Source organism: Chroicocephalus ridibundus, chromosome 8, assembly GCF_963924245.1.
Source record: "Chroicocephalus ridibundus chromosome 8, bChrRid1.1, whole genome shotgun sequence".
Classification (NCBI taxonomy): domain Eukaryota; kingdom Metazoa; phylum Chordata; class Aves; order Charadriiformes; family Laridae; genus Chroicocephalus; species Chroicocephalus ridibundus.
Window position 1 is genome coordinate 18,066,977 of NC_086291.1, and position 71,194 is coordinate 18,138,170.

The 71,194-nt window shown below is 44.3% G+C and overlaps 2 protein-coding genes across 3 annotated transcripts in view; both read left to right on the forward strand.

Annotated features, from left to right (window-relative positions):
• The window catches only part of LRRC8B (leucine rich repeat containing 8 VRAC subunit B), a 22,179-nt gene extending 8,334 nt beyond the window's left edge, over positions 1-13,845 (forward strand). The window contains exons 2-6 of one of the 2 annotated variants that reach the window (XM_063345120.1): positions 852-969; positions 7,005-7,056; positions 8,424-8,523; positions 9,209-11,367; positions 12,414-13,845. In XM_063345120.1, coding sequence (XP_063201190.1) covers positions 9,235-11,367; positions 12,414-12,686 — 2,406 coding nt within the window. In that variant the 5' untranslated portion in view covers positions 852-969; positions 7,005-7,056; positions 8,424-8,523; positions 9,209-9,234 and the 3' untranslated portion in view covers positions 12,687-13,845. The remainder of the gene's footprint in view (positions 1-851; positions 970-7,004; positions 7,057-8,423; positions 8,524-9,208; positions 11,368-12,413) is intronic. The other variant, XM_063345119.1, reaches the window with a different exon arrangement.
• Positions 13,846-33,522: 19,677 nt separating this feature from the next.
• LRRC8C (leucine rich repeat containing 8 VRAC subunit C) lies at positions 33,523-56,813 on the forward strand. Its single transcript, XM_063345118.1, has 3 exons — positions 33,523-33,643; positions 46,904-47,045; positions 49,212-56,813. Exons 2-3 carry the CDS (start codon positions 46,908-46,910, stop codon positions 51,480-51,482), a joined length of 2,409 nt encoding a protein of 802 aa, XP_063201188.1. The 5' UTR covers positions 33,523-33,643; positions 46,904-46,907; the 3' UTR covers positions 51,483-56,813.
• Positions 56,814-71,194: the final 14,381 nt, after the last annotated feature.

A 71,194-nucleotide genomic window follows, 5' to 3' on the forward strand; every position in this document is an offset into this window, starting at 1 on the left:
ACCAACTTTGTCTTAGCTGATATAGTATGGAGTCACTCTGGAAGTTGTTTTCTGTAACCTAGATTCAATCTCTTGCACTCGGCTTGTTTAGAAAACTATTTATCAAAGAAATGCGCTTACTTGGTCTGGCAAGCTCTGTTTAGTTTTTACTTCTATAACTTGAGTGTTATATTTTTTGAAAGGAAAAAACTTAATGGATTTGTAACTGGACTTGTTTGTTTCTTTAAATATATATGAAGTTCATGATTGTATGTTTGTGTCTGTGATAGCTGAGCCACTCTGGGGTGATATTGATGATTTGAGTACATTGCTGTGGGTGATGCAGTCTAGTATCTCAGTGCTCTTGCAATCCTATTTCACAAATCCATTAACATTTAATGAAAAAAGGTAGGTTTGCCTACAAGGAGGTAACTGATACATGCTTTGAATGTACTTGGCTTCAAACTTATTTGTAAAAAAAGGAAAAAGTCTCTTGCTTGGGTGCTGATTCTGCTTGTGTTACTGTGTCCCCTTTTTGAGACTTAACATGAATTGACTTTCTTTTCTGTTGCATTAAACTGTGTACTTCATTATGGGCTGTCTAATGCCGAGCTTAAAAATACAGTTCTTTGGGCTCTTAGAAGTGTATAGATACTTCAGAAGTAGTAGGAATGCATGCCCCTCTCCTACTTTTTATTCAATAGTGAAGTTTTTGTTCACTTGAAATGTTACAGGGCCAAAAAAAAGGGGGAAAGGAGGCTGGCAGAAGATAGTGCTTCACTTTAAATAGTAACCTCTTTGTGTTGAAAATGAATGTGATCAGACTGTATGGTGCCACTTAACAGATATTTGGGACTTGTTCTTTGTTTCAGTTTTTTTTTGGCCCCTGTTTTTACTTCATGAGAATAGCAGAAGCAACCTTCTGGAAGACTGTGTCGTTTGTGGTTTGCACCAAGAGGTGCTAGTCCATGATGATCTCAGTAAAAAAAGGTACTCTAACTCTGTACAGTATCATTTAAAATGCTTTTTATTGGATTTGACACTATATAAAGAAAGAGAATAGTATAGGTAATCTTGCATCCCTTTAGAAGCTGGAAACACGAGTTGTGTGTGCAGCACCAAATGAGCCTTCAATCCTTGTGCAGCACACCACGCAGACCCTGCCTGTAGAACGGGTTACCTCATTTTGATCATTTGAGCTAATATAAAATTTTCTTATAAGAAAACAACTCTCTGCATCACTTCTGCTGTCAACCAGGAAGGATGTTCACAGGAGAACTGCTTGCTGCGCTTCTTGATAAAGACAAGGACGTGCAGGTGGTATAATCACTGGTACCAAGTGGGAGCTGCCTGCAGACTCCTCTGCTGTGAGCTGCCTGAGTTTATCCTGTGGCCAAGAGATCTGCACCGCACAAGCCTGGGCTTGTTAACTAGCCAGAGGGGATCACTAACACCTCAATGTGCCACGACAGTTTTACGCTCTTATTTTTTTTAAAAGTCTTATGGAACTCTCTAGTTTTTTTTATTACTCTGTTAATGGGTTTTGCTATATTTCCTTAGGAATTGCCAAGCAGACTCGTGATAGCAGAGCAGTTTTTTAGTGGGTAATACCAATGTGGAGTTTTGGCAGCCTTTTTCTGTTAATATTTTCCTTTTTAAGGAGGAATATGTGAGATGTACAACCATTTGAAGAAATGTAAATTAATGTACCAAATAAAAAAATCTGTCTAAAAAGAGTGCTAGAGTCTCTGTTGAGAATACAAATTAAATAAGTTCAATTATTAGTTAAATATTAGAGTGAAACAAAAAATTTCTCTAAGTGAACTTATTCTTTGGATTCTTTGTATAACCAATACAAAGTACTCTCTTCTAAACATATGCTTGTTTTGATATTTATTGTAATCAGTATTTTAGATGCTAATACCGCTCTTAAGTTTATATTTGCAGTTAAAAAGAACTAAAGGGATGAAGGCACAAGGTGAAAATATATCTATGGTCTGCCAAAGCTACTACAGCTTGGCTGTAGTTTTATCTTAATGTGTCCTCAAGGAAAGAGGAGACCATAGCACTGGAATACTTGTCTGTGTAGTTAAAGTCCTTCTTCTGTCATACTTCTGTCTTCACCTGATATAACCTTAACTTCTTTTTTTCTTTTTTTTTTTTTTAAATGCATCTCAATTTGAAAATAGTGCTAGGACACTAAAGCTGTACAAACTATTGCTTACTAGAAATGTTCAGGTTTGATTCAGAGTCTGGATTCTGCTTGGTTTGGTAGGGGTCTTAGAAAGCCCCTTGACTATGAATGAAGTGGTATTTGCTCAGAATGTAGACAGCTTTCTTTCAAAGAGCTCAGTTGCGTTGATGCAATTATATGCAAAACAAATCTGGTCTACCTTTCATTTTACTTTAGTTTCTTTACCATTAGATTGCTTGCCTGTTTAACTCAGAAACATGCTTGTTCAGAAACCTAGGTTTCCTAAGTTTCCTAGGTACCTACTTATCAGGTTTTTTTCTTTTTCTTTTGCAGTGGGGTTTTTTTTGTGTAAACTCCTTGTCTCACCTACTGTCTGTTTGGTCTTAAACTTGGGTTTAAACTGAGTATTTGTCTTGCTAGTACAGGCCTTTCTAGGAGCATAGGTTGTGACCTGTTATAGCTAGAATACAGTCTTTAGCACCTTGAACTTGAGGAGAGGGCTGGGGAAGGGGCTATTACCAGTCAAAGTATGTATATCTGAATATGAATTTGTATTTAAAATAGCTCTCCAGGCTGGACTAGTATTAAACAAAAAGCACATTTAACAACCTTTTAAATTCATATCTTGTAATACAACTTCATTACAGACTTCAACCCTCAAAATAATTGACTTGGTTTCTCCCTCTCATCCACTATTGAGAGTTAGGCTCAAGTAACTTCATGGACTTTTGCAGACCTTGCTGATGTGATTCGTTATCCTGTGGCCTACAGGTATGTAATTCTAACTGCCTGTGGAATCACAATGTCTGAAGATGATCCATCTCCTCCCTAGTGAGTGTTTGACCAGTGACATATTTTTCTATCAAAGATTAATTCTTTACTGGTCTTCTTGAATAGAGAAAAGACTTAATACTTGCATATTGATGGCATTTAATGAGAAGTTAACTTTAATATGTCTCAAGGAAGGCAATGGTCTTTTCTGGAGTGCTGCAGGCATAGGTTGGAAATGCATAATGTAGTGTATCTAATTCTGCACAGCCAGATTTGAAGAGTAAGTCTTGTGCTTGTAAAGCAAATCAAATTGGAGTAAAGCTTATTTTCCATTTAGATTAGACTGCAAGATAAAGTATTCTTCTTGCATTAAAGAGAAAGGAAGTAACAGAATAAAGACAGATATTCTGAGTTTAGGGGAAGCTGCCTTTAAGGTGTTTCTTTTTCAGGTGCTGTAAGGCCTTTTGTGTTCAACCTTGGAATGCCCAAGCTTTTGGGTAGCTGAGGAAACTATTTAAAATACACTCACTATGTTGTACTCTCTTTCTCAGCTTGCTGAAGGTATGGTAGTGGTAGAGCTGGGTAGTAGTTGCTTAATTTTGCAAGACTTTTTCAGCTTATTTGCTATGCAGTTAACACTGAAGCAGTAGTAGAGGAAAAGTAACCCATGTAAAGTGAAAATGTCAGCGCAGCCTAACTTACTACATTTTAAACTAAAAACATGTTTACAGTAGTCCACACACACACACACCGGGAACTATTGGGCTACATAGTTTTATGTAAACAGCCTTCTCCAGAGAGCAAGGATTGCTTCTTAAACAGCCTAAGACTTTGCTATTGCTGTTCCACGTCTTATGTTCAGCAGTATTGTGTTGAGAGCAGGAGTATTTAAGAAAGGCAAGGCATCTAGTTAATCCAGATGCAGATGGTGAGATTGTCTGTAGTTTTAATTACAGTCTTTGATTGTTTGAAAGGTTCATATGGAAAACTTGAACAATGTTAGTGTAGTCTTGAACATCCTGTGCTTGAGGAATATGCTGGTTATTGTAGAGTGTGGGAATGTCTTCGGGTTTATTTTAAACACAAAAGGATAATCACTTATACGTGTTTAATTATCACCTGTGACCTTCTTCAGAAGGAACTGGAAAGAAGCTTTCTCTAATCTTGTTTGCATGTTGTTCTGCATTCAGTGGAACAGATCCAAAAATACAAACCCCACTGAAAAGATCCTGTAACTGAATCTGCTACATGTGCACACAAGTGGTCAAAGTACAGATTCGGAAAGACCACACATCAAATGTAGTGCTTGAATTGAGTAGCCTATTACTTATTAACAGGAGGCTTAAAAAAAGGCAGAGGTGGTCATCTGAATACATCTGTTAAGAGTATGTATGGCAGTATCATTCTTTATGAAGTCGGGCTTCCCTGGGAACTCTTGCAGTACCCAGTTTTTTGTTGTTTAGGGAACACTTGGAAAAGGAAATAGTAGTATGCTAATAGCAGGGGAAGTTTTAGCCAGGAAGGATGTATTTCAGGTGAGAGAGAAAAAGTGGTACACTAGCTAGAAGCTAAGTTGGTACTGTAGTTCAGGAATCACTTTTGATAGAAAATTGGTAAAACAGACACATTTACTTTGTATGTCAGCATCTCCCTATCTCAGTTAAGAAGCGCATCGTGTTGTTGGGATAACATCATGACCCTAAAAAGATTGGCTGAAAACTTGATGGCTGCATTTCTCTGAGGCAGAGGGGAAAAAGGCAAGATAGAGGGGCCACTGGAATACCTGTCAGGTGTGCTTTAGCTGTATAAATCTATTTTGATTAACTTAGTGTGCCAGAAACACTAGGTGAATACTTAATCAACAAAAACAGTGCAGCCTTAAAAATAAAACAAAGCCTCCTGTCAGGTACGGGCTTTTTGTAGCCCATTATCCTTTGGGGAGGACAATCAGGCACTTATCTTGCTGCAGAGCCATCCCCTACTAAATGTGCCTAAAATTATGTGAGCAGTGACCAAATGACACAGTAATACAATGTTAAGTAACCTTTTGGCAGCAGGGGAGGGTGAGGCAGGATATCTGATGCTTATAGATGATATTTTTCAAAATGATAGGCTTTTATTCGTATTCTGGATATGTTTCTATTGATCAGATTTATAAGTCTTGAAGTAACTAAAAATTGCCTAGATGTTAGTGATCTTTATTACTTTATTTTTCTGGCCTGCGTCCCAGTACTGCTCTGGGGTAACTCTCCTGAAGTCATCATTTAGCCTGGGGCTAAACTTCTGTCTCATCTTCTAAGAAAGATTGCCAATTAAATTAGGCCACTTTGAAAAGCTTTTATGGCTTTGATATGGGTTGAAAGCTGCTGGAGATGAAATTTATCAAACCCATTACAGTTCAGCATTATTCCATTTGATTAGTCACTCTTGGTGTACAGATAGGATTTGAAAGAAAACTGTCTTTAGCAAAATGATCATTAATAATTCACATGTTTATATTACACTTGTATGTACTGTGTACTTCTCTAATAGGAAGCTTTATTTCATATACATAGAATTGTAACAAATATGCATACTTCATTGGCAGGTTTCAAAAAGTAGTCATTAGCAAGACCAGAGTTCAAGTATTTAAATACTTAATATTGCGACGCTCACTTTCTGCTAGAAAGTGTTCTAAAACCAGAGCAAGAATGTAGCCTTTTTTTCCTGAAATATGTAGTAGCAACTAACAACTTTCCACTTCAAGGCAGCGAGGTGAGAAAGCGTTTTATAGAAACAGACCTTACAAGATTACATGGGTGAGTCTCACTTTGAGTTCTCAACCTGTATAATGTTTGAGCATTGTGGCATTGCTTGAAGAAGGTGTATTCGGTTATGCATATTCTCAAGTGTACCGATATTTTTTTAATAGAATTGGCTTGCGTTCCATTTTCTGTTTTTCTTTAAGTGACTTAGAGAAAATACTTTATCAAACACTGTTAACTGTTTTATTGTACTCTGAATTCTGTCCCTTATACCCAACAAGAGCCTTGCTTATTCCCCCAAATAGGTCTGTTACCCGCCGAGTGTTCTTTATATAAAAGTGCAAAGTACGTATGTGCGTTATTAAATTATGTTACTTGTAACTTTCTCTAATAAGCATTTAGTTATATAAAGCATCTTCTTAAAATGTTAATATCTGCCTAACTCCCTGATGATGTTTGTCATAAAAGGATTTCTTCCATCCTCATGCTAATTGGCCTTTTCACACTATTTTAAACTCTCAGCCAGTTCAGTGATCGCTTTGACTTTTCAAATGTTTTTCTTTGTTAAAAATATATTATTTTTACCTTTTGGTCTTACTTTGTTGAATCATTCAACATATTTATCTCTTAGCAAGTTCTTTACAACTTTAACCAGGGTCTCAAGTCTTTCATTTCTGTAACAAAGTTCAAGTAAGAAGAATTGACTGGGTTTAATTCTAGATCAGAAATGAAAAAAATACTTTTGATTTTTCTGTCTACGTTCAAATCAAGCATGTTTGGCTTGAGTCGAGACACGATCCAGGTATTCTTTGCAGAATGAAAGCTTTAGTTTGAATGGATTTAGTACCCTTTTGTACTTTACTTTTATATTCACACCTCAAAGAATTAAACCAAAAGAACTCATTTTAAAGGTATTTACAGATGTGTTTTTTGCAAGTTGAGCTGGAAGGATTGAAGAAATTGCTATTTCTTAGCTGTGGTTAGAGCATCTCAGCTGCAGGACTAGTAATTTTACTTAAATGCAAAAGCTGTTGAGCTTAAATGGCTTTCAGTGCTTGGAGAGGGGACAATAATAAGGGTCATTACCTTATCTCTACTTTAGGAAAAGCAACTTTTAGATGGTGACCAAGTAAATAATTTGATGGGAGTGGCATCTTAAATTATTCTAACTAGATCTCTAGTTAGATCTTTTTCTCATTAAATGTTGAACCTTTAAAACACTGCTGCAGAAAGAGTAATGAGCTGTTGTTCTTATACTCACAGTTATTGGAGTTCAAATATTTCATGATCTGATGGACAATTTATTTTCTCTCCAGGAGTGTTTTGTAACCATCCTGTCCTACAGCTGCTTTCCCTTGAGTGGGCCTGGTAAGTTTATACATTCTATTAAAAGTAGCCTTGTCAATGCAAAAAAGGTTAACATTTTCAGCCATTCTTCCTTCAAATGTGAATGTGGAGTAAGAATAAGGTTTTGCCTTAGTTCAGCTGTTCTTTGTCTCTTTGTAACACCTTGTCAGCTCTGCTTGGAATTGAAACGTCCAGTACCGATATATTATGAATATGAGCCAGCAGTGGGCCCAGGTGGCCAAGAAGGCCAGTAGCATCCTGGCTTGTATCAGAAATAGTGTGGCTAGCAGGACTAGGGAATTGATTGTCCTCCTGTACTCAGCACCGGTAAGGCCCCGCCTCAAATACTGTGTTCAGTTTTGGACCCCTCACTACAGGAAAGACATTGAGATTCTGGAGCGAGTCCGGAGAAGGGCAACAAAGCTGGTGAGGGGTCTAGAACACAAATCTTGTGAGGAGCAGCTGAGGGAACTGGGGTTGTTTAGCCTGGAGAAAAGGAGCCTGAGGGGAGACCTTACCACTCTCTTAGAACTACCTGAAAGGAGGTTGTAGTGAGGTGAGGGTCAGTCTCTTCTCCCAAGTAACAGGCGATAGGATCTGAGGAAACAACCCCAAGTTGCACCAGGGGAGGTTTAGATTGGATATTAGGAAAAGTTTCTTCACTGAAAAGGCTGTCAAGCATTGGAACAGGCTGCCCAGGGAAGTGGTTGAGTCACCATCCCTGGAGGTATTTAAAAGATGTGTAGATGTGGTGCTTAGGAACATCATTTAGTGGTGGACTCGGCAGTGCTAGGTTAACAGTTGGACTTAATGATCTTGAAGGTCTTTTCCAACCTAAATGATTCTGTGAATAAGAAAAGTACAGAACATTCCTGTTGCTTCGTATCTGTACTGCTTAAACTTTACAGTAAGTTTTCTCTAAAGCTGGTAGTGTCTGTGGTATTGCCACGGACACTGGATAGTTCATTGATTATTTTTTTCAGGATGCAAATTATGGGCTTCTGTTTTTGAGAAACTTGAATTTCTGCTAAACTTTGGTATATCAAATTTATGATTGAATTCTACTTCTTGAAGTCTTGCATGTTGCATATTTTATTTTCACATAGTTATTTGGCAAAAAAAGTCATTACTTCCCAGTTGAAACAGGGCTAGCTGTTAGGTGTTTCCTGGTTTTTGTGTTGATGTGACTGTGCAAAACTTTGACTTCATATTCTACATGATTGTGTCTGAGTATGTTGTGTTCCATTTCATGTAGCTGTAGCAATGCAAAGATTAATGGATTCTGATGTCCCTAATAAGGCAGCAGTTCTAGTGAAAGCTGAAATGTTTGCTCTTTATTTAGGTGAAGCCATTAAAAATAAAGTATATTCAATGTTTTTTCCATCCAGAATGAAGACAGATGTAAAGATGGCATGTCCAAGGAATTTTAAAAGGTGTAGACCTCCTGACTGAGCAGTGCTGTGAATTTTACTCTCTTTAATTAGTAAAGTAAGTATGAATCAAACCTGTGCTGCTGGGGGTTAAGCATGCTACTTTTATATATATGACAATATTGGACTATAACAAGTTATGTTTTCTTCATTTGCATTCTGTCAGTAAGCTTAATTCTCTTGATGGGAGAACATGGGAAATTATATATAGGAATATGTAATGCAAAACTGCTCTTTTGAGAATTTTTGTGTATTCTTTACTCTTTAATTGGGTAGAATGATTTAATCTAGTAGAAAATACTAAATTACAGGACACATCATGTTAATATAGCGCTCTGATTCTTGTAATTCTTCATACACAAGAAATCACTTTTGCTATGCAAGTTTAGGACAGTGGTGAAGGACTGCTAGTAATATCACACGTGTCTTTAACCTATACCTGCTTGTTGCTTCTACTTGAACAGTACCCAAATGTTTGGTCAAAATATACGGTCTCCTGATCTGTGATGCTAGTTTCGCTCTTCATTTAAATTTTTATATCCCAAGTAACTTTGCTTAAAATAAATATGATGCTTAGAGTTAGGTGCCAGGAGTTCTTGGATCCTTCTTCTATGCTCTGGATGCTAGGCCAAATGTTACACATCTAAAACTGTGAAAATAGTAATAAGCTTAAAGTGTTTAACGGTGAGATAAATTGTTTGTAACAATTCTCTAAGGATGTCTTTTCTTTTTTCCTCTACCAGCTGCTGTTCTCTCACAGGTGAAAGTCATGATCACGCTAACAGAACTCAAACTCTTAGCAGATGCCCAGTCATCATACCACATCCTAAAACCATGGTGGGATGTCTTCTGGTATTACCTCACCATGATAATGCTGCTAGTTGCTGTGCTCGCTGGGGCCCTCCAGCTTACTCAAACCAGAGTATTGTGTTGTCTTCCTTGCAAGCTAGAATTTGACAATCATTGTGCCGTGCCTTGGGATTTAGTTAAAGCCAACCTTAACATGTCGGCTAGCTCCACAGCACAGATAATCATCCCGCTTAAAATCCAGAATGATCTCCATCGGCAGCAGTATTCCTATATTGATGCAGTATGTTATGAGAGACAGCTTCACTGGTTTGCCAAATTTTTTCCATACCTAGTGCTTCTGCATACCTTTATTTTTGCAGCTTGCAGTAATTTCTGGCTTTACTATCCTAGTACAAGTTCCAGGCTTGAGCACTTTGTAGCCATTCTTCAGAAGTGTTTTGATTCTCCATGGACAACGCGTGCCCTCTCAGAAACAGTTGCCGAGCAGTCTGTGAGGAAGTTGCCAATAGCCAAATCAAAAGCAGTGATTTCATCACCTGGGAGTTCAGTAGATATAGGGGCCAGCAGGCAGTCCCTACCATACTCGCAACCTGGCTTGGAAACAACTGGAAGAGAAAATTCTTCAAGTGTTCTTGACAAAAAAGAAGGGGAACAAGCTAAAGCTATATTTGAAAAAGTGAAGAAATTCAGAGTACATGTGGAAGAGAAGGATGTCATATACACAGTGTACATGAAACAGATTATAGTGAAAGTCATTGTATTTGTAATAATAATAACTTATGTCCCCTACTATTTATCATTTATTACACTTGAAATTGATTGTGTAGTTAATGTTCAAGCCTTTACGGGCTACAAAAGGTACCAGTGTGTTTATTCGCTAGCAGAAATTTTTAAAGTTTTGGCTTCTTTTTATGTTGTTTTAGTGATCTTCTATGGCTTAACTTGTACTTACAGTTTGTGGTGGATGTTAAGAAGTTCACTTAAGCAATATTCTTTTGAGAAGTTGAGAGAGAAAAGTAATTACAGTGATATACCTGATGTAAAGAATGACTTTGCGTTTATTCTCCACTTGGCAGATCAGTATGATCCTCTTTATTCCCAACGATTCTCAATATTCCTATCTGATTTGAGTGAAAACAAACTGAAACAGATAAATCTTAACAACGAATGGTCAGTGGAAAAACTGAAAAATAAACTAGTAAGAAATTCCCAAGACAAGATTGAACTTCACCTTTTCATGTTAAGTGGTCTTCCGGACAGTGTTTTTGAACTAACAGAAATAGAAGTCCTAAGCCTGGAACTTATTCCTGAAGCCAAACTTCCTTCAGCTGTGACCCAGCTAATCAATCTCAAAGAACTCAATGTTTATCATTCATCAGTAACTATGGATTATCCAGCAGTCAGCTTTTTAGAAGAAAATCTGAAAACATTGCGCCTGAAATCTAGTGAGATGGGAAGAATTCCATTTTGGGTCTTTCATCTAAAAAACCTACAAGAATTGTGCTTAACAGGATATTTCATGCTAGATCATCACAACTCCATATACAATGAAAGCTTTCAGGGGCTAAAAAATCTGAGATCAATTTGCTTAAAAAACAACCTCTCCCGTATACCTCAAGTGGTTACAGATCTGCCTTCTTTACAACACTTGTCTATCAACAATGAGGGAAATAAACTGATAGTGCTAAATAACCTGAAGAAGCTGGTAAACCTGAGAACCTTGGAATTAATCTGCTGTGATTTAGAGCGCATTCCCCATTCCATTTTTACCCTAAACAATTTGCATGAAATCGACTTAAAAGAAAATAATCTCAGAACAGTGGAAGAAATAATTAGTTTTCAACATCTTAAGAACCTTTCTTGCTTAAAATTGTGGCACAACAGTATTTCATATGTCCCAGTGCAGATTGGTGCGTTATCAAATCTGGAACAATTGTATCTAAATTATAATAATATTAAAAATGTTCCATTGCAGCTATTTCTTTGTAAAAAATTACATTATTTGGATCTTAGCTACAATAAGCTAACCTCCATCCCTGAAGAAATCGGTTACCTCACCAATCTGCAGTACTTGGCTTTGACAAAAAACCATGTAAGTAGAAGTTTGAATTACTACTTAAAATAATAATAATAATCATAATCAAATATTGACTTAATCTGCCATTTTTTCTGGAACAGCCTCTGGTTCAAAATGCTTTTGTGGTGTTCATGATTAAAGTAAACCCAATCAAGCTGAAAAAAGGGATGGTGCTTGTTTAATTACTAAAACTTTGGTGTCATCAAAACTTGCATAATAGAGAGTAAGTACTATGCTGGTCTGTAGCAGCATAAGGGCTCTGATCCAGAGATAGTATAGCTTAGAATGGCTGCAGAAATGTAGCTTCTCTTTCCCTGCAGCTGTCTATCCTATGTAATATTTTAATGGAAGTGAACAGTGTTAAATTTTTGCATTAAAATGACAGACTGAAAGCTGTAGTGAATCAACAGCTAGCTGATGAGCAGCTCAGCTGTCTGATTGGGAAGAGGGAAATAATTATAGCTGGTAACCTCGTTAGCCATGCTAAACTGTCTGGCTTGTTACCGTGGGGTCCAGGCTTGTGACTTAAGACATCTTTTGGGGTTTATAATTGTTTTCACTGGTGATGCTGGTTTTGGATGTTACATGTCAGTAGCGTGGACCAGGGCTACTGTACTGCACAGAAAACTGTTTGTACAGGTTTCACAACACAGGAACTCTAACGTCTCTCCACACAATCTGTGTTTTTTTTTCATTAAGTGATTCTTAGGAGACAGTAGCCTATTTATCTCCCCTGCCACCTGCACATGCACACATTTGTACGCACTTCTGCGCATGCATGCATGTATACGCTCCCCCCACCACGCTTATGTCTTGACTTCTGCCAGTAGCTGAGCATCTTCACAACAAAACAAGTATATAAAACCATTGTGGTGTTCTCAAGCACTTTTTTGCATAATGATAGAAGCATTACATTTTCCCTTTCCTTATCCTTCCATAAATTAAGAGGTTGGGGTTTTTTTATCCTAAAATAAAACCGGGAGATGTCAAAACATGCAGCTGCATGTAGGCTAACAAGTTCTAATGTACATAATTTTTGTTCTTTTCTTTCCTTTTTCTAGATTGAAATGCTGCCTGATGGATTATTTCAGTGCAAAAAGCTGCAATTTCTTCTTCTGGGAAATAACAGTCTAATGAATTTATCCCCTTGTGTGGGTCAGCTACTGAATCTTGTTCAATTAGAGCTCATTGGAAACTATCTTGAATCACTTCCTGCTGAACTGGAAGAATGTCAGTTCCTAAAGCGGAATAGTCTAATCGTAGAAGAAAGGTTGTTAAAAACACTTCCACCTCGCGTAAGAGAGCGTTTGCAGACGTGCTCAGATAAGTGCTAAGTTTAAAATGAAACTCTGCATCACTGCGTTTTACAAGCCTTTTGCTTAATATCTCTCTAAAGATCTGTATAGGTGTAGAGAAGTGAGGGAGAGATAACCGTTTACAAATCAGTCTTAAACTTAAATGCATTGAACTGGATTGTGTTGGAAAAGAAAAATTTATTTTGATTTGAATAAAAGATCAGCCTTTAAGAGGTAATCATATGATTGAAAAATCTGAAATACCAATTGTTGGTTGGGTTCTACCGGTTAATTCGGTTAAATGTTTATGATAGTATTGAAATGGAAGAGTTGATTGCCTTGCTATAGTGAGAGTGTATATACTTTTTTCCTATGGGAATTTTTTCTGTTGATAGTTATGATTTTAAAAAGTTTCATCTCCTGTCGTATAAGATCTAAGAACCGTCTGGAATTAGTTTCTAAATATGAACTCTTCACTAACTTGGAGTATATTAAATTCAGAATTTAAACTATTGAGCAGTTCAATTGCATGGGGTATACTGAAAGTAATTTTTCAAGATACCTTAATTTTTAAAGCTTTTGAGAAATACTGAGCATTAATTCTCTAATTTTTGGAAGATGCCATTTGAATCTTGCTATTAAAACCAGCTGGACAATAATACCTGAAACCAGTTTTAGTATTTTACCTTAAAAATAGTAAATACAAAATGAATTGCTGTCTAGAAGTTGGGAGGAATCAGAAGAATCTGGAGTAACTGTTGTGTGCATGTACTAAACAATAAATCTTACAGTACCGATCTTCATAGGTAACAATGGCCAACGGAACATGATATTGTTGCAAAGTTGTCTTCTGTATGTTGTGAGCATCCCGGGTGTTAGTGTAGTGTATGTGGCTGTTTAACATTTTTATAACTTCTCATTACTGACTGCCTCAGTGCTTCTTCTCCACACCCAGTTACTGTATTTTGATGGCTGGGGAGAGGATGAAGGAGGTTTGTATTAGATAGGGACAGAAAGACACAATTAAAACAAACCAAATAATCACACAGTTTGTAAGCACTTGGGAGGGAAAGAAACAGGAAACATTATAAGCTTTGCCTCTTCTAGGGATGTAATAATTTTATAGTGGTGGAATGAGCTCTTATGCCATCCTTAATACTTGCAAAACTGGATGGAAATAAAATGGTTTCTGGCTTCATTCTTCTGCTGTGCGCTGTTTTATTGTATTTGAAGTCTTAACTCTCATGATGATTATCATGTTCACTAAAAATGTAAGTTGTACCCCTGGGATAAAAAAGCATCCTTTCCAAAACATATTTGAAAAATTTTTGTATTATATTAAAGTTTTCAAACCCAATCTTAATTATGGGTTAAATAGATGAGGTAAACTGTGCTCTTAATGACTTTTTGTTCATCAAGTGTGCTAACTATACGTTCCAATGTGTAATAACAAATCATCACAGATGAACCAGATTTTAATGCTAGACTACTTCTAGTCATCTCTTGCTCCTGTTCCAGTGCCACTCTTGTGGAGAGTAAGGTTTGTTTTGAATGAAAATGCCAAAACCAAGTCTGATCAAGATGGAAGTAGGAGATATCTCTGCAGTAGCCGTGCAAGAGGTGCATCTTTTTTCACTGTACTGATGACATTCCAAAGACCTCTGTAGTTAGAGCACTTTTCTTCTCAGGGAACCAAGATGTGGTATAACTATTACTTTTTATGTAGTTCTAGAAATGTTTAGTGTAAATTTGTTAGTTGTGTTTATGTGCAGACCGGTGCTGCTGGAACAGTCTTTCATAGTGTCCGTATATAGCTCTTACAATCTCTACTTTCAACTAATTTTGAGTTGTATAATAGTTCCGTAGGAATTGACATGGTTCACAAACAGAGCTAGCTGTGGTTAAACCAGAGTACATTGCTTTGCACCCCTGTGGCAAGAGTTTTGTTAATAATTGCAATAGGTCTGTGTCAGGGCTTTATAACTTAACATTGAAGAACACTTCATGCCAGAATTTGACATGCAAGACTTGCAGTCTAGTAATTTTTAAAAGATTAAGCGAGCATTTTCTTTAAAGCTTTTTTCTAAATTGGAAAGCTGTATTGAAAAAGTTAAATAAGCAAGTAGCTGGCTTGGCCAATAACTTCAACTTTTTAGCAGTGCATCTGTCCTTTTCCATAATCAACAAAACTGATGGAGGCAAACAATGGTCTTTAATGGGCATTTTTATGCTAGTTCTGTCAGAGTGAAATAACAGAAATAACTTGGAGAAAGGTACTTCATTTCTAAAATGTGTAACCTCAAATGAGTTGGGGAAACACTAAGAAATGCATAAGAATATAAATATGTTTTATAGGTAAAATTTTTTTCAGGCTTTAATATTTTTTTCATTCTGCACCCCCTCAAGAGGGTTGGATTTTTTCACTGTATATCTGAATGTTCATAAAACACCCAGACAAAAGCCAGAAAGTTTAAAGGCTAGCATGTCTAGCCTTGTTTTCAAACCACAGTGTGCCTTTGCTATCTATTTTATACCATGAAACACAATCCTAGTGCTTAGAATTGAGGGTGGAGACAAATATAACTCTGAATTTCTTGAATTCACTTCAGCCATGACCTTAATATTCAATATTTCTTCAAAATGTGGGGATTTTCAGGGAATCAATATATGAATCCAGTGTCATAAACTTTGTACAATAAGTATTGTTGGCATCTATTCTTTGTATTAATTGCTTCCAATCAAAAAAGGCTTTTCAACTTGTTTCAGTGTTGTATTGCGTTTAAGAACTTTGTATTGTGACCTTCCATATCGTGACCATTTTTTTGAAAAATTAAATTTTTTTTTTTGCATTACAATTCTATGAACTGTTCTTTGTTTTCCATATGAGATGTTGCACTTAATGCAAAGCTCAGAAGTCTGTTTCCAGCTGTCTGTGCTTATGTGCTAGCAGGTATATCTTCCACAGGAAAGCGTGAAGATAATGAACAGCGGTGGGAAATGAACACTATGCTCTGTATCAAAGCAGTTCTTGTGTTCTGGGCTAGGAGAGAAACTTCTGTGTTGATTAGAACTAAGCTTCCATCTTAATCATTGTTACAGAACCTTTTTCCAAGTCTCCTACTTGAATTTTTGTGAGCTGGTTGAATATCGAATGCAGCCTGGAATTGTACTGGAAGAAGTGAGAAGGCAATGATTCGCTTCCCAGCTTGGCACATACAGCTGTCATGCGGCTAAACTGCCAAACATAATACTGCTTGTGGTAAATCATGAATGTGTTTCAAGTATTGCTCATTGTGTTAGCTCAAAGATCTCATTTCTCTTGAAATGCGAGATGATACCTGATGGCTTTTTGTGGCAACCTGGGTTTGGCTCTGTGTTTTGAAGTTAAGGAAAAAAACCAAACATGCAAGTAATGTTATGTATTCCAGTGCTAGCTTCTTATCTTTCAAAATAAGGACTTTTCTAGGAAGTTTTACAGAACTGTGGCCCTCTCTTCTTGGAGATGAAATGAAATAACTAATTAAAAATGACTTGCGGTTTACCTGTCATGAGGTGGCAGTGTTAGTAAAATAAGGCATAAGATTCTTCTTAAAGCTGTTGTTCTGTGCCCCTACAGATTCACGTATTTTGTTTTCATGGCAAATTATTGTAGTTTTAATGATTTTTTTTTTTTTTTAAACCAGTAGATTTACATCATGCTAACAAACTTCCTTGGTATGTAGACTTCCCATCTTAAAGAATGTGACCTGAAGTTCATTCTGTAATCACTTTCTAATAAGTGACTCTTCCCCTCTTTTCGTTTCCACCACAATAAATGCCAGGATTATAGGGAACAATATAGGAGCAACTGAAGAATTCTACTAGGAATACATGGCTGCAAATCCTGAAAGCAGAAGGCAGCGTATGTCTTCCTATGGATTGTTTATATCAAGAATTTTACAGAACTTTAGGTATTCCTGGAGATCAGGAATTGATCATGCTTTATTTGGCCTTGCTGGGTGGGCGAGTCCCTCAAATGTGGAAGCTTGGTAATGCATTTCCCAGGGAGAATGCAGAGGCTGTGCAGTTTACTTGCTGTTGTGATGGAATGGATGGCTAACATAGGCTGTGGCAACAGAGGAGGAGTTGTAGTTAGTTGATAGGAAAAAGCACGCAGTGATACTGCAGTCCTGTATGCTTGTAGGATACAGCAATATCTCAGGAATTCTGTGTCTGGAGAAGTCCCCACCCTGGTGTTACATTAAGAGTTTATCCCAGTCTTTCATTGCCAGGACGCACAGGTGGCAGAGGGGGCAGTAGCAACCACTCAGGGGCTGGACTGGCATCTGAAAGGGTTTAGGCATTAACCCAGTCTAGTGTGTTTAGTAAATGAACCGTTACATCTTTATCTTGTTGCCTCCTTATGTTTCTCCATTTATGTGAATAACTGTTTTCTTTCTGTGGCCTCTAATAGCTTACAGTCTATCGTTTTGTACAATTGTGCTCTCTGCTTGGCAGGAGCTGGCTACAAGACTTTCAGGTGGTATGGATATGCAAGCCATATGCATTTAACACTTGGAGAGATAGAGAAGGGAGGATGAAAATTGGTCTACCTGCAGAGAGAGAGGAAAGGAATAATTGCTCAAAGTAACGGGGGAGATGTCTGAGAGAGCATTATTACTACTTAACTACTTAGCTCAGCAAGGCAATTGGGAAATGTTACTTGGTAGCAGGCAGTTATGACAGCATGGTGCTTAACACAGTGAGGTATTTGTCTATAGTGCTTGTGGGCATGCTGTTAAACAGGTGAATTTATTACTTGCTGTTGCTTTTTTCCTCTTAAAAAATGCTCTTTATAAATCTACTGCTACTATTTATAGAACTTACTTATAAAACTCTGAATAAAACTTCTTTTCTTTTCTTTCCCCTCCCTCATCCTTGCATATCTGGGTATTGCAGACCCAACGCTCTTTGCAAAGCAACTAACACGATTAGTATTTGGAAAGTGTGCAAGGATGAAAACTGTAATGGAGTTACGTAGAAATGCCAGTCACTGCAATCTCACTGGCAATGCATCTTGAAAATCTCTTAGGGTTAAGGTTTAGTATATGGATGGTAAGGTAGTAAGGGAAAAAGGAGGAACATAGCTCATTACTCTTCGTTGAAAACATAGCTAACCTGCAAGTAAATAGTGAATTGACTGATCACTTTAAAACTGCCTTGCCCAGTAGCAGAACTGCATAAAATTGTGTACAAAACAGTTTGTTATGGCATTTTTTTCTTTTTTCAAGTGAAGTTGCTCAATCATAGCTAAAGGTGTTCAACCCCTCGGCATCAGCATAGGGGAGGTCCCGATGCTCTGGCCCCTGTGCGTTGGCTCCATAGTCTGACTTCACCATTGGTTTGACTTTTGATGGACCTTATGCTGACTTGATTCAATCCAAAAGCCTTGCAAAAATGCTACTTGTACTAGTTTTATGCTGGTTTAACAAGCTGGATCAGTTTGGTACAGTCTGACAAGTACCAAAGTCAGTAGAAAGGGACAAAGATCAGTACCTCCTCTTATGATGATTGCTTAGGGTGTGACTTTGCCTTTGCTTGCAAAGTAAGTATCTCGGCCTGCCTCTTTTTATAGTACATTGTTATAACCAAAAGGTCATGATTTCTTCACAGGGGTGTAATATATATATCACTACATAGATGCACATATATAGGTATTGAGTTTGGATCTGGTATTAAATGGGTCTAGGACACAGTAATATACTAATTATTTTTATCTAAAGGTATTAATGAAGTGGAAAGTGTAAGAATAGAAAGATTAAAAAAAAAAAAACCAAAACAAAACAAAAAACACTTCAAGAGTTCATAAATAGCACATCTTGAACTGATCTTATTGGATAACAGATATGCTCAGTTACCTTAGTTGCAATGGTTGCCTGAAAATTTAGGAGTAGGAGTGAAACTAATCAGACTTTCAAGGTGTGTAACCCATGATAACTGGTGACAATGTGGGCTCATTGATCCCTAACACTTTTGGGTTTCCTCAGTTTGCCTATGTTTTATCTAGATTAGTGCTCCGATTATGGAGCAGTGATAGTGGCTTCTGTGCTCCTTTGAGAGTTTTCTGCTACTTAAGGATAATTCAGATTCTCCAGCAGCAGCTGCTGAACTGTTGTATTTTAGTCTGGGTTATTAAGGTAACCCAAAGTTGGCATTGCTTTTTGTGAGGTAGACAAAACTTAAGCAGCTACGTCAAAGCAACGTGAGCCACTCTTGTAGTGGAGATGGAAAACGGAAGAGGGGAGAGAAGCTAGGGCAGGACTTAGTTCAACTGTTGTAGACCAAGCTGTTTTCACTCCTGAATCAGTTCCTTAATCTTGCTCATGAGAGATACTACTAGTTTTTCTTTAAAGCAGTCTGTCTCATTATAGGAAACTCAGGAAGTAACTTGAGGGCTGTGCAGGGACTGATTCTGTAAGGTGCTGAGTTTTTGAGTAACTGCTTAGTGAATGTGCTTGACTCCCACCCAAAGCCAGTGGGAGTTCAGGGTATGCATAGCATTCCAAATAACCCTTTTTATTCTTAAAGATGTCTTGATAAAAGGAGCTTGTAAAACAATGATTTGTTTTCTTTCTGTTCTGTGGGTATAAATTATAACATATGCATGAAAAGGAAATGGATAACAGTTTTTTCTGTTTTAAAAAATGGCTAGAAACAAGCAACAATGTCAAAGGCAAGGACATATGAATCTTATTTGATTTAAATCTGTTCTTATGCCAATTATGTGTGGTTTTGCTAGCTTGAGAAATAAATCCTCTGAATGGTCTTAACTGGTAACATATTCTTTCCTGCATTAGTTCAGAGAAAACTCTGATAAACTTTAGGTACAAAGTTTTAAATGTACTGAGTCTTGCTTTTAGCTATAGCTGCCTGTTTTTCTGGATTTAATAACACTAGCAGCTTATAAAGGATTGGTTTTCATTGCCGTAGACTTACACAGATCCATCAAAAGTATAAACAAAGCCTCATATTCCATAGCAAAGGAGTCTAAAATTTTACATAAAGCTTCTAGTTGCAGTAGGCTACTATACATAGTTACATTATTTATTATGTTAAAATGGAGGCTTTTAATAAGTTAAGCTCACAAATAAAGATTAATAGTCGATAGAGTAGTACTTCTGATACTTTGATGAAAAGCTCTGCATGTTTTATGCTGCCCCGCACTTACTTCTTAATATATCAAAGATGTTTCTGCTGGAAATGCGCAACTGAGAAGCTGAAGCGGTGGGCAGATGGGAAAATGGAATATGCACACGAGCTGAATGTTCTTGAGTCCGCAGTGAAGTAGCAAATAGTGCATGACAAGCTGTCTTTTAAGACTTCAGGCTTAATCAGTTCAGATCTCAGTCATTTGCCTCCCTTGGAGTATTGCTCCAGGACCTTGCTGACTCAAGGAAACAGAACTGGAGCAGAGAACAAATTGAGGTTTGGGGATTTTTCTTCCCTGAAAAAAAGCAACTGTTTGGTTTTTTTAAAGGAAAATAACAAAGCCATGCTGCAAAAGTCTAGTATGGTTAATAAGGCTTTGAGCTCCTTTAAGTTGCAATATCCCTCTTGCATTTTTTGGATTTTTCTCTTTAAGGAAGGCCTGTATGCCAGTTGATGTCAACTCTGCCTTTTCTCATTAACGGCCTACTCTTAAGTGAGTTTTAATTATAGTAATAATTGCAGAGGGCAGAGGCTTCTAGATGACAGTGAAAGGTCTGTCTTGCGTCCAGGTAAACATGCCTTTGGTTTCCGTATTGAGGGCAGGGAGATGTGAAATCACTGTGGTTGCCGCCTCCCCCTTAGAGTCCAGCTGTTGATAAAATTACAGCCTGGTATGTAGGAGAATTCCTGCTTGTGCTGGCATGAGAGAATGAGCTGGGAGGGGCACGATGGGGCTGGTTATTTTGGTGGCTGTGCCAGTTTACCCGAGTGTTGATCTTTCGTAGGTAGAAATGTGACCTAAATAGTGACCATATCCAAGTGTAGAACATGGAGTAAGAAACATGCCTATTGGGAGGCAAACTCAGTAATTCTTTCGAGGCTGTCCCTAACATATGTTGAAAGAACTGAGCTGGCAAAAAGTACTGGAAAAAATACTGGTTTGGAGGGGCAAGCTTTGGTTGCAGCATTTCTGTTTGCATGCTCAGCATTCACAGAATCACGGAATCTCCAGAGTTGGAAGGGACCTCTAGAGATCATCTAGTCGAACTCCCCTGCTAGAGCAGGATTGCCTAAAGCACATCTCTGAGGGCTGCATCCAGGCGGGTCTTGAAAATCTCCAGAGAAGGGGACTCCACAACCTCCCTGGGCAGCCTGTTCCAGTGCTCTGTCACCCTCACCGTAAAGAAGTTTTTCCGTGTATTTGAACGGAACTTCCTATGTTCTAGCTTGTGCCCATTGCCCCTTGTCCTGTCGCTGGGAACCATTGAAAAGAGCCTGGCTCCATCCTCCTTAAACCCACCCTTTAGGTACTTGTAAACATTAATCAGGTCCCCCCTCAACCTTCTCTTCTCCAGGCTAAAGAGTCCCAGCTCTTTCAGCCTTTCCTCATAAGGGAGATGCTCCAGTCCCATCGTTTAGCTAATAGCTGTATCTTTGCCATCTTCATAGGGTTATGCCAGTGGCTTCTTCGACAGTTACATAAGTCCATAGGTCAGTGGGGAGGGAGTAGCCTTTACCTTAATTCTTTCTCAGCCAAAGTAATATGCTAAAAAAATCAGAGAGCTTTTTTGGTGTAAGCTGTACATGCTGGTAATTGAATCAGATTGCCAGTGAGGCATGGGAAATGCATCCTGTGCAGCTAGGGACCTGACACGTTTGGATATGCCAAATAACGTCTTTGCCTTTCCCTCCCAAAATGATACATGTCCTGAGAACGTCTCCAGTTGAGAGAGAGAATATATGCTGAGTTACACAAACGTGTAAGGTATGGGTGTGATTGTTAAAGATTCAAAAATTAAACTACAAGGTAAGTGTTCAGAAATATACTTATTAGTTAAGTGTTCAGCTATACCAAGAAAACTAAAACAAGCATTTGTAGAGAAGATTTACCGTGTGCTCTTGTTCCTTAGTATTTTGGTTTTCATTTGTTCTATTTTTTTTAAATCTCCTAATTAAATGCAAGTTTATTTCTGCTTTTAAATGCTCCAAGACCCCTGCATAAGGCATTTCAACTGTGAAATTTGTCTGTTACCCATGCTTTATGCAGCTTTAGGCATATTTTACTCTTCATCTCCCCCTGCCGGCGCTATTGCATGACTAAATAGGTACTGTAACATGATTTCAGGTATGGATAATTTCTTTGAAAAGACAGTTTAAAAAATATTTTCATGAATTAAATACAAATCACTATTTAAGCTCTCTGAGGCTTGACTGTAAACACCCCCTCATTTTCCAGTCACTGCAGTATGGAGCAATGCCCTGGAAGCCAGGAATGGAACTCTTATGGGGGCCAGCAGCACCAGTTGATCTTCACACTCCCAGTGTGAAGTTTGCACTGTCTGCAAAGCCTAAGGGAAAAAAAAAAAAACTAAGGGAATTCCTTATTTTAATTTATGTATTTGTCAAAATGTGTATTTTCAATTTACTTTTTTGCTGCCAGGGGGTCTTTGAACAATTTTGATGCTAATCAGTCCAAGCTGAGAAGTACGCAGTGATATTAAGATGGTTGTTAAGTTCTATTAGAAGCATTGTATTAAATGGAAAAAGTTCCAAAAAAATGGGAAAATTCCTTTTCTATTGAGAAACAGCTACCATTACTTAGTTCTAGAGGGACTAGAAATTATGTTAATTTTCTCCCCACTTCAAATCCAGGTCAGAATAGTTACCTGGGAGCATGCTCTGCTCACCTTATTTCCCTTTTGCTGGTATCTCTCTCTGCACAGGGCAGTATAGTCACTACATCTCTTGGGCTGCATCACTAGTTTGGAACCTACTCTCCTTCTCAATCCTTGACTCGTTTTCATTCTTTAACCTTTTTGCTGAATATCTGTTATTTTCTTTATATGTCTTGAGGGGCTCTGCTGGAAAGAGTTTTTTCTTCGTTTCTTTTGAATAAGTGGGAAAATGAAATACTTGTTATTTTGAATCTGTGGATAAGATCTGTGTAACTTCCTAAGGCATCATGTATTGTCTTCTGTTTTTATTCTATGAATGTGCAACATAACATGCTCTACATGATTTTCAAACATAATTGAATAAGTAGTTTCATTATGTAGAATGGATGAGATTTAAAAATCAAATATATAACTCACTGATGGCCTGTGTTTAAATGTCTAACAATATTTTCCATTACTAATAATCTGGCAAAATGTTGTGTCTAATGGGTTAGGTCAGCTAAGAACTAGACAGTGGCTCGGGGTGTTCCTCTGCTCTTTTGCTTATTGACAATGAATCACAATTGTCTCCTCATGTTTCATTTCTGTGTTTTGAGAAATTGATTTAGGTCGTTGCTTCCAGCTCACGTCCTTTCCTAACTGACTCTTCACCGTCTGGTCTTCTCCTGGAATTACACCACGATGTCTGCCTCCATGGGCTGCTTTGTCCAGTCCTTTCACTCAGTCTGGGTGCGCTTTCTCTCTTGAGGTTGCAGCCACTGTACAGCTCAAGGCATCCATGTAATATCGTCCTCTAAATCTCTCTGCGTGCATAATTTAGGTTGTATAGCAGCTTTCTGGGGTCTTTTTTTCAGCTGTGGGTTTCCGTTCTATGAAAGGGATATGACGAGGGTGACTGTTCTCATGTGCCAGCTTCAGTGAAATTTTTGGCTAGCTGTTCACAGAAACGTTTCACTGTGATCATGCCACCAGGTATCCCCAGACTAGTCACTAGAGGTCAACATCATCATCTTCTAATAGAGCACTAAATACCACGTAATTAAAGGACAGTCTCTTGCTTCTAGCAGTTGCTTTCTCTAAATGCTTTAAATGTTCATGGTGGGATGTTACTGATTCTGCCACTGTACAAGGCTAGGAAGACAGAAGATGTAAAACAGGAGTTAATAGTTGCTCACAGTGCTGGCTTTTTAAAAGTGCCAGGAGCAAGAAAAAAATAAATCTGAAGGCCTCTGCCTTTCTGTGCCTGAGGCTGCTTTTGGTGAGTGCCTTGGGTAACAGTGGCAAAGCCAACGGGGTAGAGCAATAAAGAAAACTTTTCCGGAGCCAGTGCTGTGTGTCAGAGTTGTAGGTCTTCCAGCTAATGTGTGTGTAGCCAGGGACACCTGTCAGTACAACATGCACTTCATCAGCACTATTAACTCTTGGGGATACCTAGGATTTTCCAGATGCAGAAGTGTTATCTTTACATTAGTACTTGGAGATGCTTTTTACTGTTTCTAGCTTGGAGAAGCACATAGTCTATCTGAAGTCTCTGACAAACTGTTCCATAATTGGATGGAAGTTAAGAAAACTGAAGCCAGGGAGGAAGAGCCTAAGACTGCATCATTTCATGAGCAGCTGAAGGAACAAAGTCTGGCCTACAGATCAGTGTCCCTAAAGATTTCCTCATAGTTGGGGTATTTAAAAGTGACCTCCCTCTTACAGATTTTTCTGCTGTTTAACTTAATCTTGCAGGCTTCCTCTTGGCTGGAACACTTGCAGGATCTTCTTCCCCTAGGTAGCCAGTTGTCTATTTTCATGCAACTTGAAGGAACTTGGTTTACCTGAGACTTCTATTCTTTTGTTAAATTTGTTTGAAATCAACCAGCACATTCAGTATTTATTAGGGGTATGACACAGATTGCATCATTACTTTAATGTTTATTCCTTATCTAATTTCCTGTGGGAATATGACGTAAATAGTCTTTATCCTAAAAAATCTGCAGAAACCATATTTGTTACTATGACAGCAGTATCCTCCGGGCTAAATCATCCACTCTACATTTAGTGAACTTTGAAAGAGGTGAAGGAAGGAACACTTTTAGGGAGAACATGGATCAGAGTTTCAAGTGTGCAACTATATAGACCAAACCTCTTTCAGTTTATAACTTGATCTGCAAGGTCTAAGAGGAACATTGAAGATGGGGAAAGGAAGGGAAGATGGACCTATCCAAAGGCACAGAATAAGATTGTCTGGGTATAATTATCAAGGCTTTAACTAGGCAGGATTTTCATTGTTGCTTCTGTTGGAAAGTTGCTCGTAATTCCCTGTCTTTTTTTTTCATAAAAACATAGCATACATGTCAAATTTATAGAACTTGAGCCAATAACATGTTTTTATTTGTTAGACTGGATTAAAAGGAAACAGAAACAGTACTTCACAAACTTCTCCCCCCCCCCCCCCCCCCCCCGTAGGAGTTGTCTTCTCACTTGCTGTCAAGAGACTTGCCAGGAGAGGGAATGCAGACTGCCCTCTGTTCTGGCTGGGCTGCTGTGCATTGCTGTTTCCCTTTTAGCAAATGCAGCTTGACTGCTGCTGGGCTATAAGCTAGGCCCATGGGCTGTGCCAGGCAGCTCTCCAGCTCCTCTGGGCTAGCTCAGGATCTCTGCACAGTGGTGCCTTGTGAGGGGGAGTCATACTGCCATGCGGAGACTAAAGGCCACACCACTGAGATGCTATGGAGGTAACAGCAAAATATAGGTGCAGTGTGAAAAAGTTCTGTTCTTGTTTTCTGTGCAGAGCTGGTGCATCGCCTTTGGTAGACAGACACCGCTGTGTGTTTTCACAGTGTAAGTCTGAATCTCTCCTATCAATCTGGCGTACAGTGCTGTTGTCAGGGCTAAGCTCAAATTCCATGAATAGTGTGAGCTGGCACAAACTGATGGTACTGCTGAGGGAGATGGCTCTGATGCCCTCTCCTCCCTCCTTCCCTCCCTGTGCGTGCAAATATTTCTGCAGCTGTGTGAACAATGTCCGCATGGGCAAGCTAAACAGGCCTGGGGCAGAGGCCCAAGCACTAGCATGCTCTCTGTTCATAGTGCACATTGTGGTATAGTCTATGGCACAGCTCTGGGATGGTCAGCACCTTTCCCAGCAATGCTCTGGGTGGCACAGGACAGTGACTGTTTCCAGCTGGCACTTGGGATGTAGTCCCGTTGGTGGCAATAAGGGAGTTTAGCTGTATGGATGCAGGCTCTTCTTTGCAATAAGTAGGTATGAAAAGTAACTATAATATCGTGTCATTGTTCTTTAAACCTTGATAAGCTGACAGTGTTTGGTTATCGTTGGACTCATATAAGTGAGGTTTTCATACTCCTGCCTCTCTCTCTGCTGAACCAAAAAGTAAATGAGTAACAGAAATACGAGAGCATTTGAAAACCGGTTTCATGAAATGCTCTACCTAGTTTTTGTGTTCCATCTGAGCATCTTTGTATATGATGGAAAGACCACCTAAAATTGGAAGTATGCGAATACTGAACAGTAACCGTGATGTCACCTGGGTTTGATCCCAATGTCTTAAGAAGTTGCAGTCTTTACTCACCAACAGCCAGTGTCAGGACCTGAGCCGTGCTTGATAAAGCTAAGAAGCAAACACTTCCAGGGTTGAAACCGTACTAGATTTTGCACCTCTAAGAGTCAATTTATTTAAAAGTAAATGCTCCAGCATGTTGGAGCAGAGGTTCCCTGAAGGAGGAGAGCAGAAGGCTCTACTGGAAGGATTGCTCTCATTATATCCAGAGGCCAAAGTTTTGCACGTGCTGTGTGGTACTTTCCTTTGAAAGTGCTCTGCGTAACCACTGTTTCAGAGTAGGTTCCAGTCAGCAGAACTGATTTCTTAATGAACCTGAATGGGCAGGTTTTTTATTGCTCTTGAACCCCATATTGCACTGCTCTCCGTTCCCCTCAGAACTGCAGAGTTCACCCGTTTCTATATAATTATTGCCTTTTACTTAGTCATTCATTTATTATTGCTAGAAGGAAGCATGGTCATAGAGCTCTTAACATCTCCATTAGCACTGCATTCAAGCTAAAAGTGGATTTGGTTTTATAAGATAAAAACATGGAGAGATTACGTTTTATGTTCAGATAATTTTGTACTGCTTTGTTTCAAGGTTTGCTCTTGACATGTAGGCTTCCTGTCAGCCTAGCAAAGGTCTTCTAACATGTCTGTTTTCTTCATTCTTCTTTTCATAAACTAAAATATCCTAGTGGTGCAGAGACTGTCGCCATTACCTTTGTTCCCTCTTTATAGTTGTATTTTACACAATAATCTCTGGGAAACAATCCTATTCCTGGAAATTCATCGCATTCCACGCAGTTGTGTGGCCTCAATGATGGTGTTCTTCCACTGAATCACTTGAAGTAGCTGAACTTCCATTTGTGTTTGGGATTCCTGGAAGGTTTGTCATATACAGTGCTCTAAAAAAGCAATACAGCAGTTGAAGCCAGGCATAGAAAAATGCACAGTTCAGTCTCTTAAATTGTTATTAGCCAGTCTAAAGGGGAAGTTGTCTACTGCGTAGCCTGAGTCTTAAAGGTCTCAAGTGTAAATATATACTCTTTAGCCTCTTGCTGAACAAAGAGTCATTGCACCATGTACAGTCCAACCAACAGCTAGACCAAAACAGCTTGCATGGATGTTGCATCCCCCTATGTTTGTGCTATAGTAAACAATCTTACCTCTCATCTCAGCTGCGTGCAGGCTTGTTTTAGTATGTAAGCATGTGTATGTATATGCAAATACATACAGCCTTGATTCTAAACACTTTAGTGTGATGGTTATTCATATAGATAGAAACTTCTGGCAATGCAGCCTGGGCTCCTTGGGCAATGTTGTAAATCACGTCCACCAGAAAAACACCTATGGCTGTGAGGAGGGGAAGAACGAAGCCCTCAGACTATGATCTTTCAACTATATGAATGGCTCACAGGCAGAGCTCGGAGGATACAAATGCACTTCTAGAAGTAACAACAAAGAGACTTTTAAATATGGAGTCACTGACCTAGCTGAATTGGGTATAGAGCCAGTGGAGAGTCAACCTTTGACAACCTAGGAAAGGGGAAAGTAAAAATGAGAGAGTCAAGTGCATGCTCTGTGTATGATGCCTGAATAGTTGGACTAACAATTAGTGTAGGCCACAGATTGCTGTTATTTATGCCCTCTCACCACAAAAGACTGTTCCCAAACACTGCTCACTCTCCTGTGAGGTTCCCTGCTTCAGAAGCTGTGCTCACCATGGCCTTTCTACCAAAGGGGTCCCGGAGCAGTGAAGTACATTGTCTTTTGGGTTGTTCTCCTACTGAAGTAGTGTGAAGTAGCCAGAGTTGTAATTGTAAACTACCCCTACGTTTTTTGGTGGTTTGTTTGTTTTTTTCCAATAGTTGGATTCAAATTGTTTCCTACTGAAGTGTAAGGCTCAGACTGAAAAACAACAGAGGAAAAAAAACCTTTTAACCGTGTGTTGAAATGGAGGCAAGTCTGAACATAGCAGGCGTAATTGCAGTGGGGTCAGATGCGTTCCACGTAAGCGACTGTCGGCTGGTGAATAAGCACGAAGCACAGCGCAGGATGTGTGCCGGCTTCCGCCGTCGGAAGTAGTGTTGGCCCAGACTGTTGTCATGTATAAGCAGCAAAAGGTGTATCCATTCATCCTCTGCGTGGGCCTAGCCTAATGACACAGGAGAATATTGGGAAGCTGCCTTCTGCCATTACACTAGTGATTTAAAGAATCATACTGGTACCAAACCAGAATGATGATGTGGACATTTTCGTTCTATCGTACCTCCATTGATGGCAGCAGTATGTATGGCCCGTGAGCTGCGCTTACACACTGGGCATGAAAGCTTACACCAGAATGTACTTTTACAGCATAATAGCTCAGTGATGCTTAGCACTATAAATCCAAAAATATGATTACTTTTATCTGACCGGACTCTTCTGCATTAGGAAACCCACAACTCTTAAGCTACTGAGCTCACACAGAAGCCACCAAACAGCACCGTACATTTTGCTCCTTACCAGCTATGTCTGCCTCAGGTAATCCCCTTTGCAGGTAAATTACTGACTTATCTCATCCCCAGTCCCCTGAGACTTTCTCTCTCCTGCCAGGCACCGTATTTCAGAGAATCATTTAGACATGCGGGTTTTTTCAGTGTTGATCTGTTCCAGCAATTAACACAAAACATGGTTTATTTTCAGTTTAGGCAGCCGAGACTTCTGCTATATTTTAGTGCTTTCTAATTTTGAGAATCTATTCTAATCCTGACCCTTTCCCACCTAACAAGCATACCATGTGTCTGATTACTCAGGTTCCCACGCAAAGTAGGAAATTCAAAATTCCAGATGATTAACAAAGATTTCTTTTTGTTTATTTTGAGATGACTGTTTTAAAATACCATAAAAAAATTAGGGACCTGTTTCTCAAACATTTACTTTATCATTTAAATGTGTAAAAGGATATTTTCATTCAGAATGCGCTGTGTTTTTTAAATTATGATTTATTGACTCAGGTTTGCTAGCAGTACAAGATCTGCAAGTAAGTGTTTAAGACAGTGGTCAAAAAGGCGAGTGATTCAATGGTGGAATTTCATGGGGGGGGGGTGGTACTAGGGAAAAACAATCCAAGCTGAGGTGTAATGACAGTGAAAGACCTGAATCCTCTTTGAAGCATCCAAGCCCAAAGGATGATGCAAAGTGGACCACTACCACCAGTCTGTTATCCCTTAGCAGGATGTCAGCCAAGGAACACGCCACGTAACCAGTGACTCAGTCTGAGCCAGGGTACCGGTCAGGATAGGTCACCGCTCTGGCAAACAGAGACTTACCTAAAAGTAGAGCTGCTTTGTATTAATTTGTAAATTCTGTGCATAAATTTGGTTATGAGCAGACTGGCTCTGCGAGTATCATGGTCTGATTTGTGTGAGGGGCAGAAGGCTCTTGAGAAAACCCAACACCTGAACTAAGCTATCTCTCTGTGAGCGTTTGAATGAGGGTAGGAGATGGTGCCCATACAGAAAAAGCCTGTATGCGTGTCAGACCAAGTGCAGCAGAGAACATCAGAGGGTGCAGAGTTGGAGGGGGAAAAGGCTGGGCGATAGGACCTGGAGCAGCCTCAGTTACCACCCAAGGTAGAGACTGACTCTTGTCCTAAAATGCTCTGCCAGAAGGTCTGTCTTTGCTACTGCTTGTTTATTCAGTCACACCCATAAAGGTGCACTGGTAGTAATAAAAGCCTCTATTATTTTGAAAGTAGCATTTAATAAAGTGCTTGTTCTGAGCTCCAGCTGCTGGGCCCCATCCCTCCTGCCTCATGTGAGCTACCCCCACTCATTGAATCACATCTAAAATTAGTCAAGATGCTGTATCCCGTGAAGCACACGGCTCAGTGGCTCGGAGCTGTGAGAGCCGTACCAAGCATAGGTGCGTAGCTCCCCAGTTAGGAAGATGTTTTCAGACGGATCACTGAAGAAAACCTAATGATGATCAGAAATGTAACAGAGGTAAAGCATCGTTCAAACCCAGGAGCTCCAGTTCAGCCAAAGGTCAGAAAATGGGAGTTAGTCCTATTTCTTTTGGCATGCATTTGGCTCTCTGTTTTCTCAACAATACGAGGTACGTGGGGACAGCTGTCAATAGCTTCTCTACAGAGAACTAGTTGGGCCAAATTCTTCCCTGATGTAATTGCACTGCTTCCATTGTAATCATACCGGTGATGAATGCGGCTCCTCTTTACTTAGGAACAACAAAAGAGCTCATGAGATTAAACATCCTTTCAGTGTTTTCCTTCTGATTAAAGCAGGTTTTAGTACATAGAATATGCTGCAGGTTTAAGAAATGATAGCGTATTCTTCACCTTGCTCTGAAGCTTTGCTGCTTCTGCCCAGACTCAGCCCATAGCATCTGTGCAATTTACTTTAAAAGTCTGTATTTCCAGTGTGCTGCTGCTATTTAAACATCTGGTGCACTTAAAATTCATATTTCACAAGCACTAGTCTGGGGGGAGAGGGGTTAAAATGTAAAACTAGAGAAAAGCAAACTAGGGGAAAAGATAAACTTTGTCAGAAACTTCAAGCAGCTGAGAAGCACTAGAGCTGTCAAATACTGCATTTTGGATTTGAGCTGAACTAAATCACAGAAGCAGTTTTTCAGTACTTCGTCTGAAAGCAATTTAGCTTTTCTGTGTTAGCAGATTATGCGTTTTCAACAGTTGTTGGAAAGATGACTTATGAAAAGCATTTTCATTGTGGGTGTGTGTCCAAGTACAGACAAAGCTCTCACACTGGAACCCCTGCTTATTTGCCCAGATCTCTCCTGAAGCTGAGAGGGGACGTGGTCTGTCAAGCTCTGCGCAGCACCATCCCCTCAGCCCCAGCTGTGCTTGGGACCCCAGATTTTTGGGTATGGGATGGCTCTGATTTTTTTTTTTAAGGGTGCATCCTCGCATTATCAGGGGATTGGAGAGAAGAAAAAGAAAGGAAAAACAAAACCCTCAGCAGGAATCAGTAGAAGGTGGGGGCAGATGCTACGTTGGTGCCAAGCAAGGACTTCAGGGCTGAGCATCCTGAACCTGGATCATACCAGGAAATCAGCCCACGGGTACATGAACGGGGGATAACTGTCACGTAAGCACTGACGGTGCATCTGTCCCTGTGTCCAGCTGGGTTTGGAGGCTGGTTTTAACTCGGGTGCAAACCAGCACTGCTCTTGGTTCTGTTGTAGTGTAAGTAACAGAAGGCAGCGCTCAGTAGCAGCAACAGCACTACTGGAGTTTGTAAATGAAAAATGACAGAATAGGTCAATCGACAGTAGAGGCAAACGTGCTAAGTTTGCAGTAATGGCATTTCTTATGTGACCTCTGGAGTCCATGAAAAACAGAGAGGCAACCTGAAATCAAGGGATGGCAAAAACATGCAGTCATACAGATGGTCGAATCCTGTTTCTGTTGCCTATCCTTTTGGTAGAAACAATACTTTTGTAAAACAAATACCCCCAAATTACTTCAGACTTCACCTGCCTAGATGGTCTTAAAGAAAATAATGCAGGAATTCACAAATAAATTAGTTTTCCCCAGGCAGCAAAGTCTTTCCAGTGGAGTGAAAGTTTGTGTGTTTAATATTAAATGTTAATTTTTGTGCCTTCTTCCACCAGAAACTTGCATACCAGAATTGCACTAAGCCTTCATCCCCAAACCCATCAGCTATAATTATCCATGGACCATGTTTTCTATTGCAGTATCAGTGACCTTGCCTGTAATTATTCTTCACAGGGGAAGCTTCGCTCAATCCTCCAAGTACTGCAGCAACTCTGAACAAAAATAACCCGAAAGTCCACAACAGGAAACGTTAACAATGGCAGGATTACTGGCTACCATGTCGCCGTAAAATAAACGAGCAACTGAGAGGGAGTTCAGGGAAAAGCAGCACCATGATTAGGTAATGGGAGGGACTGACTTATAAGAAAAGATTAAATGATCTAAGTGATGACGAAAGGGTGAACGGAATAACAGCCTGCAAATGTCTGAAAGAAGAAACCATCCAGGACAGGGAGGGATCCTCTAAGCTGCTGCCAGGAGTTAAGAGTAATGGAAAGAAACCAATAAAAAGAAAATGAACGCAGCAGTCGCCATAACCATTTCTTTAGCTCAAAAAAGAAATCCGGTGCTGTTGTCCATATGGAAACCTTGCTCATTTCTCCTGTTATTTATTCCTCAGCCATATCCTCCAAAGTGTGGGGCTAATGCTTAAAATTACATAATGGTGCAATATTGCTGAAATCTTTTAGACTGGCGGCTCCAAAGGACTGTGAGGGAGCCACGCCAACAACCTCTTCCAGCTCCTGCCAGATTCAGACCCTCGTGTCTCAGGGTGCCTCAGAAAGCCTCGAGGCTTCAGCTGAGGAAAGCAGCTCTGCAGGGCAGAGCACTTAAGCAAACACTTCAGTCAAACGATGAGCTGAACTCCCACAGCTATAAATCATATCAGTGATTCCCAAATGAGGAACCTGAGTCGCATGGGTCAGAAAGTATGCGAAGCCAGAATTACCCGCAGCTATCCATGGCAGACCTTCGGTCCACATCCCAATCCAGTTAATATTTTTGCAGCAAAACAGCTGTCACGCCTTGTGTTGTATTTGTTTCCATTAACTCCCCCCCAGTGGGCTTATATATTTGTATTTCTTTGTTTACATATTTGTAAGTCCCCGAGGGGATACACACACTATCCCTAAGGTTAGGGGCCAGCCATAGTCATTAGAGGGCAAGTACCTCCCTCTGATGCAGAATTTGTCCCATCTCTCTGTTCTGCCAGAGATGTAAATCTTTCTTGGAAACGTTGGGCAAAAGTCCCTTCAAATATGTGGTTTCTTTCAGCAGCAGTTTTCAGTCTGTGCTTTTTCAATTGCTGGGCCAGAAGTTTGTGTTTCCAATTGTCACTCTCCGAGACGCTTTTCTATTGTTAATGCGATCCCAGGCGCTTTACAGCCTGCTCTCTTCAGAGTCTTTCCACGGCCCTGTGCGCTGAGGATGGATCTCCCCGTAACAATCTCTGCCGCCAGCCTCCAGACACGGACCGCAGCCGCCCCCCCTCCACCCGCAACGACACCCCACGGCACCGACCGCCCTTCGCGGAGGAGAACCGGCCCCCAGCCGCAGCCTGTTGATGCCGCGTTTATCCAGCCAGCCCCCACCTCGCAGCTCCCTCCGGGCGCCGCCGCCGCCCGCTCCCGCCGGGGACGGATGCCGCCGGCCCTCCGGGAGGCCGCGGGTCCCCGTTAGCGGGCTCCCCGCGGGGACGGGCGCAGCGCGGCCGCCCCGCCCGCCAAGGCCGGCCCTGCGGGGCGGCACTCCCGCTGCCAGCGGGGGCTGACCGCAACGCCCCGGCGCCCCCCGCCCGCCGCCGCCTGCGTCAGGCCGGAGACGTGGCCCCGCGGCGGCGGGAGGGCGGAGCGGCGGCGGGCGGAGCGCGGCTGCGGGCGGCCTCCCCGCCCCGCCCGGCCCGGCCCGGCCCGGCCCTGCCCCGCACCGCGCCGCGGCATGATCGCGCTCCCGCCCGGCCGCCGCCCGTGACCCCGCGCCCCCCGCCCGGACGCCTATCAGGTAGGCGCCGCCGCTACCGCGCCCGGCCTGCCGCCCCCCGGGCCCTCCGCTGCCCGGGCCGCGCCGGGGCCGGGGCATCTCCGCGGGGAGGGGGCCCCGGGGCGGGGGGGGAGGGCGCCGCGCCGGGACGGAGCCGCCGCGGGGGGCGGCGCTGCACCCCCGCGGGGAGAAGAGACCCGGCCCGGCCCCAGGCTGCGGCTGCGGCGCTGCCGCCCTGCCCGCCGGCGGCATCCCCGGGGCCGCCCACGGCCCTGGGCAGCGCTGGGGGAGCCAAACTTTGTCCGGGATCGCCGCCGTCCGGCGCCCCTCCGGCTCCCGCCCCATCCCCCCCATCCCACCCCATCCCCTGCCGGGCGGGGCCCCCCCTCGCCGGCCGCGGCGCTCGGGCGGCCCCGGGGGTGCCCCGCGGGGCGGCGGCCCGGAGCCAAGCGGGGCTTCCCGGGGGTCGGCGGGGCGGTGGAACAGTCGCCGTGGAGACGGGTGGCTCGGGGGAAGCCCTCGACGGTGTTTTCCCCACAAAAGAAAACACACCCCAAACCCCCAGCCCAGCCCGCTGTGCGGGGAGGCTGCGCGCAGGACGGGGAGCGCGGTCCCTCCGTGCCCCGGCGGGTTCCTGCCGCCCGGCCCGGGGGGGAGCGCAGCCCCCGGCGGCACCGCGAGCCGCCGGCGTTCGTGGTTCTGTTTTCGAGGAGATTTTAGGGGGGAAAAAAAAACCAAAACAAACGACCAATCCCGATTTCAGATGGGTTTAGCAACAACTCTGCCTTGTCGCAGTGTGATGGGCGGTTTTGTTCATTATTCACGAAATGCAGTTTGTCCAGTTCACGGGAAAGAGTTGATCAAGCAAAATGAGAGGTTTGTGAAAGACTGCTGAATGCATCCTGCTAGAATTTCATTAGGATGAAGATGTTTGAAAGTGAGGAATTTTATTGTACAGATGTGAGTTATGGCTTGCCTTTTTAATTTTTTTTACTTTTGGAATAAGTACTTTCTGCGAGGAAAGACTGTGTGTTATGAGCAGCACTGTTTGAAGACACACATGTATGTGTTTGCTCCTGCTCCTAGTAGAGCACTATAAGCTTGAGTGATGCTGTAAAAAACCGGACAGGCAGAAAGGTGTTGGACTTCTTTGCAAGATAGTGAAGAAAAAGATGGCAATGCTGGAAGTAATTTTTTAAAAAAATCTCCCTTCTCAATTCAACAAAGACCGCATGTTCCCCCGGTATATTAGGCCTGCTTTTACTTTTCTTTTTGGCACGCTGAGAAGTGGTCAGGAGGGTAGCACTCGCTCCCCTGGGCTCACTCTTTTCCTGGAAACCCCTGTTTGCCCCTGTGGTGCGGGTCAGCATCGAGAGCCGGGCTGAGCACACCGCCGAGCCGATCCCTCATTTTAACCTGGCCTTGGATTCCTGCTGCCCGGCGAGTGCCGGTGCCCAGGGCTGGCAGCGAGGCGCAGCAGCCCGGTGATGAGCACCTGTGGTTTCTGAATCATTTCCTTTTCCAGTTGTATTCTGAGTTTGCTAAATGTGTGGCAACTGTGATGCTGTTTTCTTCCAGTCTGAATACTAACGGGCCCTGCTGGAGGTTTTACTGGAATATAACTTTCTGTGGGGTTTTTGTTATTATTTACTCTTGTAAGCAGTTCTGGAAAGCAACTTTCTGATGGAAAGCCTAAAAATCTAGTTAGTTTGTATGCCCTGTGTTGGAAATGGACGGCACTGGTTGTCAGTGAAGAGCAAAATCAGAGACTCCTGAATTAATTCTTCCCACAAGCTCCTTGCTTCAGTGCCTGGCGCTGTCTTGCAATCCGTTTCTGTACCAGTTTGAGTTGATTTCCTGAAACAGCCGCATCCCACCCCAGCATCTGGTTTTTGAAGCCCCCCATAAGGGCCTCTGACTGGGAGGGGGGCGGCATCGGGGCTGGGCCATCGAGAGGGTTAAACAACATTCAGGTGGCCTTAGCAGTAGAGCGAGGACATGGCAAGACCCAAAATAACGAATTGGGTCAGAGTGTGCTGGGAGGAGCAGTTCCCCTGATTGTCTGTTGACCTCAGTTGCAACTGGTTGCGGTGGCCCCTATTCACCACCAGAAAAGGCACTTCCCAGCCCAAGCCTTATTGAATGCTGTGGGAAGTAAAAAAAAATTTCTATTACCGTCCAAACAGTTCACAATAACAGGAGCTGGATTTTAATTTTACAGGATTTTTTTCCTCTTCGAGAAAATTTGGTGAAAAGGTATTGTCCTCATTGTCACAGGGTTGTGAAGGGCAGGGGAGGGGCTGTGTATTAAAGAAAACCCTGAAAATGAAACGTTTGACATCAGGAAAAAAAAAAGAGAACCCCCAAGTATTTCCCTAAAACCCTTTCTTAGTAAAGCAAAGAAGCTATTCTCCTTCCAAAATGATTTGTCAGAAGAACGTTGACAAGCATTGGATTTCACATGCTCAACCTAACGGAAACTTCACTCTCTATCCTTGAGCTGTTTGCCCAGGGATTTGGTGCAACAAATTTCTGATGCGAATTCAAGCTGTAGTGCCACGACTTTTGTTGCGGTTTGTGTTTCTGAGATCTCTGTCCCACTAGGAAGACACTAGGTTTGATTCACCACCTTGGGCGTGCGCGAGTATGCCGTTTGCTCCCTTGCTTTCATTCATTGCCCAGGGCAGGCGTCGCTCTCGTCCCGTCCCCAGGCAGACAAAGTGTCTTAGAGCTGCCTTTAAACATGACGGACCCTGGGTCACCTCTCCTGCTCCGTATTCCTTGTACATTTTGGTGCCTGACACAAGCAGCTAGTCAGACACAGCACGAACTTTACAACTCGTTCAGAGCGTCACGGGCTTGGACCGGGATGATTTTTTTTGGCATTTTTTCCAGGTATTTGATCAGGTCAGGTTTTTAAAAGGTAGGATATTGCAATGTACATGCTTTCCATGTTTTCCATTTGTTTGGGAGAATCCTGCCTTGAGATACAGGGCATGTTTTTTCTTGGTTTAAAAGTAAAACAAATGCCTCCCCTGAAGCACAGAATGGCACCGTTCTCCATGGAAAGTAGCTAATGCTGCTGTTGTCGGGAGCGTACAAAGTTCCACTGCGTTTGAACCAGCACGTGTGAAAACATCTGGTCCTGTAGCACTAAAAATCCATTTCTCTCTCTGTCAAAGTAAACTTTAACTTTTCCATTGACTTTCAGGCGAGCAGCGTCCAGCCTTTTATACCAACCTCAAGTCCTGGGCTAGACGGTGATCTGCTGAAAATGGAGATGCTAGCTCACGTCTCCCTTCGGCGGCAATTAGCACATAGCGGTTTTGTATTGATGGGAATCCAAAATTCAACAAGCCAGCAATAAGACTGCTGAAGTGCCAAGAACATTTTCTGTTTTCTTTACTGAAAGCAAGGTGGGAGCTTGGATTAATTGCTTGCTCTGGAGCACACGGTGAAGCAGAACACAGGTCAAGCCCTGCCCTGCGCGTGCAGCGGGGTAAGGTCCTGATTTATGTGGGACTTAGAGCAGAATGCAGCAGCTCAGAAGTGCAGGCTGCTGTCAGAGAGCGGGTTTGGTGTTCTGAGCGAGCACCATTAGAGATGTCATTTTCCAGCTGATGTGAATGCCTGGTGGGCCGTCTCAAGGGCAGACAGTTTTCACGCAAGCTTAGAGAGCAAGATTGGTGTTCACAGACAATATTGCCGGAAAAGCCCTTTGTTAAATGTAATGTTATTAAAAAGAGTATTTGCTCCTTGCCATCATTTACCCATGACAACATAATTTCAAAGACCCGCACACCTGCAGTAGTGTGGTCAGAACCTCCCCCCCCCAGCAACTCCTTTGATCTCACAAAGTTTAGGCTTGATGGAAACAGCCTTTCTTTCTGTTTTATTGATGCAGCCACAGACTGCCACAGGTGGAAGAAGCTTAGAGCTAATCCCTCTTCAGTGGGCCACAGGCTAGGTGCTGCGCTGAGAAAGTCCAGTAGAGAATTTAGGCCGATAGCTCTGGTTTGCCACATCTCTGAAGTTTATGATCTTTAAAAGTTGTGTTATGCGAATAGCAATTCTGATTCTGTAACTGTTTGTGTTTATCTAGAGTATGCGTACATCACATCCATTTTATGTGCTTGAACTTATCTATAGTCTTTCTTATTCTTTCAGGAGTATGGATGAGACTATGAGCTTTATTTTTATGGTCGGGTATTTTTGTCACAAAGGATGGTTTGGAGGGAGGAAAATACATCAGCTGTGTTTCAGACTGAGAATACCTGTATGTTTATCCAGGTGTTTCGGGATCCATGTTTTATGAGACTATTGCAAAGTTTAGAAAGCTTTCTTGCGTAGCATGCAAGTGGGAGCAGAAAAGATCCTTTATATGAAATAAAGTCTCAAAAGTCTTGAAAACAGAATTTTTTTTAATGTTTTTGGCTCAATCGCTGCATAAAAAGTTTTTAACTAACTTTTCAGATGGTTGAGCTGCTTAAGACTCAGAATGGACCCTTTGTGCTTCCTGTCCCAATTAGGAATTAATTTTTAATTATATCGACTGAACATTTTTTATTGTGAGCACTTGTATTAGCCTGAGGCCCCACGCTATTCCTTGGACACTGAATGGCCCTGGCTTGTGTAATATTGTCTGTCCCGCGACATTCTACGGCATTAGTTCTGTCTTCATTATCTGAGTGTGCTAAATACGCGTTTGTGGAAAACCTGCTGTAGCTTTGATTAAAACTTGGTGTGACTTTACCTTTCTCAATCATTATAGACATATTTCAGGAGCACTAAAATACCACTTACTGGCTAGTTTCTTGCTGGGTGCTTTGGTTTGCTGTTAAAGGTTTTCACTCGCATTAAGAACATTTTGCAGCTCTGGAAAGAGGGCTGGCAGCTTGAGTGATAGCCCCGATAAACTAAGAATGTTAACTCCCAGAGCTGAAAAATGGTAAGTACTGCCTTTGAAGTAGTCTTTGACATGGAACTGCGTAGAGTATACTTTTCTTTAGATTTGGGCAAATAGCTCAGCAAAGACAAATCTCCGCACAGGCCCGCGTGCGTGGTACAGAAAGAACAACTATTGATTTCGCTGAGACTTTATCTGGCAGAATCTGTCCCTGAGCAGCTTTTTGTCTTCAGTCCAACCAAGTCGAAGTCAAAGAGCTGCTGACAATAGGAAGTCTTTTTGGTGTGTGATACATGAAAAAGTACTATGACTCAGTTAAAACAAACAGCAAGGTTATTGTCTGGGATCCGACGCCAAAGCGTGTGTAGGTGGAAACTGCAGCATATATTTTGACATGCAGTTTATTAAAGTTGCTTCCTCTTTACGTCCTTTGTGTCTCTTCTTTACATTCCTTATGTCTCCTCTGAGTTCTGGATTCAGCCATTTGAGCTTCCACTGCCACAGCAGATGGTACCCACGGCCCCGAGCAGGGGATTCACTGGGTGCTGGGCAGAGGGGCAGCCGAAACCTAAATGCGCTCTGGATGCTTGCGGTGTGGGCCTCGGTAACTGAGAGGGAAAAGAATGGGAAAGGTCTAGGTGTTCAGCAAGTTTCTGGAAGTTATACCCGTTCCAGTTTTCTCAGGCAACCAAATCCCTGGTGATTTGTTGGAGCTTTGCCCACGGTTGCGGACTTCCTCGGTTGTGGCAGCTTGGGGAAACGGAGGGCAGTTTTCCAGTAGCTGGGTTGTGACTGTGCTGGAGCTGAGGTGGCACAGCCTGGCCTTCTCCAAGCCTTCTCCAGTCAGTGCATCTGGAAATGAAACCCCGTTTCTAGGCTGAACAGCTGTCACGCAGGGACAACCCCGTGGTGGCCAGCCTGCTTGCATCCGCATCCCTGCTGCTGTCGCCCCTCTGAAAACCGCACCGGTTGCACACGTTTTGTAGGACCACCAAATTGGGGTTGCTGGAATAATATCCTCGATCAGCTGATCTTTGTCGGCTCCCCAGATTGCAGAGTAATACCCACTGTGACACATAATTTTGGTAATGAGTAGTGTGAAACGAGATTAACTCCAGTGGCTTTGCCGGGAAGGTTTGGCATGCTATCAGTCCAGAAAACTGGACAAAGTAGTATGTTACGGTTTTGTGCTACTATTCATTCATATTTCCCAACAAAGGTAGCAAAGAAAGTAGGTACCTTTCTGTTTTGCAGCTGGAGAAGCGGCGATGTGGCGTGCCCAGAGCAGGAGCACAGGGAGCCCACGGCCAGGTCCCAGTGGGGAGTCACTGACTCATGCTCTGTTGTTCCCTCGGGCCATGTTTCATCACCAGCCTCAGCCCCAGGAAGACGAATTTCAAGTAGTTTGTTTGAAAATACAGTAAACACATGGACTTGTAAAAATAATTGTTTGGATGCAAATGGTTTGTTTTTAATAGCTTTCCAATTCCTTAACGTGGGATCTATGCTTAAGTAACAGACAGCATCATTTGTTTGTATCTCCCACTTCGGAATGATGATATTTCTTCCTATGAAAATCTCTGTTACAATCAACAAGAAAAAGCGGCCCATCATGTTTGAAAAAGTGGCAGTATGTGATACTTCTTTGCCATACTCCCACATAGCCGACATTCAGAGTGGTTCCTCCAACCCAAAAAATGTTGACAGTTTGTTTGGTTTTGGTTTTAATTTTATATTACAGGAAACACCAATGGCTGTAAAGCCTAGCAGGGAAACTGGTCCCCCTGAAATGCCTCCAATACAGGGAGAAGTTAGTAGCAGAGGTATTATCTATCGTATGTTACACGGGAACTGACCGAGCACCTGCACTTACCAAAATGCTGGACATTTTGGTCAGTGCAAACATATGGCAAGATAATGACCAAAACTGAATGTCAGGGTAGTTCAGACATTATGTCACTGCACGTACAACGTGTGTGAGAATACACAGATAAGGATGGAACATCAGCCTCTTGGGAATTAGGAGTTACTAATTCCAGCTCTTATCATCTTATTTCCCCGTTAGTTCTAATCTCAGTTTTCCAGACTTGGTGCCTCGTCCCTGGGTCCGCTTTCAGTCCTCTCCTGGTTAGGTGATGAAGCGAAGCAGGTTCACTATCTGTGATCTGTGGTGCCAGCACGGGCAGTGCCAGGAACTGCGAGGGGCTCCTGGACGGGCGCTGAAGATGAAACGTTCAACTGCTGAGATCAAAGGACACACACAAAACCTCACTTTCCAAAGGTTTATAAATTAGCCAGCTGCGGGCAGCTGTTCACGCTGCAGTAAAAAGCGTGCCCCCCCCACCCCCCAGGCCAAATTTTGGGGCATGGGGGTCAGGAGAGCTTAAAATAAAAAGACCACAAGTTTTGAAGTGTTCACAATTCAATGCTGTTCCCCTGAGCTGGGTTCTAGAGGTGGTTTGAGCAGTTGCTGGCTAGATCTTAATTTAAATTTCGTTTTAAAGTAGGCGGGGTTTTCCTTATGGTCATTTCAGGGGCCCCACCCCACCAACAAATACAAATTTGGCAAAGTTATAATCAACAGAAACTATGACTGATGATGTTAGTACCCAGCCATTTCAGTGCCAGGCTGTGCTTACCATCCATGGCTAGGGGAGACTGTGGCCCTAAGCCCTGGGGCTCTGCGTAGACCCATAGTTTTAAATTGGGTATTTAAGAATACGTCACTGTGGACCTGGCTGAGAAACGCCCTTATCCCTGCTTATTTAACTGGCTCGCTGTGTAGTTCCCAGTCAGGCAAAATAAGAATGCAAAATTCTGCTTTTTGTTGCGGCCTCAGGCCCTGTGCTGAGAAGGGCTTTAGCTTAACTTCAGCTCTTGGCCCAAGGCGGCCGAGGCCAGACAGCACGGAACCACCTGAAAAGCGACTTTGTGGTATTTTTGCAGAGTGACAAATGTTCACAACCAAGGGCAGTGGGCTGCAGTGTCCAGGGTGTACAGTGCCATGTCCCGTGCAAAGCAAAACCCACTGGAGTGCAGCCCCTGCGCAGGCGTCCCCTGGCACTCGGGCTCTGCTCTTGGGTTATTGACTCAGGCTCTTTGTTGGGGTGTTCAGCTTGGAGGAGAGAGGGCTCCGGGGAGACCTTGTAGCAGCCTTCCAGTACCCAAAAGGGGCCTACAGGGAAGATGGGGAGGGACTCTGTCAGGGGGTGGAGTGATAGGACGAGGGGTACGGTTTTAAACGGAAAGAGAGGAGATTTAGATTAGATATTAGGAAGAAATTCTCACCACTGTGAGCACGGTGAAGCACTGTAATGGGTTGCCCAGGGAGGTTGTGGATGCTCTTTAAGGTCCCTTCCAGCCTGAACCATTCTGTGATTCTATGAGTCCCTGCTGCCGGGTCCCAGGCTCCTTGTGTCTTAAATAAGTGCTGTGCTCCGTTCCGTTAATGAAGATGAATATGCAATAGATCATGTATGGGAGCCAGCTCACAGACCTGCTTGCAGCACTATTCCCAAAAGGCATTTCATAATTTATCCTAACGCATGCAGTGTGTTTAAAACAGCCAGGAGGGCGGGTTTTGCCTAGCTGGGCACTTTCTCCTTCCAGTCCACCTCTGACGCGGCTGCGCTGTGACAGCTGGCACGGCCGAAGAGCCCCGGCAGCCAGCGGTGCCAGCCTGGGCACGCTGCGCCGTGGCTGGGGAGGGCTGGTGCCTTGGGTTGCCATTGTGGGTGGAGGTGGGGGCGCTGTGGATGCAGATGGAAACTGCGCCCGTCAGCATCCCTGCGACCCTTCGCGCCGAGGCCCTGCTGACACAGCGCTGGTTCGGCCCCTGTGCGCCGGGGCCACCGGGGCTGCCAAGGCGGTCCCTGCCCAGGAACCCCCCACAGCGTCCTCTGGGCCGCCAGTAGGCAGGAAGCTCTTTAATTAATTTCCTTTGTATTCTGCAGCGTACATCACGTGGATTGCCTGGTTTGTAAAGCGCGCTCGTTTTTCTCTTGAGGCGCACTGGCAAGAGCCGCCATTACTTCCGAACTGTCCCCAGCACTTTCCTTTATTCCCTCTGATGAAGGCCAATTGCTGAGAACATGGTTTGCTCCACGGTGCGGCCGTTTCACAATCAGTCTGTGATTCAATCTCTTGATTTATTAAGTCTAATTTGTTCCCGATACTTTTCTCTCTCACTTGGATCTATTTGTTCTCCTTAGCTGTATTAGGTGACATTAAGTCGTTGTGTCTCGCTCCTAATCACCGATGCATTAGCTGATTCCTGTAGTTAGTTTTTCTGATGGAGTAAACGTCATACCTTCATTGTACCTGGGTTCCAGTATTGCATTTTATTATCACATATTCATTTTCACTCATCAAGTTTCCTATATTTCCTAGAAATTTTAAAATAATAATGAAAAACCCTACTATTTTCTCTCCCCTCAGTTTTTTTTTTTGTTTGGTTTTTTTTGTCATTGTTTTTTATTTAATCTGGCAAACCCTCAGCTCTTTTCTGCAGCACTGCTTAACAGCCAGTACAACTTTTTTTAATCCAAGTTCCTTTTTTATTTCCTTCTGGTAGCTGGATACCAGATGATTTATCTCATGTACTGTTTTCTTTTCTCTAGAGACTGAGGATTATTAGAAATTCAAGAGAGAAAAAAGAGAACGAGTTCTGATTTTAATTGAAAAAAATTATCCAACATTTAGAATTCAATATTTCCTAAAGTAGGTTAGCATAGTATTTAACATAAGTCAGACTCCACATTTCAGCTATGAGGTATTGTGCCATTAAATAGCGTTTTGAATGCGAGTGGACTGAAATTAGTAATGCTTAGTTTTCACCAGCTGAAATGCTGAACTCCTTTTCTTCCATCTCCTTGTTACGAGAAGAGATCAGACTCCACAGCGGGTGGTGTGCTGTCCCAGAGATTGCTGGGGCTGGGGCTGCAGTGTGGCTTTTTAGCATCCCTGGTTTGATTTGTTTAAATTCGTGATTGACTGAGTCACTTTCTCTTGTACAGACCTGGTTTGTGCACGTGGTTGTCAGTGAATCTGGCAGTGGTGCGGCTCTGGGCACACTGGTGGGGACAAGCTGGACTCTGGCCACGGCCAGGGGGTTTTCCCGATTGCTCTGAGCCAAGTGGACCTGCTGTGGCTTTTCTGAGGCCTCAGGGCCACTGCTTGTAGTGTCCTTTCGGTCACTGGATGGGCCAGAACGGAAAAGAAGCTCGAGGGAAGAGGGAAACAAATACAAAGCGATTTGGTGTCGCTCTGTTCTGCGTGCAGATACCAGCAGCGCTGGTACGCCTGGGCTTCTCTGCTCTTCTTTCCAGTATTTTCTCTTTATTGCCAGTGCAGCGAGGGGAGAAGCAATAGGGTTTCTCCAGAGAATGTTGGAAAACGGTTATCTCGCTTCTTCACGTCCATTCTTCATTTAGAGCTTCTTGTGAATGTCTTTTTTCCTGAAGTTAAAAAATATTGTCTGGCATTGGAACTAGATGATCTTTAAGGTCCCTTCCAAGGCGAACCGTTCCATGATTCTATGATTAGACATTGTTGCTTTATTTACCATTATTATGTGCAGTACCATTGCCATCGTTCAGTAACATTTGTGGGTTTTTTTAATGATAAAGAAAAACATAAGTGGCAGGCAGATTTGGATGCCTGGTGTTGGGCTACAAACCTCCCAGCCTCACAGATGGGTTTTCCAGCAGGGCTCAGAGAGGCTTTCCCTGGGCAGGTCTCCCTCTGCTTGGCCCATTAACCAGGGTAACGGTAAGTGCACTCTACTAATGAGGAGTCACACTATGCAAACAGCAGCCTCTAAAGGGAAGGAGGGATCAGAGCAGCGTGGATTTGTGGCGCCAGGAACTATCTGCCTTCATCTAAATTCCCCACACATCACTTTTAGAAGAAATAAAGCAAATCTATAATACAACAAAGGCCCCTAAAAATACAGAGTGAAACCTATCAAATGCAACAGCCAAATTAATTTTTAGTCTTGAAAGCTGTCCCTGCACAGTGATTTGCAAGATAGTTTCTCATCCCGTCTGCTGTCAGGTGCTGCCCCTGTTTCAGTACTGCCGGCTTTCTTAGTGCCGTGGCTCAGATCCACGGAGTTGCTCAGACATCCCACCAGCCAGATCTGCGTCTCCCCAGGTTTTGGTGCATGTGAGTGAGCACTCATGTTTTCTCAAGAGGCTCCACTGTAGGAAACGTGATTGTGTCTTATCTGACACTTGAGCTGTCTATGCTTCTGGAAAAACCTTACAAATAGGACCCCTGGAGGCTGCGGCATCAGAAGATGAAAAAGAACCCATCAGCCGTTATTAAAGAGGAGAAAAAAAAAAACCCAAAATGTCAAACCCTCATGATTTTAAAGCAATGCGTAGATATGTATTCTTGGGTGTACTGGTGGCATTCCAGTCAGCTAACTGGCCTCAAATCCTGAGCCGATGGTGGTATATGTGTTGCAAAGCTTTGAGCAGGACCGTTGCATGGCAACTGATTAGCTAACATTGGTATTAGTGTATTCCTTTAAGAATTTTTTGATGTTTTTCAGTGCTTGATAGAAGAATTATTTTTTAAAGCTTACAAGCAGCTCTTGCCAGTACATCTACATTTTATGCGGAAATAGAAAAGAGGGTAATTCCTTACCGATGGCAGTGAAATGCGTGCGGGTATGGAAGAGAGATCGGGGCGTGATGTTCTTCACCTCAAAAACATCAGAATTGCGGCTTCTGGCTGCGTGTAATTTAATCAGGAATACTGCATTCCTTCGCCACCGCTGCAGCAATTCAGGCCTGTTGGCATGGACGCTGCCGAGCCTCCGACCTGGCTGTGTGAACTCAGGCTTGCGTTGCTGTCGTTTTCACTGGTGGTCTATTCATTTGCAAGCACTGGGGAGGACAGCCTGCCTTCCTCCTGGGGATCGCCAGCCGCGCCAGAGATGTGCATGATTTCATCTGGCATTGTAGCGTGCATCCTAGGGACAGCTTTTAGAAGGACAAGAGGCTGAGAAGAGATTCTCATGCCTGGCCAAGTAGCACTTAAAGCAGCACAGAAGGGTTGCAAGAAGAGAGAGGAGCAGGGAGCAAGAGGTAAGATTTTATGCTACCCACTCAGAAAGCTGCAAAGCCCCAGCCCAGCTACTAACCCAAGCTCATTTACGGACGTCACCTTGTGCTTTTGGGGACCGTGGTACCTCCCGAGGGTCTGCTGGGCAAGCAGGGGCACAGCAGTCCCTGAGAAGGTGTCAAACTGAGCATCTTTCTGCTCAAGTATGGCCAGTGTAGTGGGAGTCAGTTCTAAATTCTTGGGATGGCTGTATGCCTGTGATGAATTGCAGCCGCTAGTGCCCGAATCCTTCTCTGCCAGATCGCTGGCTCTGAACGGCCTGAATCCCTTAAGTCCCTGGGCAGTGTATCAGCAAGTGTGCGCTTAGCGCTAAGCCTGCGCACAGCTGGATGGCTCCAAACCCACACTAATGGGTCCCAGTGCTCAGCTGAATCAGGATTATAGGCTCTTCAAATATTTCTGTCATATGAAGTGATTGTGGTGAGCATTTACAATATTAGTTAAAGAGCAAATTTTGTAAATTGCTCTTGGGAGTATTTTTGTTCTCTTCCCATGCTAATTTATCTTTCCATCGTAACTTACTGGGGAGTTTCAGTGCTGGTTTGATCTCAGGGATTCGGTTATGCAATATGCTGTAGGATTTAAGATCAGTTGCTTTGCCTGTACATGCTCATGCGTTAGCTGATTTTTCAGAGGAGGTGCTGATGTAAGCCTCGACATCTGAGGTGAAGATAAAGCCCTTGATCTGCTTGTACTTTTGGTTAGCTAAAGCACTTTAGCAACTTGTGCTTAAAACATAGTAGATTTAAAACTGCAGTGAGTATGCACGCAAATATTCCAAAGCATCCCTAAAACCACTATGAATAAAATGGAAGTGAATGAAAACACGATAGCTAAAAGGGCCTGTGAAATTTGAGCGCAGGACAAGAATTTTAGCCAGACCTTTGAGATAAAGGCTAATGTGTATACAGCTGAATGTCTTGAGTATCTACAGAATGGGCTGATTTTCAGGGATACAGAAGGCCTCATTGACCCATCAGATATGGTGGGAGTGGGACTGCATGGACGGGACCCTGGTCTTGCTCTGTCTTCCTCGCAGGAGCTGCCGGGGGGCAGGACAAGCATCCCTCTGCCGAGGCGGGGTGTCCAAGGGACCGCTTGGGTGGTAGCCGGGAACTTTTATGCCACATCCCGGGCTTCTCATTTCCAGACCAGATTTTTTGAAGCCCCACAGAAGTACTTTCTTGCACCGACTGAGGGGTACGGGCTGCGGGAGGCTGAGCGCTGGCCTTACTCTTTTGCAGGACGATGATTCCCGTGACCGAGTTTCGCCAGTTCTCGGAGCAGCAGCCGGCGTTCAGGGTGCTGAAGCCCTGGTGGGATGTGTTCACCGACTATCTCTCCGTCGCCATGCTGATGATCGGTGTGTTTGGGTGCACGTTACAGGTAAATCAAACAGGACAGAGGTGAGGCGGGGGCTCTCAGGGTTGTGGAAAGAACACCACAAACAAGGAAGATCCTTGGAAAGATGGTGTCACATCTTGTTTTATCTCTCGGGTTCACCAAGAACAATGCAAAAATGTGCTGGTCCCAGGATTAAAGCTGTTTAGGTAGCAACATCAATAACACAGACCAGACTTCAGCAGCTGTAAATCAGCAGAGTTGCACCAGCGTTGATGGAGCGGTGCCAGCGAAAATAAGAGCTGTTGATTTGGCTTGTGCCTGGATACCTCTTTTCCCCACAATTTGACATAACAAAACTGATGATCGACTTAAGTTCATATTTGTTACCATTTTTTATGCTTATAAGTTTGAAAAATGTAATTTTGCAATTTCTGTTTTTCTTTATTTGGCAAATGTTAAAATTCTTTCTGCCTCTGTGCTTCAAAGAGATTTGAAATGAATGTGGTTATTTTATCATGCCACCCACAACTAATATTATGCCTCTTCCATTCCAAAGCATCTCTGAGGATGCTTACGCGTTAACAGTTGACATTACTGTCAATCACTGTTACATTTTGCTAAAGAGCCAAAAGCTGAAAAGAAATGGGAGCTACTGTTTGGGACCCCACAAAAATAGAAAGTTATAGTCCTAGTTCAAACATGGATCTCACATTTCTTGGCATGATCTAGAAATGGAGCTAAAGGGACACATTGACAGAGCTCTTATTTCCGGGGAATTAGTTTACTTACATGGACCAAGATTTTCACATGTCCCAAATTTCACGTGAAATCAACTGTAGCTTTGCCTGTATTCTCTGCTTTCAGGTGAAAAGATACAATGTCCATGTTTAAAAATCTAGGGCTGAATTTTACCTTAGTAGCTACCTGCTTAAGCACACAAAGTAGAACCTCTGTTATTTTTACGACTGCCTGTGTGATTGGATGAAGCACACTTGAAAATAATGTGTGGGAACACCGCAAATAACAGGCAATATTTTTTTTAGTCCAACTTATTACCAGAGGCATGAATCCAGGGTGTAAGTAACGGTGTATATCAGAATAGCATTCACAGACAAAGATTAACTGCAGGAGTTTTTGACGTGTCAACAGTTACGGCACTGATATTGTTCAAAACACACGTGGCCTCATCTCAGCATCTGCCTGCACCAGGCTGGATCATCAAGGAGGATCTGATTTTGGTAGCTCATGTTGCCTACCCTATATTTAGTGCTTTCAACATGTCGAAGGATACGTCTGCACTACACACACATTCTTAGTTTGGGATAATCCCAGTTAGTTATTCAGTGCAAATAACAGAGCTCCCTGGTTTATCACATGGATTGGTATTTTAAATTCAGACCCATAGGGAGCCTTGCACTGAACTCAGACTGTTCTCCCAAGTTAAACTAAAGGTGACTGATCCCTAAAAGCGCTCTGCTCTCATTTTGCCAACATGGATGTCCAGCCCAAGTTAAGAAAGTTGGGTTTTTTTGCATTATAGACAGACTCAAGGACAGAAAGACAGAGCTACTTTTTTTTACCACAGCTGTGTGGTATGAGAACTCTATGTATATGTATAAGAAACTGAATAAAAATTATGTCCATGCGCACACGCACCCAAATGTCGTCAATTCTCCATTACCCCTATCAGTTGTTTTATTAAGACTGAAGATTAATAATGTCCCGGCATAGATATGCCCGCGTTAGCTCTTTGTCAGCCATTTTCGGTGTGATAAGACATCACAGTGTGAGCGTACAGCCACATGAATGCAGTTGTGCTGCTTTCAAGCCTAAGCTATCTCTGAACATTGTGTAGCCGGAGTGAATACACCTGGCAAGAACAGTCCGTCTCTGGTGAGAGCAATGTAGGACATCCCCGGTCTTTTCTAGAAGCGTGACCCACACTTTTCCTTTTTCTGGATTAGCTCAATGCCCTCTTTATTCAAATTATGGAAAACTAACCATAGATGAAAAGGGGTGACCTAATTCTTGGCATGTGGAACAAGTGTCTTGTTGGGAATAGTAATAATAATAGCACAGCCTGTGGGGCCAAGTGCCAGGCTGCGGGGAGGAATGCCTGGCAGCTGGAGGAACTCCAAGGACAGCTGCCCATTGGTACTGCCACCATTGTTTGTACATCAGTAAAAGATACCTTTTTGTGTGTTTCAGGTCATGCAAGACAAGATAATATGCCTTCCAAAGCGCGTACAGCCTTGCCAGAACCAATCAAATAGTTCAAATGTGTTTAACACCATCCCAGATACAACCCCCCTTCCTCCACCCAAGCCATCCACCCCTCCAGCTACAGTTGAAATGAAAGGACTGAAGACGGATTTGGACCTTCAGCAGTACAGCTTTATAAATCAGGTGTGCTATGAACGTGCCCTGCACTGGTATGCCAAGTACTTCCCTTACCTTGTCCTCATACACACCCTGGTCTTCATGCTGTGTAGTAACTTTTGGTTCAAATTCCCCGGATCAAGCTCCAAAATTGAACACTTCATTTCAATCCTCGGGAAATGTTTTGATTCTCCCTGGACAACAAGAGCCTTATCCGAAGTGTCAGGGGAAGACTCTGAAGAGAAGGATAACAGGAAGAACAACATAAACAAGTCTAATACTACCCAGCCAAACACTGAAGGCACTTTGGTCAAAACACAGTCTTTGAAATCAATCCCTGAGAAGTTAGTTGTGGATAAAGGAACACCTGGGGCATTAGATAAGAAAGAAGGTGAACAGGCCAAAGCACTGTTTGAAAAGGTGAAGAAATTCAGACTGCACGTTGAGGAGGGTGATATACTCTATGTCATGTACGTTCGCCAAACTGTGCTTAAGGTAATTAAGTTCCTTATTATTATTGCTTACAACACGGCACTGGTCTCAGAAGTTAATTTTACAGTAGTATGTAACGTTGATATAGAAGACATGACAGGATATAAGAATTTTTGCTGTAATCACACAATGGCACATCTATTCTCCAAACTTTCCTACTGCTACCTGTGCTTTGTAAGCATCTATGGCCTCACATGCCTTTACACACTATACTGGTTATTCTATCGTTCACTGAAAGAATATTCTTTTGAATATGTTCGGCAAGAGACGGGAATTGATGATATCCCGGACGTCAAGAATGACTTTGCTTTTATGCTTCATATGATCGATCAATATGATCCTCTGTATTCCAAGAGATTTGCTGTCTTCCTGTCTGAAGTCAGTGAAAATAAGCTGAAACAGCTGAACCTAAACAATGAGTGGACCGCAGATAAACTGCGACAGAGGCTACAGACGAACTCCCATAACCATTTGGAGCTACAGCTTTTCATGCTGTCTGGACTACCAGACACAGTTTTTGAAATCACTGAGCTGCAATCTTTAAAACTTGAAATAATTAATAATGTAATGATACCAGCAACCATTGCACAGTTGGACAATCTCCAGGAGCTCTCGTTGCACCAGTGCTCTGTGAAGATCCACAGTGCCGCCTTGGCATTTCTGAAGGAGAATCTCAAGATCTTGAGTGTCAAGTTTGATGACATCAGAGAACTTCCACACTGGATGTATGGCCTCAGAAATTTGGAAGAGCTCTATTTAATTGGCTCCCTAAGTCACGATATTTCCAAAAACATTACACTGGAGTCTTTTCGGGAACTTAAAAGCCTTAAAGTTCTTTACATAAAAAGTAATTTGTCCAAAATCCCACAATCTGCAGTCGATGTTTCAAGTCACCTGCAAAAATTGTGCATCTATAATGATGGCACTAAGTTAGTGATGCTCAACAACCTGAAGAAGATGGTCAACCTGACACAGCTGGAGTTGGTTCATTGTGACTTAGAGCGCATTCCTCATGCAGTCTTCAGCCTTCTCAGTCTTCAGGAATTGGATTTAAAAGAAAATAACCTCAAATCCATTGAAGAAATAGTAAGTTTTCAACATCTGCGAAAACTGACAATCCTAAAGCTGTGGTACAACAGTATAACATACATCCCAGAGCATATAAAGAAACTCACGAGTCTCGAGCGGCTTTCCTTCAGCCATAACAAAATAGAGGTTCTTCCATCCCACCTATTCCTATGCAACAAAATCAGATATTTGGATTTGTCTTACAATGACATTCGCTTCATCCCACCCGAAATCGGAGTTCTGCAGAGTTTACAGTACTTTTCCATTACTTGCAACAAAGTGGAGAGCGTGCCAGATGAACTATACTTTTGCAAAAAACTTAAGACTCTGAAAATTGGGAAAAATAACTTGTCGGTCCTTTCACCTAAAATTGGTAATTTGGTATTCCTCTCCTACTTGGATATTAAAGGCAATCACTTTGAAATCCTCCCACCTGAGCTCGGTGAATGTAGAGCTCTGAAGCAGGCTGCTTTCATTGTAGAGGACACCTTGTTTGAAACGTTGCCTTCTGATGTCAGGGAACAAATGAAAGCTGAATAACTAACTTCCTGTTGCACAGTTTTACAGGAATAACTCTTCTACCAAATACGCTGTGGAAAGTGCGTACTCTGAATATGCATTTAGTTTGTCGTTATTTTTTTTTCTTTTTCAAACCAATCCTTTCTGTACAAACAAATTTGGAATAAGGAGTACATATATTTTTAAATAAAATTTTCCCGTATTTTTTCACTGTTTTAAGATATTTTTAAGTTTGTTTTGCCCTGAGAACAAGGGTGTCTGTAACTTTATTTTTACCGGTAAAAGTAAATGGTTTTATCTGCTGATTTTTTTTTTTCCCCTTTGTCTAAACCCAACAGGGGAACTGTGTTTAAGCTCTGTGCTTTGGGTTGCGTAGTTTGTAACAGGTGATTGATTATATTGTCTTCCTAGTTATTGTTAATCCCTTAGGATGTGGTCTTCAACGGGTGGTGCTGCAGGTGTTGAATGCCCTGTTTCCTCCTTTCTTCAGTGGCAGGTGGTCTTCAACATCTAACAAGATCAAACCGGGGTTGACCATCCTTTTTTATTTATGACATGGTTTTCTCAGATGGTTAAAGCAAGTAGAAAAGGTTCTTTCTGTATTTTAATGGGTCTGAGGGGACATGCAGAACTCCCTCAGCCCCTTTTGGCAAGTTTAGTCTAGCTCTCCGTTCACACACCACGCCAAGCAGGAGGCACTGACTGCGATTTCCTCTCTGGTGCAGGAAGAGTAAGGTCACAGTTCACAGAGGAGTCAGGACCAAAGTGAGTCACGTCGAAGATTTTCCAAACAGTGCAAAGGGATGCGGCTGCCCATTTCCTGCTAACTTGAATGGAAGGGGTGCAATGAACTCACGGTGTTGGAAATGTCAACCCAGCGAGATGAAACACTACCTTGAAAAATCCCCTACCCGTCCTCCACTAAACACCCTGTCCTGCAAGGGGGCAAGTGCCCTCTGCCCCCCTCACTTCACTTGCTCACCGGGATACTTGGCACCTTGCAGGAATGGGATCCAGAAAAAGTGCAATCCTGTTTAGTTTGTAAAGCTTCTGACAAGGAAATAGCATCTAATACTCTCCTTAATTGACCTTGGGTACCATATGACCAACCTCAGCATAGGAACAGTTGCAGATTTGCAAAAATGAGATTAAATGAATACATTAACTTCTCAAAAGTCTCAACCTGTCAGAGGACAGTGATGAAGGCGGTTTTCGTCTCCCAGCTAGTAATTAAGTTGGAAATCATACAGTTGGAAGTCTGCCGCTTTTCAAAACAATGTAATAATCTGTAATGATTACGCATCAGGTTGGGAACTTTATCCTCTGAAGCCATATTCAGTTGTTTATTTAATCCAGCCGTTTGCTTTCTTTTAGGCAAGTTTGGCAGGTATATGATAACTCATGTGCTCCTCATAAGCTAATTTAAGCTAATCAAAAATAACCATGTCACAGAATCACAGAACTGTAGGGGTTGGAAGGGGCCTCTGGAGATCATCTAGTCCAACCTCCCTGCGAGAGCAGGGTCACCTAGAGGAGGCTGGACAGGAACGCATCCAGGCGGGTTTTGAATATCTCCAGAGTTGGAGACTCCACCACCTCTCTGGGCAGCCTGTTCCAGTGCTCTGCCACCCTCAAAGTATAGAAGTTTTTCCTCATGTTGAGATGGAATTTCCTGTGTTCCAGCTCGTGTCTGTTGCCCCTTGTCCTGTTACCAGGCGCCACTGAAAAGAGTCTGGCCCCATCCTCTTGACACTTGCCCTTTAGATATTTATAAGCATTGAAAAGATCCCCTCTCAGTCTTCTCCAGGCTAAACAGACCCAGGCCTCTCAGCCTTTCCTCATAAGAGAGATGCTGCAGTCCCTTGATCATCTTTCTTTGTAGCCCTCCGCTGGACTCTCTCCAGCAGTTCCCTGTCCTTCTTGAACCGGGGAGTGCAGAACTGGACACAGTGTTCCAGGTGCGGCCTCACGAGGACAGAGTAGAGGGGGAGGATGACCTCCCTCGACCTGCTGGCCACACTCTTTTTAATGCACCCCAGGAGACCATTGGCCTTCTTGGCCACGGGCACATTGCTGCCACATGTGCAACTTCTCATCCACCGGGATTCCCAGGTCCCTCTCTGCAGAGCTGCTCTCCAGCAGGTCAGCCCCTAACCTTTACCAGTGTATGGGGTTGTTCCTCCCCAGATGCAGGACCCTACACTTGCCCTTGTTGAATTTCATTAGGTTCCTCTTCACCCAACTCTCCAGCCTGTCCAGGTCTCTCTGTATGGCAGCACAGCCTTTTGGTGTGTCAGCCATTCCTCCCAGCTTTGTGTCATCGGCAAACTTGCTGAGGGTACACTCTATCCCTTCATCCAAGTCATTGATTGAACAAGAGCGGACCCAGTACTGAACCCTGGGGAACACCACTAGTTACAGGCCTCCAGCTGGACTCTGTGCCACTGATCACAGCACTCTGAGCTCTGCCATTCAGCCAGTTCTTCATCCACCTCTCTGTCCAATCATCTAACCCACACTTCCTAAGCTTACCTTTGAGGATGTTATGGGAGACAGTGTCAAAAGCCTTGCTGAAGTCAAGGTAAATAACATCCACTGCTCTCCCCTCATCCACCCAGCCAGTCATTCCATTGTAGAAGGCGATCAGATTGGTCAAGCATGATTTCCCCTTGGTAAATCCATGCTGACCACTCCCGATGACCTTTTTTTCATCTGTATTCTTAGAGATGATATCCAGGATGAGCTGTTCCACCACCTTGCGAGGGATGGAGGTGAGGCTGACCAGCCTGTAGTTTCCTGGGTCCTCCTTGCCATTTTTGGAGACTGGCATTAGCTTTCCTCCAGTCCTCAGGCACCTCTGAGGTGCCATATGATAGTAGAATATTTTGCCGGGAGATCTCTTCATCCTGTCCAACAACACACTTGAATCAGATGCAGCCACTGGGTAAATGCTTTGCAAGAATATCTAGGAATAAGTACTTCTTTCTCCAGGAGGCAGTGCTGTTTATAAATTGCAGAGGATGAGTTGCTCATTGTTTAAAGTTACATAAAATAATTGTCTGATGGTTGTCAGGTTGGTTGCTCTTAAATGTTTTCAAACTGCCGTTGCGTGTCTTGAGTTAATCTGAGTTCTTGAGCTTGGTACAAAAGCATACTGTTGTTTTAAGAGTTTGACTTAGTAAGTGAGTTTGACGAACTAAAATGAGTTTCCTCATGAATCCAGGGTGTGCTGTGCAATCTGGTATGTGGGCTTGCCACAGTACCAAGTCAGACTTATTTTTTGCGCTTGGCTGTGTTCTGGAGAAGATCCATGTGATTAATCAAAAATGGGTCAGGCATGAAGGAATCAAAGCAAGCTTTTTTAAAGGGGTCTTAGTTCTATTAAAGACCTATAACTTATGTAGCTATTGTGAGAGCTACTCTTGTGTATGGAATGCACTTATTGGAACAACTTGGCAGTATATATATTCTAAATGTATTTCACTTTGATGTAACGTGAGGGAGAGAAATGTTTCATTGCTCATTTTAGCCTAATTATATAAACCAAAGTGCTGTTGTCCCTGATGAATGTAAACTGTTTAAAATGTCGGTGTAATCGGTGGAGCTGTATAGTTCTCTTACTTAGATTCGAAATACGGGATTACATTTAAAGTTTTTTAAAAAAATCTTTATATTCCTAGATGTAGCATTTTAAATCCCTAATTTATTTTGTGTCTAATGTTGTTTTTCATGTGTAGTTTGTGGTCTGTTTTCTGAATGGAAGTTATGCACACCTCGTAACTGAAGGTTGGAGACTTGTTCTAGGCCATTTTTGTAAATACATCACTTAGGGGATGTGGGGTTTTTGTTTGTTACTGATTATACTTATACCAGTGCAACCCCTCATGTGGACACAGTTACATGAGTATAAAGTGCCTTGTGCTGGTATATCTTTATTCACCTTCTAGATAGGAATAAACTATACCGGTCTAAGCACTTTCGCACTAATAACTGTATCTTCTCCAAGGGTTTGTTCTGCTGAGACAGCTTAGTCAATCCAACAGCTCACTGCCACCAAAAAGGGGCAGTTACCTCCTCCTCCCATGCTCCCTATTCCTGCCGACATATTCCAGCTGCTGCTTCGTTCGTACCTTTACTGGTCTGGTGCTGGTCTGATCCCTCCAGAGGACAAATCAACTTTTTAAGCCGGCAGAAAACTAAGCCAGTTAAAAAAAGGGGCTAATTTCCTGCTGGATGAGCTCTCCAAAGGATCGGACGAGCACTAGGGTGGGAGTGGCAAGGGGACAGGACTCTGCAGCCAGGGTCTGGGCAAGGAGAAGGTGGGACAAGTCACTTTGGAGGTGCTGAGCTGCTCGGTCAGTTCATCACCTTGCTGAGCCATGTGCTTGGAGAGCTGTGCTGTTTTATCTATAGCAGGGTTAGGCAGCATGGCTTCTGTGGGTAGGCAACCCTCAGGCTCGCAGTGAATGATAAAGTATCGCATTACTGTTAATTGCTTAAACTTAATGAAACAAACTCAGGTAGCTGCACTGTTGACTTTTCTAAACTTCTTACTGTCTGGTCTATGGGGTGTATTTTCCAAAACCATATTACAGTATTTTAGAAACGCGTCAGCTAAGAGAAGGTTGTTTCCTAATTCTGTATGACATCCAGGAAAATATGTAAAAGTGCCATATTTACTCAGTGATTCATGTACTGCTCATATGTATATTCACATGCAATGCATACTAGACTTTTCCGTGACCTATAGTATTTGACTTACAATGGATGGGCATTTTGTGGATAATACTTTAGGCATGGTTTGTATGAGTTTATATAACTACTTACATTAAACAGGTGCCTAACAAGCAAGACAATTCCAGAATATAAGCAAGGCATTTTACATTATCGCTCAAAAATAATACAAATCTTCCTTGGTAACAGAAGCAGAGATGACAAAGAGGGCGTTAAAAATAAGAAGACAACATTAATAGTACCTTAAGCCTGAAAAGCAAATCTGCTTTGTGATGAAAATCCGGAGATGTGCATCTCCCCCTTTGTCAAAATTAGGATGGATATTTGTGCTGACCTTGTGCATCTAGCCAGACCAGCAACTTTTGCAAATTCTGATTGGAAAGCGCCCGCTCCAAGTCTCATATCACATTTCTGGCATTTCCACTAATTCATGTGCTTAAGTGGTGACAAGTCCTATAAGGAAAGATACCAAGGAAAAACTTTGAAATTTGACCAAATGGACAAACTTCTTAATTCTGTAGCAAGAATCTTAATATGATAATAGACCTGCATAGTGTTACGTTGCAATATAGTACACCCAGAAAAAATGGAAATAAAATGTTCTTTTGTAATAATGAACATTGTCAGACTGCAATGTGATTATTTGTTTGGGAAATGTTTTGTTTCTGGGTTACCTAAAGATCAGACATAACCGTCTTTTGGGTTTGATCCCTTGGGAGGGAAGTCAGGAAAATATGCTAGAAAAAACATCGTTAGACTTGAGAGGATTTATAGGCACATGGTCTCACTTCCTGTACACCTCCTTCCATCCCCTCGCTCGGGCAGCCAGCTCAATGCCTGCAAAGAAGCCATCCCGGTGGGAGCAGCTCCCCCGCTCCTGTCCCGGAGCTCTGCCAGGGTGTGTGGGGGATGCCGGGGGCCCTGCCAACCCAGGCTCCCACACCGGCCCCTGGGCACGAGGGCTCCAGCCTCCTCCACATCGCAAAGGGAAATGATGCTGTCAGCCTTTGCATCTGATGTAACCCCTTATAAATCTCCCAACCAAAGGCGATGGGCTCATGCTGCCTGTGTTTGCCTTGGTACATTTTCCTCATTTCTCTGGATCTTTAAGTTGGAAGCCATAATGTCTTTCAGGTTTGGTTTTTTTACCAAGACAACACTGTCCAGCCAAGATGGAGCAAAAAATGCTCCTCTCTGGTCCTTGTGGTCCCAGGGAGAGGAGGGAAATGGCAAGCACTGCACCCCAAGTCAGTTTTGCCTCCTGATGAGCCCCGGTGGGGAGCTGGCACCAGGGATGCATCGCCCCTGGGGCACGGCAGACCTCCTGAAACAGGAGGAAGCCTTGCTGATGGTGCCTGCTGTTAACCTCCGGGCTGTTCCCTGCGAGGATGCGGAGGGCTGGGAAAGCTGGCCCGCTCCTCACAGGCCTGCTCCTTCCCACCAGCCCTGCAGGAGATACCATCTCGGGGCCGCACCCGGCGAGATGGGAATGACGGCGCAGGAGAAGCCGCTGCAGGGATCCCTGGAGTGATGAGATCATGCTACCAGAGCAGATGTCGCCCTGTTTATTAAGCGTGCTGGTGGCAGGAGAAGTTCACAGCCTGAGTTAGCTGAGCACAGACAAACCCCGTCTTTCAGCAGTTTCCTGAATACGCGTGCTGGGGAGTGGGAGTTCATCGGAGCAGATACCATGCCCTGAGGAACCCCGGCCCCACAGCCCGGGGGGCTCCCAGGGCACAACCCCACCAGCAGCTATCTCTTCTGCTCAGCAGCAAGCAGCAATGCCGTTTGTCTTTCACTTCATGCCAAATAGCTACTGGGAATTCCCAATACCCATGACAGTTTGCTTGTATGTCTTCATATATTGCATTCAGTAGTGTGGGTGAGGGTAAGAAAATTGCATGTCTGTCCTCTTTTCTCCTTTGGAGCATACATGATGCCCTGGAGATTCAGATGAAGAAGATATTTCCATTTCTCTTTTTTTTTGGTGACTGCCTCACAAACACCCCTCTGCCAAGGGTGCAGGTCTTCCCCATTGCCACCTCGGTCCCAGTGAGCAGCAGGCACGTGGGAGCCATGTTCCACAGCCAAAGGCCAGGGCCACCCCGGGAGCGCTGGGAGGGCAAGGATGAGCCCCTCGGTCTCCTCCCTGACGGGGCAGCGCCAGGACAGGGCCGGGCAGGCGGTATCCCTCCGGCGGGGCCGCTCGGCAGGGCAGGCCTCTGCAGGTTCACCTCCACCCATGGGCGCTCGCGTGCCCCAGGCTCAGCTCCCAATTTCCCACCACACATCCTGCTCCTGTCTGTAGCACGGGATGCAGAGGACAAATCGGGGCCGGTCCTGCCCCGTCCCCACTGGGATCAGAGAGGGCTGGTGCGCTGCAGGAGGATATGGGGTTTGGCAGACGTGCGATGGATGGCAATGGCCCCAGAGCTTCCACATAAGGAAGCCCAGACCAGCGTGAGCACCTCGCTCGAGTCCTCTGGCTCCAGGCACATGTTTGCAGGAGCTTGTGCTGGCAGAGATGTTGCGTTTTTTATCGCTGTCTCGATACTAAATAGGCCATGTTGTGACTGGGCTGTGGCTGACGGCTTTGGCTCTGGGAAGTAAACTGTGAGTCTGCTCATGGCGGTTGGCAGGGCCGTGCCGGCTCCTCACACATGGGCTGTCTGCAGGTGGACAGGCCCAAAATGGAGCTGTCTTTCAGAGCAGGGCTTCCTCCACCTGTCCTGGGCCAGGGAGGGCCCAAGTGTGCCCAGAGGTTGTGCTTCCAATGAGAAAAAAAATGCAATAACCTCAAGGAGTGTGACCGTCATGGCCAGTGGGGTTTGGTGGCTCTTGGCCAGGGCCAAATTCCCAGGTACTGCAGCGGGCAGCACTGGCAAGGTGTGCAATCCCAGGGCGTGGAGGAAAACACCTACAGTGCAGGCAAGCTTGAACCGTTCTGTTATCAAGCATGATTTTATCAGACCATCCTCTCCTCTGTTGCCAAGGCTTATGAAGTTGCACCTGAACTGAGGGCGTCTGGGTAGCACATCCAGCAGAATCCTTGGCGTGGGCGTTGGGAACGGTAATGGCAAGATGGTGCTTCCTTCAAACCCATTCGGATACCAACAGGCCAAATAGGACGTGGGTGTCTGTATCCCTCTACAGTCCTGCAGTGTGTAGCTTACACTAAAGGTGGACCCTTAGCTACTTCAGGCTTCTGGAAGTTCCCCCAGGAACAAGACAGGACTGCCAGATGGGAGCCCCAGAGCACGCAGGGATTTCAGCGAGGAGTCACTTGCTGGTGCATGTGCTGCTGCCAGCCTGGTGTGATACTGCAGAACATGTGCTGACTTGATTTGTTGTGCTTTTACATTTCTGGAGTAAGAGGGCTACTAATCTGTCTGTCGGAGGTATTTTGTCACATGAATTTTATGGACTGTGGTAAATAAGTGTTGATGTTTTGCTGAATTAAAATTGAATTTAAATGTAACCCTTGTCTCTTGCCAGTTGGGGTTATGTGGCACTGTGAGACTGGCTTGTGGAGACTGCCTGCAGTTCTATTTATTTTGTAAAATATTTTGGCAAAGCTGTGGCATCCTGTTTCCTTGCTGTGAGCAGAGAGAAGAAAGTAGTTAAAGAAGCACAGAACTTCAGTACAGTCACAAGGTTACCCTTAGGAATAAGCCGCTGCTACAGCTTGAAGCTAAATGAGATTTTTACAAGTCCAGAACAAGTTGCAAATAAAACCACAGAGCAAAGTAATCCCCTTGGCAAAGAGTAACTTTAAGAAACTGAAGCGCTAGGAGCAAATGCAGGCAGGATCGGTGCTGGTGAGATCTGCAACCTCATTTAGCCCATGTTGTCCCCCCGTTTGTCCCTCTGCCGAGGCACGCGATGCTCTGCAGTGCAGGGGTGGAGGGTGAGAGGGACGGGCTCACCGGGGGCGGGGTGCAGGACAGCTAGAACAAGCAGAGCTGCACCTCTCTCCTACGTTTTGAAGGTGATGCCACCCAGGAGGCAGTTTCTTTGTCCGTTTGGCTGCAGCCTCTCTGTGCTGGGTGTGCTGAGCAGGAGGCTGCTGGGCTCAAAGGGACTGAAGTTATTATTTTCTTTAAATATAAGAAATCCATTGCTACAGCCTCACTACAAGATCCAAGTGTGCAACCTGTGGCATTTTGGGAGCACTGTCCCTTCTCACTGTGACATCAGCACGTCAGTACCCATACGTGGACCCTGAGCAGGGTAAGGCATGGTAAATAAACATCATTACAGCTGGCTCCTTGAAACCACAGCCAAATCTTTGGGTGATTTTACCCCTGTTACTTCAATGAGCTGAAAAGCTTCTATGAAGCCAAGGACCTGGGCGTTTGTTTCAAACCAGACAGCTTATCAGGGGCATGAATTGATTGAATAGAAAAGTAACTTTCTGAGCTGGTGGAAATGGTTTTGCAAAGCCTGGCACTTGCCCAGCGGAAGAGCAACCAAGTGGTCCTGCCAGTTCAGGGGTGGTGGCGGCTCCTCCTGCCCGAGCAGCCCTTCCTGGGAGCTTGGTGGGGATCCCCAATAAGCTGCCGGAGGAACTGCCAAGCGTAAGCTGTGCTTTCGCTGACAATTATTTCTGCAGAAGTTGTGAAAGCAGAGAGGAACTGCTTCCAAACTGCTGATGGTGCCAGACGTCAGAAACCAGCTGCACAAGGGGTTTGCCCCGGTCGGCGCCGGCAACCAGGCACCTTGGGCATCAATGGTCCTGCTCTGCTGCAAGAGCTGTGCTGTTCGCAGCCCCTGTGGTTGGTGGGTCCCTGTGCGACCCCTTAGCACCATAACCCACACTCTCCTGTGAGCACCCAAGTACTCATGGGTGTCTTCTCTGGGGAAGTGAAGCTGGGATGTGGTGAGTAAGCAGCTGCTGCGTCAACAAGATCTTGAGCTTGCACCAACTCATCAGTGGAGGTTTGCCATAAATCTCCCAAAGCAAAAGATCCTTCATGGGAAACCTGTAAAAAGGACCTGAAAGGAAAACTTGTGTTTCATCAAGCCTCTGAGATGGGCAAATGTAACCTTGCAGGCCTGGAAAAAAGTGAGGTGATGTGGCAGGGTGCTGCTTCCCATGGGACATGACGATACCCATGATGGGGAAGGGTGCTGCTGGCCCTGAGGCTGCAAGGGTGCCTGAGAGCTCGGGGGCTACACGGCGTTTCCGTGAGCAGGGCAGCAGCCAGCAAGGCAAACTCTTTGCAGGAGTGTAAATGTTTTTGCAGTCATTGAAGAGAGGACTGCGGCCCGGCGAGCGAAGGACGGGTGAAAAGGTGTTTTGTTAGGACTTGGACTTCTCCTGGGCTTGTGTTGACGCCGATGGGGCTGGAGCTCTCCCTTGGCAGGGAGCGGGGAAATGGAGGAAGCAGATGTGTTGCCATGGCAATGCAGGGAGCAGCCGCCATCAGCACAAGCTGCCTTTTTTTCCTCTTTTCAGCCCAAGCTGGGAGCCAGTGTCAGGGACTGTCTGCCTCAGGTGCCCTGGAAGGCCCACGGCCACCCATGGCCAGGTGGGCACCACTCACCCTGGGCGAGGTGGTGGGATAGAGGGACTGTAGCACCCATGGCAATGGCCAGACTGCAGCCTGGGGCTCCCACTGCCACCCCCCCGGCACCAGGTTTACCACTAGGACACATGGGGCTTTCATTTAAAAAAAAAAAAAAAAAAAAGCCTGTGTTTACTTAAGTTTCTTTTTTTTCCCCACTAGGTAGGCTTCAAGAGCCCTCATTCATAAGGGCACAGGAGGCTAAGTCACACTCTGTGAGGCAAGTTCAAGTTATACTTAAATATGAAAAAATACAGCTGCCCCAAACTTGCAGATTTCAGATCTGATTGTTTCTGTGTCCTGGGTCTTGCAAAATATTTACTGGTTGGGGTTTTGTTTTGTTTTGGCTTTTTTTCAGAAAAAAAATCATGTTCCTCTACCAGTCCAGTAGACCACCAAATTGGCGAGTTTCCCAAAGCCCGTCTCCCCCTCCTCCTCCTGCACGCCAAGGCTGGAACACAGGGCACCGTGGGGTCCCCGTGTATCATCTCGCCAGAGAAGGCAACAAGCCTTAAAGCAGGAGGAACGAGGGCCGTGTGGCAGAGGGCAGGTGAGGTGCTCCCAGTGTCACTGACAGCTCTTCTCTTCACTGCTGCAGGTGTGCTCAGTCCTGCCAAGAACCGGTCCTGTCTGTCTTGGTCTTTGGCGCAGGATATTTTAAATGGGGATTAGAGGACGAGGAATAATTGCGGACCGAACTAATCAGTAGGCTCCAGGGGTAGGATGTTCAGTGGTGCGATTGGGTCACCCCTCGGGAGGCTTCCTCCTCCTTCAGCTCCTTTCTGCGTCCTTCGGCTGGAGGTGGAAGGTGACCAGAAACTACAGTGTGATGGTCAATCCCGAGCAGCCGAAAGAAGGTGAGAGGAGTCCTACCCAAATGACTTACAGTTGGATAACACCATCCCTGGGTGTTCAAGGGTGCTCGATCCCCTCTATACAGCACAGGCCAGCTGAAAAATTGTAGCCAGGATTTTGGTATGGGCTGAGACACTATCCAAACACAAGTGAGCAATGTGGCCCCAAGTCAATCATTAATAATGTGTGTGAGGATGTTTTCCCTTGACAACAGCACAGATGAGCCTTAGCCTTATCTAAATCTCATTTAACCAGCTTTCCAAGAAAGCTTTAAAAAGTGACTGGAAACGGCATTGAAATCCATCCATTTAAGCTGTAATTTCATCCAGTACTTATTTAGAAGAAGTTATGCCTCAGAGATCTGCCTAATGTACGAGCGTGTTTTCCTTACACGTTGCCTGCCTTGACGTTATTCCATCAGAGATCACTCAGCTGTTGGGGATCTGTGATAATGATGATTTAGAGACAAGGCCAGCAAGGAATTCAGATGGAGTACAAACAAATGGCCCAAAGCCACATCCACCCCAAGCATATTTCCATTTTTCACACCCTTTTTCTCTACCGCGTAGAAGGCTCATAGCACTCCGTAAGTACATGTTTACAGTCACTTCAGGCCTTCAAGGGCATCCTGCATTAAACCATCTCTCATTATACAAGAAATGTTTCCAGTTTTAGGAGCCTTTAAAGTGAATTCCATTGATGTTGCGCTTCTACTAGTCCTGCAGCTCTCTCACTGGGTTTTGATCCCATTTTCATGTGTGCCTTGGATGCTTTGGTTGCCTTCCAAGATAGTGAGACTGATTCCCTGGTTTTTAATAACATGGTGTCCCCGAGCACTTTCTTTTCAGGTCTTTAATGTATTATTTGCCATGGGTGCACAGACAATGCAATAGATGCCAGATTTATTACGCCTTATGAAGCATTCTGTGAATTTTTTCCCCATTGCAGCCCACATGAAGAAGTCTGTTTATTCTGCAAAACTTCAGAGCGTTCAAATTTAAACATTTTCCTTTCCCTTTTAGGGCTGTGGAAAAGAGAGGTGAGGCCTCGGGGTGTGAGCTTCTTCCACAGTGTCGCTGCCGGGCAGCAGATATTAGGGGGGCCAGGGGAAACCGGGGACACACCAAGCACCATGGTGTAAGGGTGCAGGGCAGGGGCGGAGGTGAGGAGCAGCTGAGCAGCCCTGCCGACAGACACAGCAGGAGCTGAGAGGCCTCAGCCCTCGCACAGTGCTGGTGTGCGCCGCAGGGGACAGGTGATGGTCCCTCTCCAAATTATGACCCTTTCTGGGGTGAAAAAAGCAGAATTCACTAACAACGCTGCTGGGGGCAGGGTTGGAGAAGCCTCTCTCCTTCCCTTCCTAATTAACTCACTGGGCACACACTGAGCATGATTCTGGCCATTGCCCCGGGAGGGGGGTTGTGTCTGGTCCCACGTGTGGGACATGCATGCCAGGGGGGCTCCCTGGGACAGCCCCTGCCAGGGCTCGAGCTACGCATGGAGGTCAGAGACAGGTAGCTGGCATCTCACTCGTTGCCCTGCGAACAGCCACCCTGTGACTCCTTGCCATCTCCAACCCCACCTTTGGCATGGGGGAGCATTTAAAGGAGTTTGTCAAGCTGACAAAAGGTGATGTAAAATTCTCCGAGATCCTCAGGTGAGAGCTCTGCGTCTCAGCAGACTTTCCTGAAAATCTCTTTCACGACTCTGTGCGCGGTCATGCAGGGTGTGTGCGGCCAGCAGCGTTGGGGGTCTTTGCAGTTTCCATGTGAAGCAGAGCCTGATTCGATCCAGGCAACAGTTGCATATACACCAGATAATAATTAACCTGACGTGTCATGGTAGGAAATGTAGTTCCACCCCTGGTGTAAAGATAATCTCTGCTTCTTCCCTACTGCTTTAAACAGTACCACCGACACACATCCCCAGGTGCGGCCACTCACCCAGTGGTGTGAGATAGGCTCCCCCCCGCTCCCCAGGCTGGGCAGGGGCTGGATTCACCCACCAAGTCCTCCCAGGGGGCTTGCAGCTGAGCGAAGTTTCTGAGCAGCCGGGGTGCAAGAGGGACTGGCAGAGGCCGAGTAAAGCTGGTCGGTGACACAGCATCACAGGAGTCCTTGGCAGTGTAGATGCACCCTGTGTCAGCAACGCTCCGGTTGGGTTTGCTTGCTCTTGGGCTTACCTCCTCTTCCCTCAGCTTCTGCCCGACGAAATCCCGGCCGTGACCATGCCCTGGCCTCTCTGCCCACCGCTCTGCATTGCCCCGCTGAGCCGTGGGCTTGTGGCTGGGTTCCGCTGGGTGGGAGGGCAGCAGCCGGTGGGGCCATGGAAGCCAGAGCAGGGAGCTGGATGGGGACCAGGGCAGCAGGGCTGTGTGGTTTTTTGGGGGCAGGGAGCCTGGGCTCCCATCCCTTAGGGAGTCCCTGGCTGGCTGTGGGGAGCACAGCAGCCCCGGTCCCGGGGTGTGCCAGGGAGGGCTACAGGGACCCAGCTGCAAATGGCAGCGCTGAGCGCCTGGGTGGAAGAGGAAAGAGGCTTTCCTGCTGTTCTTGGTTTCTGTTCTTCCTTCATAATTAAAATCTGATAGGTATCTACGGGAAACTCTTATCCTTGATATCATTTCTCTTAAATCCTTCTCTTTTTCCCCTCCATTTGCTTTGAAAGTTTTTTTTTATTCCCTTGCCTGTTTCCCAAAACTTCTCCCTTTCCTCGTTCCCCTATCATTGAGGGGAAAAAAAAGAAAGTCCTTAAACCAAAAACAACAACAACGAATTCAATAAATAACCCAGACTTACAGGAAAAGCTCAGCTATTTTTGAACTTCCTCTCCCTAACTTTATTTCTGGCTCCTTCGATCCCTGGTGTCTCCTGCCACCCACCTCCGGGCTCTGGCGTGTTCATAGGCGAAGCTGGAGGGATGCAGAGCCGGGGCAGGCCGGGGCCTTCCCGGGGCACGCTAGCCTGGCTACCTCCTCGGCTGGTCAAGGTACTTCCCCAGGGAGTGGGGAAAGGGAGATTTTTGCTGCTGTTAAAAAGCAAAGGAAGTGCCTCAGCTAGCCAGGAAACTCTCGTATGAGCGGGGTACGTCAGCAGGAGCTCAAATGCTCACAAAATCAGAGCACCCAAAAAACTATGCCATAAAAGCAGCCCTATATCGCATCACCTTAACGGGTGCGCTGGATGCACAGGCTGATAACGTAAGAATGAGCAACTATCCAGTCAGATGAGGAAATACAGTATTTCTCTGACTGTTTCTCAGTGCTTGCCTACATGGTTCTTTTTCCTGCTTTCGGCTTCTTTTTCCTGCAAAACCAGTTTTTTAAGCAGGGTTATTATGGCTTGTTCAGTGAATGTCTCACTCCTGTTTGCTTTCTGCAGCTCTTTTGCATTTGGATCCTCTGTTAATAAACAGTCACTTCCTTTTACCTCCCTGTGGGACTATGAGAGAGCCTGCGGGCAAAGGGAATTGAAAGCATCATCTTTCCTCTGGCATTGAGCTGGAAAGAAAAGCCTCCTGCAAAGCCCACGGGGCACAGTGCTTGTAGGAAACTCACCTGAGCTGAGGCTGGGGATAACACAGGGATGAAATGATGCACAGAGGGACCAGGGACACAGGTGGCTGCTGGAGGAGGTGTTGGCCAAAAGATGCTGGAGACATCTCGTGCAACTCTCCCCCTTCATGCACAGAGAGGAAGAAATCTCTATCAGCTGCCAGAAGTGACCCACATAGAAGGAAGAAGGTAGATCTAAAAAGCAAACTACAGATCAGGACTAAAAGGCTGTACCTTCCTCCTCCTTTACTATGCAGGAAGAACATTAGAATTGAAAGCCAGCTTATTTTTTGTGAAACAAATTGCAAATAACTGGAGGGCTTCAAGTGCCTGATCTATTTATAATAAAACCAGCGGGAGGTTTAATTTGCTTATTTTCCTAGCACTTAATAAAATATCTGGCAAACAGAAGTGAGAAAACCACTTATGTTAAAAATTTTGTGTTTTCACTTCTTCAACAAGTCTTTAACTGAAGGCTCTGCTCATCCTGGGAGACCATCAAGGGAGGCTGGAAATTTGGAGTTGAAAAATAAACACACAAGCAAAAACTCTGTGAATAAATTTTTCATGCCTTAATTTTTGTCAACAAAAGGCAACACCCCCAGTTCTTCCAAGATAATTTCCCATCACTTTAACAAAGAGCCAAAGAAAAAAAGAAAGGGAGAGGTCTTAAAAAGTGCAAATCCCCTTCCACGTGAGTCAGCTGAGCCGCGGCCAGCAGAACCGTTCACTTGGGGAGTGTCTGTGAGGAAGCTCTGAAATATGCCTAAACCCTGCTTGGAGAAGGAGATATTTTTGATGAACCTCTACATTCACAGAAGCCTATGAACCATTTCACAGTGTCTTTGAACAAGGCTGGGAAGAGCAAGATGCAGAGAATGTGGCGGGGGTGGCATGCTCCTCTCGACCTTTGCTCTCCAATGTCTTCTGTAATATTTTAAAAACACAGTTGAGGGTATCTGAGAGGTCCAGCCACGCTGGTGGCCTGGCAGTGCAAGACCCAAAGGACACGGGCTTGCTTTGCAGGCAGCAGGTAGGCAGTGGGATGGCTGCCACCACTCACTTGTCCTTTGGCATCCCCAGGTCCCACCTGAGAGCTTGCTGCAGTACACAGCTCAGATAAAATGGGACCTGGGAGAAAAAGACGTGCATTTATTTATTCGCATATTTATTTATAGCCGAAATGTATGTGGGACTTATGTATGCCTTAGAAGCAAGAAGGAGGATGAGAAGGATTTGAAAAGCTATGTTTCCACCACACCTGTGAGTTGTGTACACCTTTTCCTTCCCATATACTGTACCATAAGACCTATAACAAATGAGGGATGTTGCACCAAAGGTGCTGAGGGCCATGGTATTTTTTACCCTGCACTGCAGTGAGCTGTAGGACCAGCTGTGCTGATGCAGGTTAAATTAGAAAGTCGAAGTGGCAGGTGTAGGGCATTGGCCAAGGATCGGTGCTGGGCTCAAATGAGTTCACTGCAGCTGCGTACTAAGCTCCCTGCCTTGCATGGCATGGTGCAGCCCATGCGAATGGGGCCCTTTGTGCCTGGTGAGTGCCTTTGTGGAGAAGGTAGCTGTGCTCTCAGGATGAGCTCTGGGTCTCCATCCTGCTCTGGAGTTGGGTATCTCTGCTGCTGGACACCCTCTTCCCCCAGGTGTGGAGCCCACCTCCCACTCACAGGCTCCTTCCCCCAGCCTTGCATCGCTCCCTGCACCTCCTGAGTCCCTGTCACTGGCTGCCTTGAATGTAAAGGCTTTGACCTTAATTTGATTTTCTGTTGGAAGCCAGAGCAGAAAATGGAGGATACAGTTACGAGCTTGTGGTGCTGTTGATGGGGAGGGCTGGTGTCTCCTGGGCACTGAATGCTTTGTGGGTGTAATGTGCCGACAGGCAGCAATTAATGAAGGTGCCTATAACTGAGAGGGAGCAGTCTCAAAGGTGGGCAGAGTATCCTACTGAGGAGCTGACGGGAGACTAATTGTATGTGTGGGTTTTTTGGTTGTTTTTGTTGTTGTTGATGTGCTGTGCTCCCTTAGGATGGTCGTTTCTGCTGGTCTTTCTTCCACCCTTGGTTCCCACACTATTCAACATTTTTCTAATGCAAATGAGCTCCTTCTCAATGTCTGCACAATACTTGGGAAGCTCAGAGAAATGTTGATGCCCTGAGGGCAGGGAATTTTCAAAACCCCTCTGTAAGTAGCTGATGATCAAATCCTGGCAAGTTGTTTGTCTATGTCCTGGTTTCTCTCATTTACCTGACATTTACCCACACTCTCTATTGGTGTTGCAGCGGCTGAGAGAGGCATCTGGTCTGTGTCAGCTTTTATCTGCCTTTTTTCTTCCTACTGTGCCTCATTACGTATGCTTGCTAATTCAATTCAGATTTGAAAGGAAATATATGAGAAATTAACTGGCAAGGCATCAGCAGCTGCAGGAACTCCATGGGAGAAGAAATCCGTGAGCTAATGGAGTTAGTGGCAATGCAAAAGCTAGATGTGACTGCAAATTACTTCAGCACGTGGGAGTCTGAAAACTGAGAGAGGGTCCAAGAAACTGGAAAGGAGTCGGGAGAAAAATATCTGACTGTCAAGCGGCATTTTCCTTGCTCCTCTCAAGGCTGTAGGTAGACTCAGAGCAGAGTAAGGTATCTTGCAGAGCAGACGCCGGCAGGAGGACACAGAGGTTGCCATACTCGGTAATGCAATAGCAAAGCATGTCAGACTCGCTCACGGTGGGAGCGGTGCCAGCAATGTCCCCAGTCCCTAGGAGCACCTGGGGCTGCGTCCTGGGTGCCTGCACTCCCCAGGACCGCCTGCCTGTGCCGTGGAGTGGGAATATGGCTGTGAGGAGCCTGCCATGGCCATCCTCTGCTTGGGTCCTGTGGGACGGTCGGGTCCAAGTAATTGCACGCTTTGAGCAGCCTTACTACAGATATAGAGACAGCTCCAAAAGAGCACTTTGCCTAATTGCAGATTTGGGTGGTTGATGATGTCAGGATTAAAACCACAGCCGCTTCCCCTGGAAGATCTGTGAGGTGGCTGTGATGCCTCCCACAGTTTGTAAGAGTCCACCCCAGCCCTGGGACACCGGGGTGTTGGGGGCACGGCACATGTTGTATTGCAGCTGAGTGTTCCCACTGACTTTCTTCTTCTTTTTTTTTTTTTTAATCTCTTTTGTTTGTTTGTTTTTGAGACAAGTGACATAAATATTCCCGGACACTGGGGAGCAACGTCTGTTTTTTAAGACTAGACATCTTTTACCTAAATGCTTAGGGCAGTTTCCTAAGAGAGCTATGCTTACACAGATCTCTTGTGGTAGCTGGTGCTACCAGCTGGGACCCCCAGGCTACCCTCAAGCCAGGGGATGGGCTGGTGACAAGCCACAGAGGGCTCCCAGGGAGGCGGATGTCAGGCACAGCCCAAGTGACAAGAGCCAGCACGCAGAAAGGCCACAGCTTTATCAAGCGGCTCAGGGTTACAGCTTCTGTGCTGCAGCTCTGCACAGAATGGGGAGAGTGCTTTCAGCCAGGGGAAACGCCGCTCTCCTCAACTGAGGTTTGTGTTTGGCCCAAATGGAAAAACCAGGTACCCGCAGGCTATCAGGATGTGGTTATGCTGCCCAGAAGAACCACCATGCAAAGCCCTGGCAGCATGAGGTAAACAGAGTCTTTAAATAATTTGGCTGAACAGTAGCTCTAGATCAGCAACTGTCTCAGGAGCCCTGCCCTGTAATGCCATTGCAAATTGGTTTTTTTTATCTTGCTGATCATAAAAGCAACAGCAAAGTTTTTCTTGGTGTGTTGTGTTTGTTTTTTTTTTTTCTTTCTTAGAAGAAACAAAGACGGACCAGTGCTCTGCAGGCACTGTGGAGATAAGCAGATGTCTTTGGCCACAAAATGAAATCTCTCTTGTTTTCTTTCTGGTCCCTTTTCCCAGGGCACTTGCCCAGCTCAGCGAGCGAGGCTCAGCGTGATGAGCTCCAGTACCACCTGTTAGACTTGCCGGGAGGGGAGGCAGCGAGGCTGAGTATGAGGAACCTTCTTTCCCGAGCAGCTCTTCCTGACCGACGTACTGGAACAGGGGTCCTGACATGGAAGCTATCACGGCGTGAGCCATGATTACATGATATCACAATTACAGGTCCTGGAAATCAGCTGGCCTCCAGAGCTGGGGTGTAAAGCCACCAGCCCCACAGCCCACAGGGTGTACCCATGGTGTAAGTGTGGTCCAGGACAGCCCTGCAGTTGCCTCCTCTCCAGCAGATTCGTGGCAAGTGCCTTGGAAAAATGGCAAGTGCAGAGGCAGCCAGGGCTCAGCCAGGGGCTGTTTTATTGACCCAGGTGTCCCAGGCTGTCCCAGACCACGTCAGCTGCTCTGTCTCACACTGGGAACCAGAATAAAGGAAGCTGCAGAGTTTTTTAGACCTGTGTTGCCATCCTCACCCTTCCCTTCAGCCTGTGTACTGGATTTGCTCATGGTACAGCGAAGGGTGCCCAGGAACGCCCTCACCACAGCCCTGCGGTGGCTGCGTGCAGTAGCATCAGGGTTGGCTTAGGGCTGCTCAGGGACAACATGCAACTCCATAGCCACAGGCTGGTCCCGGGACATCATAGGCTTTGGGCACTCATTGGGGAAGCAAAGATCATCAGGAATGACCTGGATCAAGGGGCTGGACTACTGCAGGCAGGAGTGAATCATAGAATAGAATCATAGAACATGTTGGGTTGGAAGGGACCTTTAAAGGTCATCTAGCCCAACCCCCCTGCAGAAAGCAGGGACATCTTTAACTAGATGAGGTTGCTCAGAGCCTCGTTAAGCCTGGCCTTGAATGTCTCCAGGGGTGGGGCCTCCCCCACTGCTCTGGGCAACCTGTTCCAGTGTCTCACCACCCTCATTGTAAAGAGCTTCTTCCTAATGTCTAATCTAAACCTGCCCTGCTCTAGTTTAAAACCATTGCCCCTCGTCCTATCACTGCATGCCCTTGCAAACAGCCCCTCCCCATCTTCTCTGTAGGCCCCCTTCAG

What these genes read in the sequence shown, in the direction of transcription:
- LRRC8C (XM_063345118.1), top strand. Translation starts at nt 46,908, where the DNA reads ATGATTCCCGTGACCGAGTTTCGCCAGTTCTCGGAGCAGCAGCCGGCG. An exon ending in TGTTTGGGTGCACGTTACAG is followed by an intron (nt 47,046 to 49,211) that starts GTAAATCAAACA and finishes TGTGTGTTTCAG; the next exon opens with GTCATGCAAGACAAGATAAT.